Source organism: Coloeus monedula (genome assembly GCF_965178545.1).
Source record: "Coloeus monedula genome assembly, chromosome: 1".
Lineage (NCBI taxonomy): Eukaryota > Metazoa > Chordata > Aves > Passeriformes > Corvidae > Coloeus > Coloeus monedula.
The window spans coordinates 96,411,133-96,483,221 of record NC_138781.1 but is presented as its reverse complement, the minus strand read 5'-3'; the positions used below and the strand labels follow the sequence as shown (position 1 = coordinate 96,483,221).

General features: G+C 39.0%; 1 protein-coding gene across 2 annotated transcripts; it reads left to right on the top strand.

Moving 5' to 3' along the window:
- Positions 1-27,580: 27,580 nt before the first annotated feature.
- Positions 27,581-66,306, top strand: ELP2 (elongator acetyltransferase complex subunit 2; the record flags this gene model as incomplete). 2 transcript variants are annotated; one of them, XM_082278133.1, is made up of 22 exons in its annotated part: positions 27,581-27,712; positions 27,796-27,874; positions 29,598-29,683; positions 31,459-31,609; positions 32,827-32,904; positions 37,115-37,179; positions 43,178-43,244; positions 44,097-44,231; positions 45,153-45,248; positions 46,948-47,048; positions 49,017-49,148; positions 49,632-49,781; positions 52,870-53,058; positions 55,102-55,168; positions 56,752-56,847; positions 56,966-57,023; positions 60,741-60,813; positions 61,217-61,403; positions 63,002-63,123; positions 63,626-63,768; positions 64,883-64,996; positions 65,972-66,306. In XM_082278133.1, the coding sequence occupies 22 exons, from the start codon at positions 27,581-27,583 to the stop codon at positions 66,126-66,128; spliced, it is 2,478 nt and encodes an 825-aa protein (XP_082134259.1). In that variant the 3' UTR covers positions 66,129-66,306. The 2 variants fall into 2 exon arrangements, with proteins under 2 accessions (XP_082134259.1, XP_082134258.1); XM_082278132.1 differs by having other exon boundaries at positions 55,099-55,168.
- Positions 66,307-72,089: the final 5,783 nt, after the last annotated feature.

Genomic DNA, 72,089 nt, shown 5'->3' with positions numbered 1-72,089 from the left:
AAAAGAAAAAGAAAGAAATTATGGAATCCATATGGGCCAGTTTGTTTCATGTTTCTGCCCTTCCCACAGTACTCACTAAACATGTGCAATAAAACATGCTAGACCTCAAATAACATGAAGTATTTTCTGTTCACATAGACCTACATGAAGCTTTTGAAAGGTTCCTTTTTTTGCATGCCATTTCCCTAACTGGGTTACAAATGCATAAACACCAGATTTCAATACCCAATGGCTCAAATACAATTCCACACCCACGACTTTATATATCAAGTTTGTAATTCAGGATATCCACAAAATAACAGAAAATCATATTTTTCTTAGGCTTTGTGTTTAGATTTTTCTAAAAAATATTTCATTTCCTCAGGCTGAACTACAGCCTGAAAAACGTTTTAGTCAGTGATTGGACCTGTTGGTGATCCCTGGCAAAACTCCTGCTTGTAGCATTTGACTGAATGGTTCAACCTTCCCCATATCCTTTGGAGAAGTGAATTAAAAAAACTATGTCCCTTACAATTAAGGATGGATTGCACCCATGGTGAAAAAGATTCTTCTGCCAGAAGGGAGTGCTGACCCTAGTGGGGTCTCATCAGCCTTCACAGACTTGAGCACATCAGAAACTACCCCTCTTTTGACATCGTCCTTACAACCTGCCTCTGGTTAGCTAAGCCCAGACAGATGCTGGCTCAGTCAGAATGTGTTGTCATTAATGATGTAGTTCAGATCAAAATTATGCTTTTTAAGTGATTTTTCTGATTATGTTCACCTACCACATTTTTATTTGCATCACAGAGAAGTGTTTGACATGGGTGGATGAGGTCTTCCTAAGGTCCCTAGAAAAACTCTTCCTTTAGCATGGAAGTACACCAAACATTTGGCTCCATCAGACAGCATACTTCAGGACTGCTCTCCGTGTGTGCCAGCCACTACTGGGCTGTCAGTCCAGGTGACCAGAGAGAAGCTGAAGCACACTGAATGTCAACACTAGATCATCACCACAGCCTCAGATTGCAGGCTGCAAAGTTGGATTCGCTCCACTGGCATTGCACAACTTGTTAATGCAGACATTGCCTTGGCAGAAAAGAACTGGGAAGACTTTTATTTTTTAGAGGTCACAGAAAATGTCTTTTGGGTGGCAAAGTCCTAAGTTCAGAGCTCATTGTTCTAATTATCATGCTTCCTGCGCTTGCATAATAGGTTTTGAAAATCAAAAGGGGATTTTGGACACAGTAAACTGGGAGGACAGTTCTACAGCCTTGAGGTGGCCAAAAGACCAAAGCTGCTTGATTTTGTCTTTAATGAGGCTGTGATTAAGTCATGATGTCTACAGGCACATGCTTTCAGACTGGATGCTGGGCCCTCATAAAAGACCTGCAAATTGAAATTTTGTTTTATAAAATGGGTCACTGCTGGCGTATATTTGCACCTGCTCAATTTTGCTGTGAAACATTGTCTTCACTTGGAAACTAGAGCACAGTTGACCTTCCAGAAATGAGATAAAAACCTGCCTTCTGGGTTGCAATGTTACCATCATTAACAGCTTTGCATTTCCCTGCTTGGCAAAGTTTTATGCAAATAGCTGAGTTCAGTCTCAATCTTGTGTCCTTGAGGTTTTGATTTTCCCTTCTGCTGTGATTTGGCTTTGCTTCTCCTTTGCCACAAGGAGCTTCAAAGCCAGTCATGGGCCCCAAGAAAATCATATCAGTGGGGCAGGAACGGGATGGGACACAGGTATTTAGCAGAAAATCATGCTGTTGTTCTCACTGGTATTTAGGCCACCCCTGGTAGAATAAAGGAACAGCTGGATATGTGCAGTAGCTATTTTTGGCTTCTGGAAAAATCAGTTTAGATTAGAGGAAGCTAGGTGCAAATTAAAGAGACCCATAGCTGCCTGAAATTTTCGAGGATTATGACTTGTCAGTTAGCCCTAAAAAGGATGAGCAGGAAGATGGAGGATAATCTGTTTTAGCAGAATTTTTGAGCTGCATTGTCGCCAGCGTTTGCCCAGAAGAAACATTCAGACACATCATGTTTACAGCAGCTGCTCTGAAGTCTGAGCAATCAAAACAGATTTCTCTCAGCCCTCGGAAAACAAAGCAGGCCACACTGAATCTCCCATGTGCAGATGAAAACTCCCAGCCATTATTTTCTGTTTATTTAGCGTGCCTGTGGAATGGACCGTGACCGGTGATTTCCAGTCCATCCTGCTGTGCCTGCGTGGGCAGAGGCACCACAGCTCTCTCTCAGTGGTGGGGGGCAGCCAGGCTGCCTGCAAAGGCAATGCTGAATGCAGGGCTGGGACTACTGCTCAGGAGGGCTTGCGCTGCCCCTGGCAAAAGGGCCAAGACTTCCATCCCACAGTGCTGAGTGGGACATGATTTTCTGCAGCAATCCTTCCCCTGGATGAGTGACAATGAGGAGATGGAACTTGCAGTGTAATCCTGCTTCTGGCTGTCGGAAACTTTTGAAGAGACTGTGATGGTGATCACTGGTGACAGGGTGCAGGGTGACACACACCTTCTCTTTTCTTAAAATGAGAAGCCACCACTCTGTTGACAACAGACACAAGATCCACTTGGTTACAGGAGAAGAGGATAAGAGCTCATTTGGACAGAAGTACAAATGAAACCAAGCATTTCAAAGCATAATTATGGCAGAGACAGTAAACTGCACCCAAAGGACAAATTCTGCACCAAAATTTCAAACCTGCCTGTTTATGTGCATTCAGGAGCAATTTTACATCAAAGTAAATGCTTTTTTTAAATGATGGCTGAGTCAGAAGACAGTGGGATTTTCTCTATAGAGAGCTGCAGAGCTTTTTCTTTGGAGAAGCAAGGCCTCGCATGTTTGGCACTGAGTGGAAATCAGGAAAGCTTCATTACTAAGACTCCAGAAGTGGGATTTCTTCTCCAGATGAGCCTGATTGTGCTAAAGCATACCAAGATGCTGTAGCAGAGCAGTGGGCTAATATCCAAATTTCCCCTTTTAGCTTTCACAGGGCTACCTCAGGTAGGTCCCACTGTGACAGAGTGAAATTCAAAGGCACATTTCACCCTTCAGGGCTGTGAACAGAGCTTGGTGAGCTGTGTTTTACAAAATCTTCTCTGTTCCTTTCAGATGTGTGAGTAACTAGGCTGACATCTCCAAGCCATCAAGAGCCCCAGACCTCTTTATGCATCATGAGTAAGGTCCTTTGCCTTTTGCTGGCAGCTTAGTCTCAGTTTCATACTGCATACTACAGTTTGAGAAACCTTAATATGCTCCTTCCTTGAATAGGAATATCCACTAGCCAGTCTAGTTTCCTAATAACTGATGACCCTCTTATCTGGATTATTTTCCTAAAACAAACTTTCAAATGCAAACTAATCATTGTTTTTTCTCCTTCTCTTGGCTTGCTCAGCCCTGCTCACAGGCCTGCAGGGTTACAAACCCTCTCTGATCATATGTCAATGAGTCATTAATACTGGCTGCCTGTTAACATGAATAAATCCCCCCCTCTTAGTCAGCTTTTGTCCAAATAAAGAAGTCTATTCTGATAACAAAAATTTTAAAACCAGCCAGGAATCAGTGAGGTAAAATTATTACAGCTCTTCCTCAGGGCTGCCCAAAGCAGGGCTCAGCTCACTCTGCCTCAGCCTGGCTGGTCCTCCCTACGACTGCCCCTTGTTTTATTTAAGCACTTTGAGTCTAAGATGGTGTAATCAGGTTTCAGTCAGATTTTAACATCCTTAGATGGCCAAGAACAAAAGGTCGACACTGTTACTAGCTGTGTGGCTTTACTGAAGTGTGACTTTTCACCATAAACTCAGCACAAGGTCATTTTAAGATATTTTTTACACTTTTGTTAGCAAAGGAGAATTACCCATTCACTTCTGGACAAGGTTAAATAGCTGACAACAGCTACAGGTTAAATATTAAGCTGTTGGTCCTTCCTTTCCAGTAAGAAATTGCAGCTGTTTTCAGAAACACTTGAAAGTTCAGGCAACATCTTGGAACTGGTACAAGGAAAGGCCACTTCTAATTAGCACAAGGGAACTCCACAGATTTTGAGTCAGGCTCTATTGTCTTGCACCTTCATATGATTTTGCACCATTAATAAATGCCATATGTTGGTATTTGAAAAACTCAGCATATTTTTTTCAAGAGCAGCCAGTGTTTGCTTGTTTTAAACTCAGCAGGTCTGAAGGTTCAATCAGATGAGATAGCTGAGGTGACTTCACAGCTTGCTATGCTTAAAAAATAATTCTCTCTCCTTTTTTTTTTTATAAATATTAATTTCTACCACTTTCATGAGCTCAGCTGCCTCCTTGAAAGGTTAAATAGCACCAAGTTAGCCCAGGGCAGTACTGGGGACCACTGGGGTAAGAGTAAGAAGGAGGATACTGGTGACAAAAAGGAGAAGGAAGAGAGGGAGAAGAACTGCTCCTTTAGCAGCCCTGGGCTGATGGATCTGTTCAGCCTACTTGGTCTGACTGGACCCTTGGGGTCCTTCAATAGATTTGCAAAGCCTCCACAGACCAAGCTTTTGGACACAGATTTAATAAAATGTTTAGGCTTGTGAGTTTTTCTTCTAGACTTGTAACTTCCCTTTTGATTTGCTTTTCAAAGAGTTTGGTAGCAGCTAGGATCTATACCTTATTGTGTTTGGATCTGTGGAATTATGATTGTGGTGATAACTTTGAAAATACAAACTGAGTTCAAGTCACCAGTTTGCTCACAGCTTGCAGTAATAGCTACTGCAGGGGGTAAAAAACTGCCTTCATTTCAGACAGGGACTGTGTGCTTCCAGAGTGCATGATTTTGGCATTTTTTCCAAACTGTTACTGAATTTGGTATTTGTACCCTAAAGTGCACCAGCTCGTTGCATTTGGCCACCATCCATTTCTCGTTAATTTGGATGGCCAGGACGTGCTTGCAGCCCAGTTTTCCTTCCTGGTTTTCCTCACATGGTTTTCCAGGCTGCCTGAATTGTGGCACATGATGTCTGAACTGCTAAACCCTTACCTGAATAAAAGCATACACCCTCATTTACTATCCAGCCATACTACCAGCCCTGGACTGTAGTGTGTGCTGGCTTAGCTCCTTGAGGATGTGGTTCAGAGCAGAGGCAAGAGCAGCCCTATTTCTAAAAGTGGCTGTGACCCATGTTCTACATGCTGTGTGGCTTGAATAAGTCAGGCAGAAACAGAGGCTAAAAGTTGGCAGTCAACAGCTGCACAGAAATAAGGATTTATTTTTAATTGCACTACACATAAAGTTTCCTAATTCCCAAAGGTTCAAAGTGAAACACATTACCTTCTTAAAGTTGTGTTGAAAATTGCCTTGAAAAGGGCTGGAAAAGCTTAAATGTCCTAGGATGGTCAGGAGGCCATTCAAGAAAGTGAAATGCCATCAGCTCCTTTTTGTGTTCTCCCAGAACAAAGGTTGACAGTGTGAGTCCTTCTAGTTCACTTTAGCTCAAACTAAAAAAGATGCTTTCCACACAGCTACTTAAACTTGCTTTAAGATGAGAAGGAAACTTCAAAAAGAAAAGAAAAGATGCCTGGATAGTGGTCACTTAAAAGCTTTTCCTTCCTGCACCTCAACTGCTAGTTGCTCCTGGCTGGCTGAGCAGTACCCAGCTGTGTGCTGAAGTGGCCAGGGCAACAGTGGGTAACACAGTGCCCTGGAAGAAAGGTCTGTGTAAAGTCTGGATGTAGGTGTGTTTCAGTGGTGCTGCAGCCTTTGAGCAGGGGGGGAAAAACCCAACCCACTAGTGTAGTGTTTTATAACCAGTATATACTTCTGCTTTGCTTCTGATAGCAGGTACTTGGCTATGAATGTGAAGTTTCTATGAGGCTTCCCTTCTATGGTATTTTATAGGTGCCAGTGTAAGTCTGGTTAACTGTGACAGATGACTGAGGATTCAGTCCTCTTCCCAAATGGTGAGATGTGTCCTGTAACATTTGCTGGCCACATTTGCCTAGGTTTGGGGGTGGTGATTACAGCTGTGGGACTGCTTTTTTTTGTAAGTAATACTCTAATTCATTTAGTAATGCAAATGTGGTCCCAGCAGTACAGCTTTACTGCATAATGACTAATCTCTGTCACAGCAGGATGCTGAGAATGAGTTTCTCTGGGAAGCTGTGGGTATGCATAATGAACAGCTATCCCTAATAAAGTCTTTTTAATCAGGAGTGTTTCTGAGATCAACTGAGTTAAATGAGTTTGCACTTTGTAAATACAAGGGTTGAAGTCTCTGACTCGGATAAAACACCATATCTACTGTGAAGCTGGTGAACCTTTAAATACATTGACATCCTGGCCCTAAGAGCTAACTCCTAGGCTCACATGGGTGACAGGAAAGCCCATGTCACTACACTGCCTCCTGTGAATGAATGCAGAGTGTGCGATACTGCTTTTCATGTATAATTTCAGTTTCCCTCTAATGACTTATGAATATAGGTCACAGCCAAGGACTCTGTGTCTGTCACTGTATTTCAAGTAGATTAAAAAAAAAAAAAAAAAAAAAAAGATGTGTCAAAGATTCAAGTTTCCAGTACATTTGAAGAAAGCAGATTAGAATGGAGAGCAATACAACTTTAGGAAAGCTTCATCTGAAGTTCATATCTTATTAGATGCCAGGGAACCCAGTCTTCCATTAGAGTGTGTCTGTTGATTGCACCTCAGCAGGGAGATCCCTCTGAAAGCAAGCAGGACTCCTGAGATCTACTGTTCATAGGATCACCTGTTTAATAGAAACAGCTCTGCTTCCAGTTTGGGATTCACACAAATACGACCACTAGAAATATCTGTCCTGGGAGTCTGGGCCATTGCAATTGTTCTTATGCATTAAAAATCACTTCAGCAACACATGTTGTGTTTTAGAGGCTATGTTCCTGCATGGATTTGCATTTGAATGTCACAGCATTATAATCAGACTTGAGACTCAGTAAGTAAAATGCCAAGTTTGCCCTTGATGGCCATCCTGAGTATCAAGGCCCATAACTTTTTATAAATACCTAAATAGTATTATTTGTAAAATATAGGTATAGCACAAGTCTAACAGCCTGATATTTTATTCACAGGATCACCACCAAGGAAATGAATCCACGCTTCTTAATATGACCATTGACTTGACAAGATTTTGCAGGCTTACCTCAAATTCAGGCGCATCTTTCCGTTATTTGTCTTATAAAGAGAAGGTAAGTCTGTCTTGTGCTCCAGTAAGTATGATAATCTAAATTCTCAGTACAGATAGACCCAGGAGAGTAAGATACTCTTTTTCCTTGACTGTTTCTTTGTTGACTACAGAGGTGAGAGCAGCCAGTCATAAAAATTTGGATATTATTGTAGTTAAAGTCACTTTGTAAAATAGGATGGAAACATCTTCTTAAGTTTTTATGCCTTTTTTTTTTTCTTTTTATTTTACTACATATTTAATGTATTAAGAAAGACAAGTTCTTTTCAAAGATGCAAATAGATGTGCTGGAGTGGTTAATAATTTCTGCCTACTTCTAACATCATTTGCAAATATTGTCCCCCTAGAATTTCACACCAAACCAGTTTTGTAAAAATCTAAGCCTCTAGATTTCAACTCTTATCTTTTTATCACACACAATCTCTTTGTCAGAGGGAAAGCCCATAGCCCACCCAAAGATGACACACTGACACTGCAGCTGTACTGTATAAGCACAACAACTACTGCTCCCTCTTAGGGGTGGAAACACTCCAGTCTTCTCATGGAAATCCAGCACAGAAAATCTATATTTCTTCTGTTAAAAGCAGGGGTTTGCCTTATTTTCTGGCTATGATGATATGATCCATTTCTCCTCACATACTCGTCTAGTTAAAATTTTAGTTACTACAGATCCGTGTCTTGCATCTCTGGTTTTAGAGTTTAACAAAGGAAGTCACCACTAGGATGGGAAACGCAGAGTGATCTGTGGAAGACCTGATAAAAACATGTGTGCATGTGGTGACACAAAGAGTCAAAAAAGAAAAACAAAGGGTTCTGGGTTCCTTCTTCTAATACTTCATGGCAAGTGTAAACCTGGGGAGTGTTTCAGAAGGCCAGACCTTTTTGCTTGAATTTTTGACCCAGTGCTCTGCACCTAAATCTCCTTCCTGTCATGCTGTGTGAGAAGAGTGTATATGAGAACTACAGCAATATGTCACCTAATATGATGTTCTTCCTCTTCAAGGAAATCTGCGAGGGACTACTAAGTAAGGCTCAGAGAAAAATCGTTATAGATTAAAAACCTGGGGTTTTTTAGCATGTTGGAAAATCTGGTGTGGGATGTTCATGAGAGAAAAATACAGCTCATGAATAGTATTTGATTTTTTCTATTTAAGCCAAATCACTATACATTTATTTAAATGTTAAAAAAAAATGGAAGGAGAGACAAAGAGAAATTATTTCCAGTTCCCCCATTCAAACTTTTTTCTCACTGAGTAGAGCTGAGAGACTTTGAAGGGAGAATGGATTGAATGGACTTAAAACAACTCTTTTGTGAAAGTGGTAATTGATAAACCGGTCTGATTTCACAGTCATTCTCAGGAGCTCTCTGAACAATGTCTGAAAATGAAACTGAATGTTAAGGATATTTCCTATAAGGAATCACCTCAATTTTGTCATCAGAGTTATATGGCCTAAATTAATTTGTTTGGCAAAATGTTAGCTAACATAGAGTAATTTGTAATGTTGATAATTTTGTCTTCACAAACCTACAATCCATGTAGTTTAAATTGCGACTGAAGCATAACTCAAAGGCTTTCACCATCCCCTTCTGAGGATGTATATGAGGTGTATATGTTAAATGTCTATACTCATACAATAGATTAAATTTCATAATTAACAAGAAGCAATATGATTTTGGAAATATCTTCTCTAAGGAGGGTGCACGGCAGCTTCAAAAATGATATTCCTTAACAATATGCTTAAAGACTGTCACTGTGAGCAAAAAGCCCAGATAAAGGAAATCCTGCCTCTGCTCTTCCCTGTACAGACCAGCCCATTCACAGCATGGCCAGAACAGCCAGCATCCCTGAGGTGGCTGATGATCACACAGTGTCCCTGGCAGGAAACCTGCTGCTGAACAGGGACACTTGCCCCACTCTTGATGGGAGGGGGAGTACACTGGTTAATACTGGTGAGAGAAAAAACAGGGTAAACCAAACAGCATTTGGCTGGTTGCTGAGGGATGCTCCTTGCAAGGAGATTCTCAATTCTTATTGACGCTTTCATAAAGCTGATGTCTTTATAATGCTTCAGGAGCCTCAGAAGTTATTGGGAAAATTGCCTTGCCTCCACTTTCAGGAACTGGTAGCACTGTATTCCTTGGATAAAAACATTTTAAATTTCTTTGTTTTCATCTCCTAGAACTGAAACAAATGCCCAAGTGAGATCCTAGAGAATCAGAGCCCTTAATATCTGTCATTTCTGTGGCTTGCTAGCACTGTTTACCCTTAAAACAAGGACAAGAATTTTGGAGAGAAGGCTCAGGTAGCACCAAACAAGAGCAGCAAGAAATTGTTCAAATCTGTTCTTCAAGCACTCTGTAAAGCACTGGAAGTTGTTGGTAGTAAGTGCCTTGCTGACTGCTGGCTGCAGGACTCTGAGCTCTGCCTCTGAGCAACCTGTCCGTTTTCAGCGCAGTTGCTGGGGTTTTGTCATTTGGGCTGTTTTATTTTCTCAGGATGGATTCTTTTCCAGGTTCTCTAAGATAATTTCTTTTAGCTAATCTGATCTCTAAAACAGTCGGAAAACCAGTAGCCAAAGGCAGTGTAAAGAGGACAGCTCAAGCACAGTCATTCTGCTGCTATTCAGCACGATGAGACAAGAGAGCTCTCTTGCTGGAGTGTTCACATCATTTGAAGAAGTGTTCTTGGAGCACCTTAGTCTCAAGAGATATAACTTGGCAGTTCCATTTTACCCCTAAGCTACCGTGAACTGGTACCACACCTGACCCACCTTCGTCATGGATCTCTCTACTACGGACGTGAATATTTTAAAATTGCCACTCCTCAACAAATTGAGCACAACCTGTCCCAGCTTGAATCAGGTCACAGTAACAGCATATGTTAGCTGGATGCAATATTATTCTAGGTTATAAATGAAATATACCTACTCTGGGAGATAACCCATGGCAACAACAGCTTTCAATGGGGAATGGTGTTTCCCTCTGAAATATTCCAGACTTTGTCCAGCTTTTTCAAATCGTGTTGTGAAAGCAAGTAAACATTCAGATTTAAAAATACCTCCACTGTTTTACTGCCTAATTCATTTTCCCTGCAGTCTTTTTTGTTAGATATTAATTGTATACCTTGTATGGAAAACTGTGCTCTTCAGGAGAGGAACCAATTTCCAATTACGTATTCCTCATAAGAAAAATATTGGAGTGATAATGGTTCCTATATTTAAATTGTGAAATTATTTGCACTGTGAGATTGAAAAATCCCCATAACAATGCAAAGGCAGAACATTTTCAAAGAGAAATGTTCTCTCTAGTGACCCGGCTGTGAAACTGAGGGATGACAGCACTTGAGAGTTTTTCTCAGGCTGAGGTGTATGGAGCCTTGGTTAACTATAAGGAATAATGACAAATCTGAACACGTGTACTCTCTTTCCAGTTCTCTCCATGTTGCAAAAGGTTGAGTGCTTGTAGTGGGACTCTTTCCCTTTCTTATCTAGTTACACTCAAAATACTCCAGGACACAGTCTGGAACGTGTAACACTTCAGGAACTGCATTTGCCTTGTGCAGTGGGCAGTGATGGTGCTACAGGCTCAATCCCAATCACATCCCACAGTGTCTTCTGCTCTCTAGGGAACTGTTTTGGCTGCTTTATTCTTCCATTGAATGCACTGTGTTGTTTCATACAAAGATACAACATCTTTTTTGGATAGTAATATTAAAAAATATATGTATAAAACAAAGGTATGGTATTTGGAGTTCTACAGGTTTTCCCAGCATTAATAGTAGCAGGTGGTGGAAATCAATTTGCTATTAATTTACTTTCATGTCAAACACTCAATATAATTAAGCAAAGTGTCATCTAAACTCTGATTACTTACTTTCAAATTAAAATAATGTGTTAAACAGACTCCTAATTATCATGCTAATACCTGTGAAATGCTGTCTTCAGTTTCCAAGCTCCACAGTCTTTTTAGTATCAGACTTCAAAGTCTCCTGACAGGAATTATGAGTAGGAAGGTCAGCTAGATTTGTTTAATACTATCCTTCATGTGGGAGCGCTCATTTGGGTTGTTAATTCCCTTTGCTAAATTTCACACACGCAACAAAGCACAACTATCAGTGTTATACTCGGGTACCATTTACTCCAGCTGCACATAAAAAAAAGCGGTATTCTCCTTGATACCAATAGAAATTACCTAAGTGCACCACAGGCATAATTAAAAACCTTAACCACAGTACATATCTGTGCTTATATTTAGGGAAAAAACATGTTTGTGTCAGTGTTAATTAAAGCCAAATTAGAAGAACAGAAAAACAAATCTAACTGAGGAAAACATCATCATGCATGCCATTTGCTTTGTAATTGTGCACATACCTAATTACTCTTCCACAGAGAAGAAACATCAGAAAGAACTCTCAAGCCCTTTTGCTTATTATCTGCTTTAGTGCAACATTCTTCCTCTACAAGCTATCGCATCCAAACTTGTTTTCAATGTTTTGAGCTACTCAAAATTATTATTTTTTTGTTCTTCTGGGGAAAACTCTGTTCAATCTTTTACAGACTGACCAAGAAAATTTTTCCAGATACTCACCCAGCCTTTTTTATTCCTCTGAGTCATCTAATCCCTCCTATGTCTGCTGCTAGACTTCAAAATGAGATTATTACATGTGGTTTGCAGCCTGAAAATTGGATATAGGATTAGCCATTTTAGCTTGATCCTACCTGATAAACTCTGAAATAGTAATAGGAGAAGAAACCTTTTTCCAAGCAATAATTTTCCACATAAGAAATGTCTCTTTAGAAATATTGTTGCCTCAAGTAACAGGAGAAAATCACAATTGCTATGAGTGGGAGGGAGGATGATCTATGCAAAACTTCTTTCTCATTAAAATTTCTTGAAAAGGTTTGAAAATCAGCCTCAGCCGAACAACAAGGAAGAAAATTAAAGAGAGGGGCAAAGATCAGCAAGGCTATCATCATACTTCATTAGCAGAGAGTATGTGTGCCTTCACGGCACAGCAAAAAAGCAACCTAGAGGCAGAAGCTCTTTTCAACAAGGGGAAGAAATAAGAAGATGCCAAGTTTTAAAAAAATTAGCCATACAGGACTTTGGCCAGTCTGCCAGTGGGAGGCTGAGGACAGCCTGTGTAGATGGTACAGAAGTAGCTCTGGAAAAGTTTTCCAGAATGTTTCATACAGAGTTGATTTGCTTTTATATAAGTGGCCCCTGGGATTCCTTGCAGCCCGACATTCAAAGACAGCAGAAGAACCTAGCTTCTAGCTTGGAGATTAAATAATTTAAGTTTTGTCATTTGCAAAGTTATAACACCAGTGAACTGTGGTAAAATTGCTGCTGGAGGCTACCTAGTGTCCACCATAAAGCCTGCATATTGTAGTACACCTTATACAGGGGCACATCAGCAGATGAAGGGCTCAGAGCACATCCAGCCATCTTCAATACCTCCTTCCAGGCCTTTATAAATGATGCTCAGCAAAACAAACCAAGTTTATTTTAAACCAAACTGTATTCAGTCAAAAATAAAACAAAACCTGCAGTTCTTCAGTGCCAGCAAAATGATTCATGTAAGAACAATGCTTTTTATTAGAGATATTACCAGTAAATGTAAAAATATTTGCTGGACTCAGGAATGGGACCAAAATACCTCTCTATCAAAGCAATAGGTTTCCAGGTAGTGAAGACCAGTATCACATCTCTAACTTGCTTTTGTGTGGGAGGGCATTTGCACAAATAAATCAAAATGATCACAGTATGCAGAAGTGGAGGAGAACATTGGGGTCAAAGGTATTACCTAAATGATAGAGAGTGAAATCAGTGACTACTTCAAATCAAATGACATTGAAAAGATAGATATGCTTTTGAGAGCTACATGTGCTTGTGCAAATTTGTGTGAAGTGTGAGAAGCTATATAAGGATTGTGATACAGTGGCCCTGCCAACCTATGAGTGGTTCTCAAAAACTGGATAAAAATACAATATATATTCTTTACCTTCACTCTTTGTCGATTAGATGGAAATGGAAACAAATGTGTGACATTGTACTTTAATTGAAAACATAACTGTACTTGCCTTGAAGGAACTCTGTTGCTTAGTAAAGCAACAGAGGAATATCATAACATCTCATGATAAAAGATGACAGTTCCATTATGCAGCTCCTGGGAAAGAAAACAGGACAGAAAGAAATAACGTCTCTGGCAGATAAGAAGCCTCCTTGTTTGCAAATATTGTGTTTTGCCTGGTTATTATATTTGCTCTATGAGATGAGGAGATTGATCAAAAAGTTCAGGCAAAACTTGTTGCAGCAACTTAGGAAATAAAATGTGCCAACCCACTCTGCACTTTGGCTGTGGGCAACAGCTCTCTAGTGCAAAGCAAAGCTGGCAGGACAGAAGTGTTGGCTCAGAAATTCATGCAAAGCCGGACTTCTTAAGTTGAATTCTGGCTACTGGACTTCAGATCATCTTCAGCCTTGTGGGTTCACATGGCTTCACAGTAGGGCTGGATTGATGGGCTGTGGGAAGGTGGAAGGGAGAAAGGAGTTACCTTCCACTGCATTCCTCTTCCTACAGAAAGCACATGGAGATGGGAAGGATGGGCAGTGGCCCGAAATACAGACAACTGGAGCCCCAGAACTTAGAACTACAAATGACCAAACTCAGATTTGCAGGATCATCAATAATCAATAATTTTCATGCACTGAAACATGGTCTGAATCAATATTTGCTCAGACACAGAAAAATTTCATTGTCTGGAATAAATTATTGTCTGTGAAGAAGGAAAAATGTGAACTCTCTTTATAGAAGCATAATAATTTATATCTCTACATAGGGTTGGGGCATGGGAAATAATACACCATGGGGAGAAATGGGGATTATAGAAGAAGAAGGTTTGAAGAAAAGGTCATGGTCAAGGTTTTATTCAGTGTCTTGCCTTTTGAAATTCTGTATGAAATTTAAAAATATTTATAAGCATACACAGTTTTATTGAAAGGATTTAAAGAGAAAAGAGGTTTGGTGAAAAAAAATGGGCAAGAGAATTTGAAGGAATGTGTGATCAGAGAAGACATGTCACATGTAACAGGGAGCAGACAGGGCAAGACATGAGGATTTCAGTGGGATAATGTGATGAGTGAGAACAACTCATGTCCATGCCAGCTGGGACTCAGCATCTTTGCAAGGTAGGTCACCTCTGTTTTACAATGCTTAACTTGGATTTGGAACCCAAAGATATGAAAACTTTAAATTTCTTTAATCTTCCTGTCATATGACTCAAAAGACACTTTATCAGATACCTTCTTGTCAAATGAGACATAAATAAATGGAACCATCACAAAATGTAAACCCTAAACCAGATTATCCCGGGCTCCGATGCCCAAGAAGATTTTTGAGCTTTAATACAATTCTTTTTTTATGATTATTATACATATAAATACTAAATTATTGCCATATTATTCAGTTCTGTTGGTTAATATATTTCAGAACTGTGTATAATATTTAGTTTACCACTAATCTTATTTAGGATTCAGTCTTACTCAGAAAGAAGCACATGACTTAGCAAAACAACAGCTAACCTATTTAAGACTCTTAGACACAAAAAATAATTTCTAAAGTCTTGAAATGACAAAATATACACAGGCTAAAAGCAGAAGGATGTCCATGTACTGAAAATTAAAATATTCATGCAATAATGTGCTTGTAAGAATCAAGTAAGGACTTAAAGTAACGTTAAAGAAAGGAAAGAAAAGGAACTACTCTATGAAAGAATATTCTAACAAACCAATAGGCTGTTCATACAAACAGCATCCTTAAAAATGTAGGCTGAGGCTTTCACTTGGAAGTGAACAGTGATGTGAAATAATGGTAAAACCCCTATTAGTCATCTTTGTTTATCAGAGCTTCTTCAAACATATTGTCAAATTGCATGTGATGATCTCTTTTGAAAAAAAGGTATAGTTCTGGACAAATAGAAATAAAAAAATGTGGAATAATAGCGACGCAGAAAAATTGAATACCCCCACCTTCCCCCTCCCCTCCCCCCCCCCCCCCCCCCCCCGGTATTTTACAAAGATGCATGAAAATGAGTTATTTTTAATATCTGGAAAGATTTGGATGCAATTATCTGTAATAAAATAGGGAAGGTACATCCTGTTTCCATGTCATAAAAACAAAACAAAAAAAAACCCAGAAAGGGAAAAATCTGCCTAAGAGGCTGCTGATCCATTTTTTTCAGTTTCATGAACACCCACCTAAAATTTATTCAATTTGTTTCTCAACTGCTGCCCTGAAGATGGTAGAATAAATTTCCAACATTCGTAAAAGGTTTTTTTGTAGCGTACTGGGGCTACAATAAATGGATTCATGTCATAGCTTACAGGGCGTATTGAACACTAAAGTAAAGAATAAAATGCCATTTTCTTTATCACAGTTCAGAAGCAAACCTTAAGAAGATGCAAACAATCAAAAATTTGCTCCAAGAGAGGTATAACAATTTCTATCAGCCTGGGGCAACTCCTGTAATGCTTCTTATGTCTAGGGAGAGATTAGATTTATTCTAGGAGTTATTGGAATCTCTGGGAGTGTTCAAGGACAAGTTGGATAAGGCTCTGAGCAACTTGGTCTAGTTGTCCCTGCCCATGGCAGGGAGGTTGGAACTAGATTATCTTCAAGGTCCCTTCCAGCCCAAGCCATTCTATGATTCTATGATTAAACTAAGGAAAACAAAATTTTCCTGTATGTGATGGAAATAGAAAGAAGAAAAACATATTCTCTTCACAGATCTCAGGAGAAAAAAAAGGCTCATATTTTTTTAAAAAAAGATCGTGTTTAAAACATTTTCTTAGCATTTTATAGAACATTGACATCTTTTATACAGTACAAGAAAATCTGTGTTTACTTCCCAACAGATGTTACATATTCAAAAGGGGATCAGAAAATATTGTTTAGATATAAATTTTTATACAAAAGGTTACAAATATACAAGAGAGAGAGATCATGACTCTTACATATCCCAAAGCTAATCACTATTACGCCACAATTTTTTTTATTCACATTGATGCCTTTTTTCAGGAATTTGGAAAAGATTGTGATAACAATTCCATTGGTATACATCTGTAAAAATAGGAAAGAATTATTAGAGATTATGTAATTCAAATATGACCATAATAGGCCAGCTCTATGGTTTTAGACCTTACCTGCTAATACTTTAGTCAGTTTTGTACTGTATTATAAAATAAGAATGTTGTGTTTATTATAATTTAGTCATTCCTTCTACTAAAACCCCTATAAAGATGACTAAGGTTTGATGCAGTTGGATGCAGGCTGTAATAAAGTCCAAGTAAATAACACCTTTTTTTTTGTTTTTTTGGCTCCAATGTGAAGGCACCTTTCACAGTTTTCCCCAAGGCTAAAAGTTTGTCCTTTCTTTGCCATCCTTATTGTTACCCTGGTGTTCAAAACATAGAACAGTCCTCAGGGTAACACCACCACTTGCAGTCTGTTACAGAACCCCCCCAGGGCTTGTGCTTTTCCCGGATACTCACCTGAGCTTGTCCTGCTGCAGTGACCTTGGGCTCACTGCAGGCTTTGGGAGGGAGGACTCCCTTGCTAGAGACCTGTGGTGGAAAAACATCTCATTAAGAATAAAGTTTTGCCATCTGTCACATGCCTCGCCTGACAGCTGAACCAAAATGCCTTGGCTTCCCCAGATCCTGAGTACTTCCAAGTCAGGTAATGACTAATGACAGTCAGGAAAAAAAAAAAAAACAAGGAAAAGGCCATTAAAACCAGAATAATTTAAAGCCAGTCTCACAAAGTTCTAAACAAAAAGCAGAGAAGTGTGCAAGTAGAAGTCATCTCAGCAGCTCCCCTTTGCCTTCCTTGCTTGCTGTATGTTTTTGGGTGACTTGGTAGCATTAAGCACATGAACAGTCTGGGGATGATGCGCAGCTCCTCAGCTTGGTTTAGCTGCTTTCTGCATGAGGCATGTATGCAACTCTTCAGTGCAGATCTCTCAACTTCTATAGCACCTTTTTTGTTTTTAAGGGATATGTCATAGTATGAGAAATATAAATGTGCAAACACACTGAGGTGGGTGACAGAATCTTTCAGCCCCCTGTACCTGAGCTTTATGCCATTTCATGGCCATGTCAAAGTCTTTCTATGGCCTGGCTCTCAGGGCTGTGAGATGGGAAGTGAGCTAGTGGTGCAGAGGGGTGATGGGCTTAGAGGGCAGGGTGTCCTGGGTTGCAGTGTATTCTATTACCATCCTCATGAGCCGTTGAAACCAGGTGGGGCAGTGTTTCCTTGCCTCCTCCCCCCAGACTGTCTTGCTGTTAATGGCCCATCATTGTCCTGCCACATGACTCAGAGATAACTCCCTCTGGACTATCATCTGTTAATGAGCCTAATCAACACTTGGCCTCATGACTCATTACCCCATTGTGAGATGCTCCATCCAGAGGGAGGAACCAAGTATCCCATCGTGGATATAATCTGGGACTCTGACCACCAGAGACTATGCCTTCCCACTGGGTTTCCAGAGGACAGGAGCTACACAGCCACCCCTGGACCTTCTGAGGAAGAGCAGACCCTTTGTTTCTACAGGATCACCACTTCAGGAGGACTGCAGCCACCATTCTACCAGACTGCTACCACCACCCTGACTAACAGGGTGCCAGGTTGTATCCTAACTCTGTCAGTTTAACCCAGTGTTATCCGCTTTTATTGGTTTTTTTCCTTTCCCCCCTCTTTTTATTTCCCTATTAAATTGTTATTCTGACTTGGTGTCTCCCACTAGTTTGTTTTCAAACTAGCACACAGGGTTACACCTGCAGTGGGGAAAAGGCAGAGAAGGTTCTGCACTGGGGAGGGGGTGAGGTGAAGGGGGAAAGGGACAGAGCAGGGCTTCTTATGGATATCAACAAGAAAGGTTAGAAAACAAACAACTTCATAAAATAGCAGGTTTTGTACAATAAGAAAAGAAGATATACAGTGAGTACATTTTATATCCCTTCAGCTGCTGAGCACTCTTGTGGTCATGCAGCATCAGATGAAGCCAGATGGATTTCCCCAAGGAATTCCACACAGAGCAGACCCTGTCCATGAAGAGACATTCCCCCATTCTTCCTGTTTTGATTCTCTGAGCTAATATAGGATTTTCTCACAAGAAAACTGTGTTCCCAAAGGATGCTCACAGAACTTTTTGCTGCATGGTTAGATACAGGCAAGGCCACATAGGAGGCAAAGCTGCTGGTATGGTGTGGGAGATGCCCGCAGGCAGCTCTGACTGTGATGAAGGTGAGGTGACCCTGGAGGCAGAGGAGCTGTGCAGCCTGGTACAGCCCAAGGACCCTGCTGGGCAGGCAGCCCAGCACCCACCTGCACCTGCTTGGGGTTACAGTGACAGTGCTTGGGGTCACAGAGAAATATGATCACACAGAATAGTCTGAGTTGGGAGGGACCAGAAGGATCATGGAATCCAACTCTTAAGTGAATGGCCCATATGGGGATCAGTGACCTTGGTGTTATTAGCATCATGTTCCAAACAACTGAGCTAATCACTCACTCCTCCATGGGCAGCCCTCTCCCAGGAAGCAGAGCTGTGCTCCACCCCCTGATCCCCATAAAAGTCACCTCGCTCAACCGTTTTGTAAGTTACAGATTATCTGAGCTAACAGACAGTCTTTCAACAGCTTGGAAGGTTATCTCCATCCCACAGACACCAGTGCAGCTCAGGCTGGTGTGGGATGGCTCCTACATAGGGCTGCTCACACTTATGAATGGGCTGGTCAAGCCCTATGTACAAGGCCCAGTAGAACAGGGATGTTGAGGATTGCCAGCACCTTGAACAATGCATTCTGCAAAACACTCAGTGAAGAAGTTAATGCAACAGGGAAGTGAATAGGAGAGGGAAAAGTATATGAAAAGGAAAAGAAAAGCTTCTAGAAGGCAATGACAGAATAGGAAAAGTATCATAGAATACCTCAATTTGGAAGGGACCCATAAAGATCATTGCGTCCAACTCCCTGCTCTTCTCATGACTAACTAAAATTACACCATATAATTAAGAGCATCATTCAGATACTTCTTGAACTCTGACAGTCTTGAAGCCATGACCACTTCCCCAGGGGAGCCTGTTCCAGTGACCAATCACCATTGCAGTGAAGAATCTGAACTTCCCCTGACACAGCTTCATTCCATTTTCTCATGTGCTATTGCTGGTCACCAGAGAGAGAAGCTCAGCACCTCCTCCTCCACTGCCCTCCTTGAGGAGGCTGTAGACTGCAATGAGGCCACCCCTCAGCCTTCTCAAAATTGAACAAACCAAGTGACCCCAGCCACCCCTTAAAGTCTTGGCCTCAAGACCTTTTGTCAGCTTGGTTGCCTTCTCTGGACACACTCCAGTAGTCTGATATCCTTCTTACACTGTAGTGCCCAAACTGCACTCAATATTCAAGGTAAGGTTGCACCAGTGCAGAGCAGAGCAGGATCATCATCTCCCTCAACCGGCTGGCGATGCTGTGCACGATCCACCTCAAGATGCGGCTGGCCCAGGGCACATTGCTGGCTCATATCCAAATTGCCATCCATCAATCAAGTCAAAATTCCCAGATCTCTTTCTCCTACCTGTTTTCCCCACAATTTGTATGTATAACCAGGAGGATGTAGCTCTCCATGTCTTGGACTGTAGGGAAAGCCTGGCAAAAGCAAAGTTTTGCAATTCCTGATTACATGGATGATGGACTTTTGGATGGAAGAAATGGAAGAACTATGAGGCATGTTGCAATTTACCTTGACAATATTCCTTGGTGAAATGAGAATTTTTCATGCACTCAAAATGAGGTAAAAATTTACTCTAGCCTGGTGTAAGTTTGGTTTTGTTGACAATTAATGCAGCATGAAAGGTAAGCATCTACTCTCTGAGTGTTACTACTGCTGAGTGTGCAGAAGTTTGATTCTCATGAGTGAATTTCAGTGTGCACTGCATGCTTTTGGTAGATGCCCCTTCTGCCTGGTTCTTTCATGCAAAGCTATTTGCAGAATGTTCTGTAAGGCTCACTGGTGCAGAGATTGCTTTTGCCCTGATTCTCTAGACATCCCTGCTTCAGTATTTTACTTCTTTAAATGGTTCTAATTCTGACTGGAAATGTAGACAAAATACCTTGCCTCAAAACACTTTAGTGTGTGAGAGTTAAAAATAATATGCTTGGAAATGCCAGCTTGAGCTGTATGTTGTATGTGTTTTTCTAAATGGTTAAGATGATGCAGCTTTTTATATTTTCATATTTCATGTTCTTTCTGTTTCATGGTGTTTTTCTTATGCAAACTCATTTTCATTTTTCTTATTTTATCCAGTGAGTTAATTTTAAATATCAAAATACTAACTCGATGTCCAAAGTGTATGTTTTTTAGAATTATTATGCAGAAGAAGGAGGCTGAACTCCAGCTTTAGGTGCAAAGCAGATCTCACTACCTTAAATCTGAAGAGGTATTAGAAGTTCCTGTTCAGTACACTGCAATTGCCTAATCTGGTATACTTTAACTGATTTATCAGTGGGATTTTTTTTCCCCTCATGTTCACTCCATCAGTATTTTTCCCTTCTAACTTTCTTTACCATCAACTATTATTCAGTCTTATACCCCTGTAGGAAATACCTTTCTCGTTAACAATGTTTTCTTAATGCTAGTGTGGTATGAAGTCTTCCTCTGAGGCACTTAAGCTGAGCCACATCAAACAGAAAGCACATTTCCCCCTTTCAAAATAAAGTATTTTTTATTTCTCCTCTGTGGCTTGTGGCATCTGACTGGGCTGTGTCCTGCTGTGGGTGACAAGGGAAAAACAACACAGTCACTTGTGATGCCAACTCCAACTTGAATGGCACTGTTGACTTTGTGGCCAAGTCAAGGTTCAAGCCTTTCCTTCTCACAACTTCATCTGTAACGTGTGGTAAAGCAGTCATCAAATTCTCTAGCGAAGTTGTTGTCTACTACAGAAACTTTGTGCACCAATAGCCACCAATAGTGAAAAAATAAAAAAAAAAAAAGAAGAAACACCACCCCCCATCCCCCCATGTATTTTCACAGAAATTAGAGTTTTTCATTATCTTTCCTAGAGAGGAAGTTTCACCCAACACAAGCAGGTTGCTGTATGAGCATAGGATATGCTGTGTCATGTTCCTCTTTTCTCTGCAGCTGTGATACTCAGCAGACATTTGCTTTGAGAACTTAGCATTGGGAATGGGGATTTCCTCACACAAACTTGTAATGCTGTTTGTACTTCCCCTGAGCTGAAACCCTCAGCAGCTTCAGACCTGCAGGACAGAAGGTTATTAATTTTCCTACCTGTGCTCACCAAGTTACTGGGAGTGAGACAGTAACAAAGAGCAAGGAGGTATGGCATTTTCATACAGATAAAAAAGGTTGCCGGCTCCCCGTGTCAGTAACCAGACCTCTGATTCAGCACCTCATCAAATACTGGGAATCTGATTGCTGAAGGCTTTGGATCAGGCATATCCTTCTGGAGATAATGTAACTTGTACAAAACCCCTTCATGATCAAACCCATTTTAAATATATATGCAGTGGATGAGGCTGCATGTATAAATATGTCTGTGTACAAATAAACCACCAACTGGTATTGACTCAACATGTTAGGTTTGGGGTTTTTAAATGAGCATTGAAACATGCATCAGGAGATTATTTCAAAATTTATTTTTGGGTTTGGGAGATATTATTCTATGGTGTGAAACAATATCCTATCCAAGTCCTACAAGACCTGCTGCTAATACAGAATTTAAGTGTAAAATATTATTTTAATTATTACAGCTGGCATTTCCACGTACTTTTGTGTGTGTGTGCATGTGTGTTTGTTCACGTACACCCTCTGGAATGAATGCCCATTATCATGTCTCTTTTTAGAGCTTCTGTTTCAAAAACATAATGCATAATCAGTTTGATTATGTGACAAGCTGTTTCATCCTTTTTCTCTTTTTTTTTTTCCCAAGTAATTTTCTAGGTCATGTTTGTCTTAGGTCTTCCTTTAAAAAAAAGAATATCAGAGAGATTTTATGTGGAATTTCTTTCAGCCAGCAATTACAGTCATTGTTTGGAGAACTAATTTTGAATTATATTTCTAAATAATTAGGGTTTTTTTTCTTTAGAAAATCAGAAATCCATTTAGGCAGAGGGGATTTAAGCTATTCATAGAATACTAAAAATACAGCCTTCAAGAAAAATGGAAATAGTTATAGCTAAGATTTGTTCAGTTCAGCTTCTTTCACCAACATCATTCAGTCTTCAGTGAGATGAATTAAAGGAGAAATTGTTTCTAAAATCGTACTTTAAACACTTTAAATTAAATCTATTCAAGTAACAATATCTGCTTTTCTATCTTGAGAAATGTATTTGGAAAGGATGCCCCAGGCTTACATTATACTCAAGATACACTAGAAATATTAACTTTTATTGAATGCAGGACCCACAATTCCAGAATTGTTCCAGTGGCAGTTAAAAACAGTCTGATGCTGAATTTTAATGGACTCAATTATTAGCTTTGGGAATGACACTTCTACTTGGTCATCCCTTCTGGCAGCAAATCTGGTAGGTGCATGCTCAAGGGAAGGAAATCCTAGCAAACCCACAAATTAGTATTCCTCATGCAGTGGAATGCCTTCCAGCACAGATCCCACAGCTGTCAAAAAGAAAGAGGCTGGATCTGTTTTCAAGATATCAAAAGCAACAGAGTTGTTCCCAGCTGTTGTACAGGGTATCCTCTGTGAAGGTGGGCAGTTATTTAAACTCTTTATGGTTTTGGACACTATTGTTCAATATCTATTTTCATAGTACTCCACCTCTGATCCCTCAGATGAAACCTTGGCACATGGGATCAGAAGTGTCTCAGGGCTGGAATCTGATTTCCAAGTTTTGAATGCTCTCAATCCAAGCCAGATGCAAAGGATGCTGTGGATAGTTTGCCACTCTCGTGAATGCTATTCTGTTTTCCACAAAGGGCATTTTCCCCCTAAAGATATATGGTGCTTGAGAGATTTAGGGTTGTTCAGCCTGGAGAAGAGTAGTCTCTGGGGACATCTTGGAGCAGCCTTACAGTACCTAAAGTGGGTGGAAACTACAGAAAATAGGGGAGGGACTATTTATCAAGGAGTGTAGTGATAGGAAGAGGGGGAACGGCTTCAAACTGAAAGAGAGCAGGTTTAAGTTAGGTATTTGGAAGAAATTCTTTACTGTGATGGTGCTGAGGCACTGAAACAGGTTGCCCAGAGAAGCTGTGGATGCCCTACTCCTGGAAGTATTCAAATCCAGGTTGGATGGGGCCTGGCCAACACAGTCTAGTGGAAGGTATCCTTGCCCATGGCAGGGTGTTGAAAGTAGATGATTTTTAAGGTCCTTTCCAACCCAAGCCGTTCTATGAGTCTGTGATTTTATTATGAATTCTGGTCTAGGGAGAAATTCACCCCAGGAAATGAATATAATAATACCCCTCTGCCTAAGTGTTATCTTATAAAGAAAAATGCAACTCATAAATTTTTTCCTGAGACCAGGTGCTGTGGCAGTAGAAGTTACATAAAAAAAAAAGAAAAGAAAAAAGAAGGCTGTTAGGAAAAAGATAATTCTGTGCTGTACAGAAAAGACTACTGTACAACAAATTAAGTCTAGGGCCCTGATATAACTAATGAGAAGAAATTAAAATACTGAATAGCTGTCTCATTCACCAGGCACTACTCATCCAGGTTGCCATTGGAGGCAAACAGCAGTAAAAATAGCAAACAGTAATTTGTATATGAGGCAATTTCATTAGGGGTTACTTCATAAGCATGTGTACAATGAAGACACAGAAAGACAAGCTAAGTTCAACAACTTACAAGAAGAACAAGGGCCCCAACCATTGAGTATTGGCTTTGCTCATTTAACAACTTTTGAACTTCTGTAGAATTAAACTACATATAATTAAACTGTAAACCTAACATGTGATTGCTGCTGTTCATAGTATCATGTGGAATGACTCCTGTCTATTAACACATTCCTGCACATCAGGATTTCACCCAACAAAAGAAAGCATTAAACTTTGATTTAACATATTTGCAACATTATTATATTTTCATCTCAATGTTTAGACATAGTTAGATACGTATATTACACACTAAATGTAACTTTTTGATTTGTGTTGTATTTTCTCGGTCTCTCTTATAAAGTTCTAGGCATAACTGAGTTGGGTGGGGAGCACATGAAGAGCACTAAGGCATCTCTGCCTGCAAAACCTCACTTGTAGACCATCAAAATTACTACTACTGTATAAAATCATTACACAAAATTACTATTTTGCTACTAAATTACTATTGAACAGAAGTTTTCCCAATGCCTACCTAACTGGCAAATTTATTTCAACCTCAAGAAAACTTTTGTTCAAGTAGTATCTCCCTTATCAGAGTTTGCTGATGTACCTCCATTGGCAGAACCAAACTGGGACACATAAAAGATATGAACAAAACTATGGAGTGACTTTGTCTGCTTAGGCTCCATAACAATCATCTCTATGTTCAATGAACAATTCTTCCTGTGTCTCAAAAATTACACCTAGGGGGGGAAAGAGGGAGATTATTTTTACATATATTTCTGAAAAATAAAGAAGTTATTTTCTGGGAGCATGAAGGAAAACAAGGACAGATGTGATGACCCACTCTTAAGGGGAAGGAAGCACGAGCTTCTCTGGGCCTCTACAAGAGATTTTAATTCCATGAGGACATTAGCTGTGAATGAAGACAGGCAGCTGGTGACAAGTCCAGAGTATGTCCTTTTCCATCCTTGTAACATCACTGACCATCACACTATTTCATTATAAAGAATGTGTTCCTAAAAGGAATATTTTTTCTGTTGTAATTATCCAATATTCTAAACTTCTCATACAATATCCTCCAGATATTTCAGTTTTCAAGAGAAGAACCTGTAACATCAGAATTCACAAAAAAACTTTCTTGGGTTTGACCAAAGGCTCAGGGTCTTGTTTGAATGAGGGCTTGGTCAGACATAATACTTACAAAAAGTAAAAAACTAGGCTCATCTGGGCTGATCATCTGGGCTGATCTGTCCTGACATAAATCCAGCCTCCCATGCTTTTTTAGCTATGGATGGTGCTGCTACAGCATTCCTCATGGCACTTTTAAGTCCATATTCTGTGTTGATTCATCCCAGTTCTCTTGGTGTTGGACTGTTTTAGGGTGGCACAGGGGTGACAATGACAGACCTGTTTTTGGAGAAAAGAGGCAATCACTGTCAATACTTGGCACTAGCAGCCCTCCACAATGTGCTATCCCAAATTGGCTGGGAAACACACATCCCTGAGGTGTGCAAAGACCAGCCTCACAAAACCCGGCAGCACTGGGCCACAGTGGCCTTGCACCCTCAGGCATGACACACCCCTAATCTCTGCAACACAAGCAGCACCCCAGGTCTTGCTGTTTACAGGACAGCAAAAGAGCAGGTTATCTATCAGTTGAGTTACCTTTTTGTGTCACAGAGGAGTCTCTCACCCAACCCATCTTGGAAAAGCCTACACTCATGCCTACAATCACAGCCAGAGCCAGCTTTGTTCCCACGGCAACAGACGCAACTCCTATAACATGACCCAGCTTTTTGGCAGTGCCCGATCTCCTTCTGCCGGAGCCCTGACTCCAACCCTGGCAAGGCCTGCTGAGAAGGGGTTGCTGTGCAACCTGACTGCTGCACAGCCATCCTTGGCAGCTCAAGACGGCACTCCTCAGTCAAGGCATGCTTTGATGACTGGACCCATGCATTTTTCTGCAAGGAGCCATTTGTTCCCCTAGCAGCTAGCGTTTCTGGCTGTATCTTGTGTGTGATCAGGCACAGCTTCCTTCCTCTCATACCCACTGGAGAAAAACTGTGCCTATCTGCAGTGTTTTCGTGTCAGGTTGCAGTGCTGCCAACAGCCAGGATTCAAGAACACACAGGAAGATAAAGGTCTGGCAGGAGAGGTTTAGGGCCCAAAATGTTCCACGTGCTATGCAGAGTGTTTCCTCTGGATGCCTGCTTGCTTTTTGCTGCTGTTTTTTCCTGCCCCCACCTCCTGCCCCATTCCCTGCATAGCCCCATTAAAGCCAGCTTCTTCCAGCCCAGACTTTCCAGCTTTTTGGTTCAGTTTCAATTATTTCAGGATATCCTAGGTGTGATTTGGGGACAGGAAGCATATCTCTGTTTCTCTCCCTTTCCATGCTTTCATTGCAGGGCTCTCCATTTATACTTTAGCCTGGCTTCTGCTCTGGGGCCTTCTGCATGTGTCGGGCAGCACATTTGGAGGCAGAGTGGATGTCTCGAAGCTCCTGCTGAGACTCCTATTCAGCCTGTGGGGCAGCTGTTTGCATCTGTGGCTACTGGAAACTGGCAAAATCCTTGAACTTGTGAATCCAAGTGGCTGAAACAATTTGAGCACATCTATACAGTGTAATACTCTGTAATGACCCCTTTTCTCAAGGCCAGTGACCATGCAAGTAAAACTAGAATACTACTGCAGTATTTTTTTTTTTTTCTTGATTTGATTTGAATTTCTTGTGCAGGAAGGGCAATAAATAGATCAAAAAATAAAAAAAAAAAATTAACAGATGGAATTCACTAATTTTGCTGTTCTCATCTTTTTTTTCCCTGAAAAGCAGAGGTATTCAAACATATTCAGATCAAGCCATTGAGCCTGGCCATTGCTCAGTTGCAAATTCTCATGCTTTCCATGACAGTAATTTTAGGACATCATACACTGTAGTATTAAATACATCCCGACATCAGAGAGTGAATTTAAGCATGATTCCTTATCAGGAGGTGGCTTCACAGGGGATGGAAACAGCCCAGGAATGGGTAACACCGACACGATCTCTGATACTCATCTGAGCTCTCGCAGCTCAGGCGGAATCCACTTGGTGAAGGGTCCAGAGGGTAAATCTTATGGGGAGTGGCTGAGGGAGCTGGGAGTGTTTAGCCTGGAGAAAGAGAGGCTCAGGGGGGACTTTATCGATCTCTACAACCCCCTGAAAGGAGGCTGTGGCCAGGTGGGGGTCGGTTTCTTCTCCCAGGTAACAAGTGACAGGATGAGAGGGCACAGCCTTCAGCTGCGCCAGGGGGCATTTAGGTTGGACACTAGGAGGACGTTTTTCACAGAAACCAACAAACAGAAAACTTTTAAACTTTTTTAAACCCTTGAGGTCTCGGCAAAAGCTGCAATAAGGATAAAACCGGCCACTTCGCACCGAAACACGCCACCGCAGCCCGCTCCGCCCCGCGGCCCCGCGGCCCGCCCCCCTCAGGCCCCGCCCCGCGCGGGGTCGTTGCCACGGGAGCCGCGCGGGGTCGCGCACGCGGCGGCGGCGGCGAAGATGGCGGCGGCCGTGTCGCTCTGTCACATCGCCTGCTGCGCCAACCGCGCGGGCGGCGGCGCCGTGGCCTGGGGCCGCGGCGGCCTCCTCGCCTTCGGCAGCTGCCACGACGTCATCCTCTACGACCCGACGGTGAGCTAATGCGCTATGGGGTGGGGCCGGGACCGGGACCAGGACCAGTCCCTCACACTCGGTGCTGTCTGTCTGTCCCGCAGGTGAGGCGGGCGGTCGCCGCCCTTCGTGGCCACGCCGGCAGAGTGAACTGCGTGCGCTGGGTCCGCCGGCGGGACCGCGGTGAGTAGCGCGGCCTTGGACCCCCCCGTCCCCTCGGGTGTGCGATGCCGCGGTGGGGCCGGGGCCGGTTCCCCTCGGGCCGCGGGCGCTGCTGCCCTTGCAGGGGAGAGGAGTCGGAGGAGGGTTGGTGGCAGCGGGGCTGGGCTGTACACTGAAGGAAATAGGGGGCTGCGGCGCTTGCAGTGCATCCTCTCGCCTTAAGCTCAGCTTCCCATTAGGGTTTTTCACAGAAACAGTTCGTTTGGAAAATATCTCAGAGATCATCGAGTTCAACCTATGACCCAACACCACCGTGTCAGCCAGACCATGGCACTAAGTGCGACGTCCAGTCTTTCCTTAAATACCTCCGGAGATGATGACACCACCACCTCCCTGAGTGGCCCGTTCCAATGTCTGATCACCCTTGCTGTGAAGAAATTTTCCTTGATGTCCAATCTCAACCTCCTCTGGTGTAGCTTAAGACTGTATTCTCTCATCCTTGCTACCTGGGAGAGGAGACCGACCCCCACCTGGCCACAGCCTCCTTTCAGGGGGTTGTAGGGAGCGATAAGGTCCCCCTGAGCCTCTTCTTCTCCAGGCTGAACACTCCCAGCTCCCTCAGCCGCTCCTCATAAGACGTGTGCTCTAGACCCTTATCAGTTCTATTGCCCATCTCTGGACCTGCTCCAGCATGTCAGTGCCCTTCCTGAACTGAGGGGCTCAGAACTGGACATAGTACTCGAGGTGTGGCCTCATTTTGACAGGTGGGTCTGTAGGAATGTGACCTGCCGAACCCAGGTGAGCTGCCTGGTCAGTGAGGGGATCTCTGCTCCTGGCCCCACAGCCAAGGGCACCCCAGGAGGATGTTTGCCTGGGGCTGCAGCAGCTCGCACAGGTCGATGGCTTGTGCTGCTTGTTCTGCCACCAGTCTCTTCAGGAAGGTTTGGAGGTTTGTGTGTTTTAACTTTGTAAACTGATCTGCGATGTCTTTTGAGCAATCTGAGTATAAAGCTCTTAAGTTGCATAGAGGTCATGTGCTCTGAAAAAAATAATCTTTAGATAGATAGAAATGTCTGAGACCCTTGTGAGGCTTTTGCTAGATAGCAATTCCAGGATTTAACATTGCTTGGTGCAGACTGTTCATAGGCACATATTTGTGTCCTGAGGCCTTTATGGAAACTCACTGAAAAAGAGAAATGGGGCCGTTGACTAGAATGTTAATGTAATGTGCTGGTTGCTTTTTTTGAGAAGTACTGAGGTGCAAACATTAGTTTTTAATAGTGATATAAACTGCCATCCTTTCAACTGGTTGCACTAAAACATATTCTTCTTACAAATGATTAAAAGAAGTTATTTTCAGGGAACTTGAGAATTAAATTTTCTTGTGAAGCCTTGAATTCTGTTTGTTTAGATTTCTCTTGATTTATTTTCCTGTGTTCCAAAAAGACCAAACAAAAACCCAAAAGATTAATTTACACTGTTGGATTTGAGAGTCTTTTGGAATGGTATTTTTACCACTTTCTTACAGAACTTTAGATAGTCCTGGGAATTTTCTCTTTATGTGTTCTTGGGGAGTATCTTTGCTCTTAACCTGTTCTGCACAGTGCAACTCCTATTAACTATACTTTATTTTGGTGGAGGCTTTGGTTACCAGTGATACTTTGTGAGTAGTAACCAGCAGAACTGCTTATGTTGCTGTTACAAAGTTAAGTGTACACTAAACTAACCAAAACATATTTTTTAGCTTCTGAAACAGAGTTAATTTCTGGTGGATCTGATAAACAACTTATTCTTTGGGAATGGAAGGATACAGTAACATGGAATAATCAGGTGAGCAGGAGTAACTTCTCTTCAAATCTCCTTCTTCAGTAGTTTCTCACATATCACAAATTATCTGTTTTGTCTGTATTTCTGATTCATGCTATTTGTTTCACTTTGACTGTTTTTGTTGTTTTTTTTTTTTTTTTAATTGAACCCCATATGTATATCCTTGAAATTGTTGGTGTGTTGCTGTGTTTTACTATAAATAAAATCTTTAGTTCACCTTTTTCAAATCAGCATTGGTAAAGAAATTACCCAATCAGTCATTGAGTGGATTTGTTTAGGTGTCTGAAGGACCCTGGTTGTCTGTTCTTGACTCATCAGCTTTCTGATCTCACCTGGCAGTTTTCTTTAAACCCCCTTAAAGCCTTCAAACCATGAGGCCCATTCTGAGTTGGCATTTTCTGTACCCTTCTTCCTTGTTTCCTTATATCCATTTCCAGTGATTTCTGGTCAATCTGTGCAGCAGTGTGGGGTTTGTATATAGGTAGTCTTACCGGAATATATACGAGTTGGGGTAGATGTTTAACAAAAATGAAGGTAAAAAAATCTGTGCAACAATTTAATTTTGTCAGACAAATGGAAAAAAGTAAGGAGACACGCTAATTTATTATTTGTACCATAAAATGTAAGGCAAAAGATGCAATATTTTGTGTTCCTTCAGTGTGACCTGAAATTTAGATTAAAACCACTCTTAATTTGTTATCTAACTTTTAAAGTCTTTCTTATTAGGCACTGGATTGGGAATGGCTGTGTAGGTAACCCATTTCATCATCTCTTTCAAAGTAGATTATTAATCTTGGCATTTTAAAATGCATGAGAATGCATAGTAGGGGGAAATGAACCTACTTGGATGGGGGAAGGTTCTCAGATATAAGTTATTTCTTGTCCTGATCCATCGTAACCGTTCATGCATTTATTTAAGATAACGTACAGACTTCTTACTAAACTTTTTCTGCTGATGTGGTGCACAGCCATGTGGCAATAATTTCAAAAGAATGTGGCTAAATGTGCACATTTTAATGGCAGTTCTAGAGTAGTGTAAATCTTAAAAACAAAGTTCTATATTGAACCAATGAAAAATTCTTACTGGGGCCTACCTGGCTGTATTTTGGAAAGAGATGTCAAATATGTCTATGATAAAATTTGGATAAATGCTGGATAACTTCTGATTGCAAAATTAAAAGCTTCTCATTTTGATCTTTGTGTATATAAGGAACAGATTGCAAATTGAATCACCTGTATTCATTAAGTCTAAATTTAGCAGTGTTGTTTTTCATGTTGGCATTTTGAAGGAGTAAAAAGCTGTTTTGACTTGTGAGAACATGCTAAACATTGCTGCTAGCACTGCTGTAGCTGCTGCTTATTCCATTGTGTTCCCTGCTCTATCTCCTTCACTAAGGGTCTCCAGACTTTTGTGAGATGTTCCTTAGGGTGAGGGACAAGAGAAGGAGAAAAAGGAAAGAAAACTACTCTTGCTAACTTCTATACTGTTCCATCTTTCCTCAAGGAATGGTGAGGTTTGTATAGTGTACATGGCAACATTTAATTCTGTTCAGCTTTGAGCAAAATCTTACCTTGTTAATGCTCATTACTGCTGTATCCCTTCTCTGAGTTTCCTGGAATATGCTATAGTTTAGGCATAGCTTGGCAGACCCTCTGCCACTGCAGGTATAGAACTCATTTTCAATATTAAGTTATTTTATTTCCTAAAATGGCTTTAAAAGTTCTTGCACAAAAGTTACTGGAATTTAAAACTTTGTAAAATTTTCTCATGTGTTCAGCTTGTGAAAAGCATTCCTCTCAAAGGCCACACAGAAGCTGTTTTTGCTGTGGATGCTGTCTACCAGTCAGATGAACCTGATTTAAATCTGCTAATAGCTTCTGCAGCCTCTGACTCTACTGTGAGAATCTGGTCTCGGCATGGTTCAGAAGGTAACATTTTTTTAATGTTAGGGATAACATACTGGCTAAATAAGAATGATGAATGCTTATCCATTAAGCATTAAATACTAACATCTTGTAATGCAACTACATTGATTTCTCTTCAGACTTTAGTACATCAAAGCACAGTATTACTCTTTGAAAGCCTTGGGTCAGATTTGTTCTACAGAATGATTTATCTTCATATTTCATCAGGGATGTGTGGTCTGAATTTACTTGTTTCTTTTAAATATGTATTCAGATTATAATAATCAGAACCATTGTTTTGCTCTGTAATGTGGAGGCAGACTAGCTGTACGTGTATGTGAAATAAAATTACGTAGTAGAATGATTAATGCTGGCATTAGGAAGGTGAGGTTTAACTAGTCACTTGATTTTTGCTATTGGCTTGAATCCAATGAAGTTTGGGATAGTAGAATGTTGACCTTCTGTTGAACTAGGCCCTTGCATGGAAATACCGGAAAACAGCATTCTAAAATACATAAGAAATAAATTGGGTAGATAATCGATATTTAAAGTGTTATTTGCTGGATGAATTTTAGTGACTGCATCTCTTTAGCTGGTTTCTTCTTTGTCTGGTGTATTCGAAGATTTCATATTGCCTTGCCTACATGAGAGTATGGAGTTGCCACTCTACAGTCCCATGTTCTGGAAGGCATTTTTGATGCTCCCAAAGAACCCCATGAAATCCTGTCTTTTCCATTTTGTCTTGCTGTTGTGGATTCCAGTGATGGAGAGACTAATTCTTCTTCTGTAGAGAGGTTTTTTTTCTGCTATCGTCTTGTTTATTTTGATCTGGATGGCTTATTAGTTTAATAATTTTCAGGATCTCAGGGATGTTTGCAGGTTTTTGCTCATCTCTCTAGCTGCTGTTGTAGCAAATGGATTCAGTTTTAGCTTACTGTGCAGTGAAGGCTGTTGCCACAGGATATATTTTGTTATATTTATTGCTTCTGATGTGTTACCACAGTGAAGCTGTATAAATGCAATACTCAGTATTATCTTCCAACTCAACTAACTCTGGATTAATTTTTATGGTCACACAGAGGATGATACTATTGTTTAGGCTTCTGAAAAAATGTAGATGTTTCAGATTCTTGAAATAAAAAAGGATGGGAAATTTTAACTATATAATGTAGTAGGAAATGGCAGTGTAACTGTAATAGTTACAGTGAATGAGATCAACACTGTCTGTTCCTGTTTTCCAGCTAAATGTGTTGAAATTCTGCAGTTTGGAAATGGATTTGTTATGGATGTCTGCTTATCCTTCTTGCCTGGCAGCAATGGTAAGTAAAGCTGCACATCTTGAATATCAATGCAGGAAACAAAATCTAAGAAATCCCCCAAATAGATTTTCATTTGACTGACTCCAGACCTGTGTGCCACAGTTTTTGTTTTCTGTGAAATCTGCTTCAGCTGATTCTTATATCTAAATTTTTTTTCTGAACTCTTCTTAATATTTAAAAAACCAGACTGATTACAGTGTCTTCAAAATGGCACTCACAGGGGTTTGTTTGGTTGAACTCTTGAGATTAAAAGCCTTAAAACAGGGTAACAATACTGTAAGTGAATGGGATAGGATGATGCTGTTAGTTCCACCTGCTCCTTGTGGTGCTGCTGCATATGTTTGTTCTTCTTGTTTGAATTGAAGGGCAAGATTCAGAAAAAATCTGAAGGCCTGCATCAAAAAATTTAGGTTCCCAAGCAATATTTATCACCTGTACAATCTTAAATGTGAAAAAATTGAGGTGCTGAACTACTTTAACCTGACTGTTCAGTATGGTTTATGTGGGTTTCTATTAACAGAAATGTTAGATTTTGTAGGCTGCCACAGACCCACAGACACATTCTTTTTCTGCAAATAGGTAGAAGCTTTCTTAATTTTTTTTTTTTTTTTAAATAAAGCAATTGTATGCTCAGGCCAGATACATGTGTTGAATTAAGTTTGTGTTTAAGTATTGTTAGAGTCTTTCACCTGGATGGAGACCTGCCAGGCTCCCAACTGGAAAAGTGCTAAATTTTCTTACTCTATCTAGAATTTTCAGCTCTTTGCTGCATGCATTCCACACTGATGCATTGTTTTGATTATATGACTACAAGCATATTTTATTCTTTAGCCTTGGTAATTCTGGGAGCTATGAAAGCTCTTATCTAGATGTATTGTCCCATTTGGAAGTGCCAGTCTCTGTTTTCAGAGCGTGTCTGATACCAAAAGCAGCATCTGCACTGGTAAAGAACATTTACACCTCTCTTTTCCTGTAAATACATTAGCATGTGCTTGTTGAGATGGAGTTAAAAGGCTTGAGGGTAAATTAAAATCATTACTTCCAGTGGGAATATTCTTTAGAAGTGAAGTGCCTGTGGTGTCAATGAGTATAACATTCATACTGCAAAACAATAGATTATATTGTCATTTATGATGCTGTACACGTAAGAAATTCTCACCGTAACGCTCTAGAGTAGTGCATCTGTTTAATGCTGAAATCATGTTCTGTATAAGAGAAGTAATCATACATTTTGAAAACACCATAAATTAAAATTATTGTTAAAATTATTAAATTAGTTCTTAAGCTAAATGTTTCTGAAACTCAAATAGCAGGAAGTGCTTCAAACTTCTCTGAATGGTGGAATAGCAAGGATTTTGTTTTCAGAGTCCCCAAAACCAGTGTTGCTTAAAGTTACATTGAGAGCAAGACAATCCTTTATTATGAACTCTTCTCATCCCCATTCAGATTAGTTATCCAAAGTAGTACAGTGCTCATAATCTGAAAAAGAGTACTTTGTTTTTCTCAAGAACTGAAATTATTTTCAATTTGCATAATTTCAATTTGCAAAAAAATTTCATTTTGTATGGAATTAAAAAAATTTTTTCTAGACATTTGCTTTTTTTGTTCCAGTTCCAATATGAATAACCTCTGCTGCTAAAATTGCCAAGACACAGTTTAGATTTTGAACTGTAAATGGATAGAAATGTTTCCTGTAGAAATCTGTAACGGGACTTTTATTAAAGCATAACCAGTGTTTTCTCCCTAAGCTTGACATAATAGTCCGTATAGCTGAGGAGTATGTTAATTCTGAGATCTAAATAAAGTAGCTTAAAATATATTATTAAAAATATCACTGCTGATCATTTGTCAGAAACATTAATCTCTAATGGCAATTTGGAATTTTAATGAGCTTCAGGGAAAAATGATCTATGATAAATTTAGTAGTTGCTCAGAAATCTTTACGAAGGCTAAGTTTTCAGCTGTACAGAGATTCAAAGAAGCTTTTCTCTTGAGAACAATCTGCATTTCTTAAGTCAGGAACTAAATACAGAATTGCTTTTCTGAAAATCATAAACTACATTTCCTGAAGCATTTACAGTAACCTCTAATTTCACCAAGCTAAGAAGTTTGAGGCTTGCACTGAAAATTGATTCATATGCAATGGATGCTTTAACTTTCAGAAGACGTTCATGATGCCTAGGATTGTAACTGATTGTCCTTGAAAATAAATTATTAAAAAAAAAAAATTGAGCCACTTTTGTGAAGAAGTCAAATAGGGAGAACTGGTGGATTGCTTACAAAAACCTGACCAGTCACTTGCAGCTGGAATGCAGCTTAAGCACTTTTCTGGCAGCCTCTTCACTAAGTAGTTTCTGTGCATTTGCTTGTTAAGCCTTGAAGAAGAGCTTTGTGCTGTTTTGGTTGGTTTCTTGATTTTGCCTTGCAGTGTCTGCTCAAACTCTGCTTCTAAATTGCTGGCAGTAGGATTTACTATTTTACAAATCTTGATCAGCTATTTGTCGTATACTGTGATTCTTCTTACCACCTGGATAATTGTCATGATGTAGCTTGGCTTCTGACAGTAAATAATTGTCTCATCAGAGCTGAATTGCAACAGGTGGAAAAAAAGGAGCAAGTGAACTTGGAAAAGCTCTGCTTATCCAATATACTTTTCTTATTTCCTCTGCAGGACTTTTATCTTAATCAGATCCAAATTCTAATACCCTAAAGCATTTGTATGAAAAACTGTATACTAGTCTGGTTTTGCCAGATACATATTTCTTGATGGGACTTTTTGAGTGAAAGTATTTGCATGTATCTGCTACAGCAACTAAATCATAATTCTCTTTGTTTTTATTAGTTAAAGTTTCATTCCATTGAGTAAGTATGTAATTACAGTAATGGCCCATAAAATATGTTTCTCAGGAAAGGATGGTATTGTCTTCAAGAGCAGCCGTTGTATTGTATTTTATGGAAGAAAACCTCACTCTTGTCTAATTTCTGTGGACCTGACCACCAGGTCTTCATTCAAAGCAGCTCATTACCTTCAATCCAAACCAGGGTTTTTTTTAGCCCTATTGAAGAGAGGAGGAGATGGAGCTGAATTGTGACTTAGAGGTTGGAGAGAAAAAGCAAGTGATGGAACTATAAGAATGTGGAATGTGACGGAGAAGTCCAAGAGGAACAGTGGATGACTAGGCACAGATGTGGTACAAGTAGAAAGAAGAAATTAGTATAGAGGATAAGCATATTATGGATATTCAAGTTGATTTTTTAATCTATCCATAGTAAAGATAAAATTATCTATATAAAGGGATGGCATGGGGTTTTTTTTTTGTAAAAGAAGTAGTTGATTTTAGTGAAATTTAGTATCTTGTTTTCGGTCCAGACTTGAGAAATGCAAATATCTAGCCCTTAATTAATAACTTAGTTCTTCATAATTTTATATAAATTTATTTTCTCTTACTGTTTCAGTCTCTAGCAGTAGTATTTCCTCCTTATGACCTAAAAGAGTGGAGTAAGAGTTAACTATTTTTCCCCATCCTATTCTGTAGAAGAGAGGAAGCAATACACTGCCTAACTTCTCTTTTTTTAGCCTCAGACTTAACTTTGATTCAATAGACTTATGGGGTTTGTGCACTTTTTAGGTTAGCCAGTGGAAGTCAGCTACTACTCAAGACTTGAGTAGGTGTAAAAAATGTTTCATTTCTTTCATATTCTTGGGTACAGGTAGTGGTGATCTGTCTTCCATTTTTGGTCTGTCTTTTTACTTGCTGTATAATAATTATAGGTTTAGATGGAGTTAGCATCTTAGGATCTTGATTTAGGAACTTGAATTGCTTTAGTTCTGAGTCATTTTGTTTTGTTCCTTCCCTCTGTATTTAGAGCAAGTGCCTGTTGATATCAATAAAATATAGTTCATTAATAACGCTAGTACTTGAACTTCCTATGGATATGTGAGCTTGAGGCAAACTACTCTTTTTAGCATCTTAAATATTTATAGATATTATTTGCATGTCAGAATAACTCCTGAGTTCTGTGTTCTTGAGATACTAATTTATTAGGCAACTAATGTAGAAAACATTAAAAAAGTGGTATTGCACTTGCCTATCTGTTAGTACTGATGTATTTCTATATATTTCTATATTGATTTTTACATTATTTATATTTTTTCATATCCTAGAATATTAGATTTTATAAAAAATTAAGACTGACTTTTCCTTTCCAGTACCAATACTGGCTTGTGGTGGTGATGACTGCAAAATAAGTTTGTTTATTCAGCAGAATGGGCAGGTAATTACAATTTTTGTTTCTTGCTCCGAGCATTACTCAGTTCTGCTTCTTTTCAAATGTGCTGTTGGTCTTTTTCAAGTTCTTTAGTAAGTCCTATCTGTCTCTACACTGCCATCACATACAACCACCTCTTTTCAAATAGTTCATGCATTTTCTATGAAATGCACATACAGAATATTGAAGTTTAATTCAGTGCATGAAAGTGTTAGTTTTTCTTGATTTTTCTTTTTCCCTGTGTGAAGATAGCCTGTGTTTCTATTCCCACTGATACAAAATAGCTGCAACTGTCCTTTATTAAGTATCCAGGCATTGAGTTGTTCATATGGAAATGTTGTTACTTTCTATAAATTTTTATAATAAAACCGTTACGACTTCTATCTGAGGAACTTTGTTTGTTGCTAAGAATGCCCTTTATGCCTGAATGCTTTTGAACATCAAAAAAAAAAAGTATTTTTAAGAGTATCTGATCTTCTAAAAGCACACACATTTTTCATGTGTTGTTTGGAAGCTGTCAATTTTTAGTTTTTCACACAGATAAATATTCCTTTGGAGCAGTAGAAAAACATTATGTCCTCTCTTGCATCTGTTCAGAAGTTTTGTTAGATTCTGAAGCATGTGTTGAATGACTGTTTTCCAAAACATAACTCAGTATCACTTGTTTCTTTTTCTCACTCCCTTAAACCCCTTCAAACCACAAAAGCTCTCCCAATGCACCAGTGAAGCTACTATTTAGAATCCCCCTTTGAAACTGGCATATGTAGAACTAGTTAGTCTTCTGGATTTGCTCAGACACACTCCCTTTAGGGATTAAAGAATAGATAGTCCTTTTCCTTTTTTTTTTTTTTTGAGAGAGATAAAAGCTACTTTATAGATAATTTTGCCAGTTTGTGCTGCCATGTACAATATTAAGATTTTTTGGTTGCTGTTGTTGTCAGTAAAATAAGTACTTCATCCTTTTCTTCTATGTTTAATGATTTCTTGAACACTCAGTGGAAAAGCAGGGTGCATGGTTAGATTTTTAGTTTTCTTTTTTCCTGTGTAGCTTGTGAGTTAAGTCAGTTTAATGAATTCTCTGGGAATTAGCAATGGCACAATGCCACTACTGATTCTCAGTGTGCTAAAAAAGACTTTTATCTCAGGAACTGTGCAGTTGTTTTTTCTCATTCACAGTTTGAAACTTGTTTTCTTGTATGATTCAGATTAACAAATTATATACAGTTTGACTGCCAAAAATGTTCAGAGATAAATAACTTATTTTGTCCATTGTTGGCCAAACTTTCCAGTATAACAATAGTCTGCCATTCTTAGACAGTCAGTCTGTGGAGTGTAAAGGAAGGTAACTTGAATAAATGAGTTCCCTCTGCAGCTTCATAAGCAAGTTTGTGCTGTCTTTTTTTTCTTTATACAAGGGGTGAGCAGTTTTGTTTTGCATGTGCTATTTTTCACACCTTCAATTTCAGAAAGTATATTCACCAGCTGTTGTGGCAGAGTTGGTGTTCAGAATATCTCTTAAATGAGGTGGGAATTCTTGTTGGTGTCTATCTTAACTTTGCAGAACATCTCTTTTAGCTAAATGGACTGTGCAGGCCTCAAAGAGAAGAGCCCATGTAGTGCTTGACAACTACTGACAGAATTAAAACATCCTTGCAAGCCTTCTGACGTGAATTCCTGCCTAGCTGCTAAAGGGAGGTTCTCTTTCATCAGGTTTTTTCGGATCTACTGGCATCTTTATTTATGGCTTCTTAGTAGTATTAAAGGTATTTGAAGGAAGTGTTACTATAGCCCTGCCATTTTTTACTGGAACTTGGCATAGGAGAATGATTAGAATCTTAGCTCCTGTGTCATTTCCTTACTGGTAAGGGCCTGTAGCTCTGTTCTGTTAATTGTGACTCTTGTAAACCACTTCCTTTGGTTAACATCCTCAAAAAAATTGTATGAATCCAAAGGCAGAACACACGTTCATAACTGGGCGTTCCTAATGAAACTTAAAGGGCACTGTTAGACTCTGAAGGAGGATGAGGCATCTTTACTTAGCCAATTCAGGCTACCTTTTGGTAAACTCATTAATTTTTACAGTCAAAAAAACTGCTTGGTTTTTAAATCTGAGTGGGCATGCTTTATAGCTTTTGAGATTCGCTACCCATAGATCCCTTACTGTCTTAAACACTAAAGAGAAAATGAACTCTTTGCTTTTCTGACTTTTTGGAGGAGGGTATTTATTGATTATAAAAGTATCCAGGGAAAAATCTTTCAGAAAGCATAGTATGTCTTCCTGCTTGAGATACAACATCTGTGGATGTGGCCTGTGGAGGGCAAGCAAGCAAACCAGTGGATTAAATTAAATCTTTAAACCAAAACATTTTTACGTTGAGCTTTGTATCTCTAAGAAGACAGGGCACTGTGTGTTTTGGGTTCCACCGAAGTAGTTTGGCCTAGTTGAGAAGTGTAATAGGGGAATGAATCAAAGGTAATACAGGCTCTTTCTAATCTGTTGATTAACAGCTGGATGGAAGAGGGATATCGTGTCTAGTGTCTGCTGGAGAAAAAATGAGAAGACTTGAACCACTATTGCTAAATTTACCAAACTGTTACTAGCCTGGTCCTGAAAGAGATGTACCCAAAGTGTGGGCAGGATTAGTTGTGCAGAGTGTGCTGGGCGTGTCCACAGCTTCATTAGTTGTTCTATCTACAGAACAGCTTTGTTCTTTGCTTAAAAGGAAAGAGACCAGATTGCTGCTAAGCAACAATGTTCAGAGATTAGGTAAAAGGCATGGGAAAGCCTGTGAAGTAGAGTCAGACCAGGAGGTTTTGTTAGATTTAACTGTTGGTACTGTAACTTCTTGTGTATCCAGTGAGGACCAAGTGGAAACTGAAACAAAGAAATACGAGACTATAAAAACAAAATCTGTAAAAAAGAGAATGACAGCTCAAGATACTGGTATATAACCTAGACAATAACAAAAACCTTGACTGAACCACCTAAAAATAATGACCATGTGCATCTGCATGAACCTTTATATTAATTCAATTTTAGAATTAAATACATCTGAAGAAACCGTATATAGGATACCAAGAGACACAGACTTGAAAGAAAAGGGCAAAAACAATACTAAAAACCCTAGCAGAAGGCATAACAGCAACAGTACTCTTGCTCAGTTTCAATGGACAATTTTTATGGGAAACAGTATCTTGAAAACTTTGAATCACAGAATCACAGACCATCTCAAGTTTGAGGAGACCCATTAGGATTGCTGGGTCCAACTCCTTGCTCCTCACAGACCGCCTAAAACTTAGTCATATGACTAAGAATGTGGTGTTCCTCGTGCTTCATGGCATCATCCTTCTGTATTTGGTAACAGCCCTTGTGTTCATCTCTGTTTTCCAGCCACTGTACTGACACTACTCAGATAGGTGCAGAGCGGAGGATGATGTTATAGGGATGGAAAAGACAGCAGCATGAATTTCTCATTTAATGGAGTGGATGCATTTACAGAGGTTTGGGGGTATCTCTCCTCAACAATGAGGTCTCATAGACCATCTGGTGCTGATATTACTGCTGTGCATGAAATATGAGGTAATTAAGTTCAGAAGCCTCTACCTTAAATCCTGTGAATAGTTCAGTTGTAAGCATGTAAATTCAATGTAAGCATGTAAAAATAAAAATTAGTACAGACTTCTAGCTGGCTGGTTAAGAGTGCTTGTTCTGTAGCACAAAAGAACTGCATACTTGACTTAAAGCTAAGTAGTACCTAAAAACCTGCTTGAGAACTGACTTCAAAATCTGGGGTGGTATTAATAATCTCAAAGTAATTAGTTTTATTCTTTTAAGAGAAAACAAATGGCTGCTTTTCTTAATAGATCTCTTTGATGTAAGATGAGGAGGGTAATTAAAAAAACCCTACACCACAACACCTTGAAATTAGAACAAAGAAAATGATTAGCTATGTGTTTAGATTAATGTTAGCGTCAAGTTTCAGGAGATATATGTTCAGTTTAAAATTCAGTTTAGCATAAAATTAACCATAAAAGAGAAGGATGTTAGCAACAGTTCAGCCTGAATCAGTCTTTCAGTTAGAAATAAACTTGCCAGCTAACCTTGATGGCTATAAAATACAGAGCATTTTGTCAAAGATCATATAAATGAATAAATAAATATGTGGTTTATCTATTATCTGAAATATTGATTGCTAAAGATTTTTTTTATGTATTACCAGAAGCATGTAGCCTTCAGAAGAATCTTTAGGTTGCTGTTTCATGTCACTTCCTGGACTGCTCCCTTCTGCCTTTATACATAACCTGGTGGGTGTTTAACATAAACATCTGTCTGGAACACCCCATCTGGAAGTGCCAGTGAGTGCAGAAGTGACCAGCCAAATGAGGCTTAGGTGGCTCTGAGAACACAATCTTAAGACCTAAACTTTCTGATTTGGAAGTATCTGATCAGCTCTTCTGGCCACATATCTCATATACAGATTGTTCTGTAGTTATAGGGACATTTTACAAGAGCATGTAGTTACAGGAGAAGGGGCAATGGCTTCAAACTGAAAGAGGGTAGGTTTAGGTCAGATATTCGGAAGAAATTCTTTACTGTGAGGGTGGTGAGGCACTGGAACAAGTTGCCCAGAGAAGTTGTGGATGCCTCGTCGCTGGAACAGCTTGAGGCCAGGTTGGATGGGGCTTTGAGTAACCTGGTCTAGTGGAAGGTGCCCTTGCTCATGGCTGGGGACGGTGGATCTAAATGATCTTTAATGTCCTTTCCAAACTAAACCATTCTATGATTGTGTGACTGCAACTGTATGATGAGGAGAAGCAGAGTAACGTTGTTTGATGGGAAGGTGGTTTTGGAGACTATCAGAAATGTTGGGTCAAAAAGAGACATGCCAGTTTCTGAGTATGAGTTTTTTCATATTCATACAGATTTTTCCTTTTGAGTGAATTACTAATGTTCACCATCTCTTCTGAAGCTGAAGACAGATTTTCTGAAAGAGCAGTAACACAATAAGAAAGGCTTTTTTACTTGCACTGATAGCAGAGGCTATCATTTAATCATAGCTCTTAGTAGGCCTAGGTAAGGAATTTAGTAGAATATAATGCCAGAAATAATGTGATAGTTATTCATACTAAACTACGGTAGCATTTTAACTAACAGTTACTTCAGATATTTTAAGTCAACTTGGATTAAAAAAATGTCGTGAAAGTAGGGCTTTTTCTGGGCAAAGAAAAGCAGAAATGGTTTAAACGCTAAGTAAAGAGTAAACACTTGTACTTGAATCAAAATAAAACAGTAATATTAATATGTTATGAATGAAAATAAATTACTAGTGAAAGTTCTTAAAAGGGAATCCAGACTGTGTTTGCATTCCTGTGTTCCTGAGCCCATCTTCATGCAGTTTTCCATCAGCAGTTCTTGATGTATAGCTTCCTTAGAAACTTTGTCAATAAACTTAAGAAACATAGGGAGTATTTCCAGCACCATAACTGATTCTTATTAATCATATTCTATTACAAACTTATTCTTGAAATAATCTCAAAGGATTTACTTTTCTTTTTATACTGGATTTTGCCTGTATTCATTTTCTTCATAGACAATGCAGTTGTATCCGCTTCACACAAATACGAGAAATTACTTGTCACATCACACCTGCATTATGTTATTCTTTGTGTAGCACAGTAACCCTGATAAACTTTAAAAAAAAAATTCAACTGTATTATAGAGAGACTGTAGCCTTTTGAAGGTGTGCACCTTAAATTCACATCCTTTCCCGCTTATATTTGGGAAATGCTGTAATGTTACATGTGCTTATCCATGGTGATAAAACCAAAAAGGCTTATCTAGAATCTATGTGTAAATTACAATCCTTAGTAGCAGCTTTTTTTTTTTTCCAGTTTCAAGTAATAGAAGCTGTAAATATAAAAGATTTGAAAAAATACAGCTTATTGCTGATATGTGCATGGTAATTAGGTGCATTTCTGTGATGTAACAGGAGTTTTTATTCAGTTTCAGAAAACTTTAATACTCCTTGGCCATGAAGATTGGATTAGAGGCGTTGAGTGGGCAGTCTGTGGTCAGTATGAAAGATAAATAAAGTTGTATTCTGGTTTAATGACAATACTAGTGTTTTACCCCTCCAGCAGATGGCCTTTAAGGCACTGTAGCACCTAAGCTCTTGTGGTTGTGATGTTTGTTTTCCTGAGATGGTGGTATTAATATTAAAACTCAAGATGAAACTTTGTATCCTTTTAAAACCTATTTTTCTTGCTTGCTTCAGGTATGTTTACCTGACTTGTACTTAACTGCAAACAAATTGGGGTTTTAGCAACTTGTCCTTTTCAGTATACAAATGTCTGTATCTGAGTGAGGGAGAGTTGGCTGTTTTTTTAAAGTGGGGAGGGTAGGGGGAAATAGTATGTTTATCTTTTCTTCTCCTGCTCCCCCCCCCCATGTTTTTTTTTTAATTGGGAAATTAAGAGGAGAACCTTTTCAGACATGAACTAAGCAAATAGTTATTGCCATGGCACCAAAAAAAAAAAAAATGGAATTAGAGGATGCTGCAAGCCTGGAGAAAGAAAAGGAGGAAAGGAGTTCTTGACAAGTATTGATACTGATAGAATTTCAAAAGCAAAGGCCATAAATAGTAGGGAAATAAAAATGTACAACATGTATAGTGTTTACCATGTCTTCCACATGTTACAAGCAGGGACATATTCATATTCAATGCATTATAAAAATAGAGAATTTGAATGGGAAAGTGAGTTGATGTTGAAATAAAACTGGCTATTTTTATACTGTGTACAATAGGGAAAATTGGAATAATGCTGTAGGTGCATGTAAGGAAAGGTGATAGGTTAGTCCTGGCAGTGGTTGCAATGAAAATGTAGCTCTATTTTTTTTTCCTTCTTTTTTTGAAAACAAATAGGTGAAGACCTTTTCTTAGCAAGCTGTGCTCAGGACTGTTTGATAAGAATTTGGAAAGTATGTACAAAATCAAAGCAACTTCCAGAAACTGAAGATGATTCCATAAAACTGAAAGAGAATGTTTTTACTGTTAAAGGTAGGTAACAGCTGCAAAATTCTCTGGCACAACTTTTCACTTGTGTATCTCTTCATGGTTTCAGGGAAGCTAACAAGGTGGTTACTACCTAGTTTGTTTTGTTTCTTGTTGACTGCATTATTTTTAGCTGTTAGAAAAAGCAGAATTAATGTTTTAAAGGCATGGCTATGGAAAGTTAATGATGTATTACAAGAAATGGTAAAGCAGTGAGAGAGCTTAATATCAACATTCTGTTATTGTTATGCATATTCCAAATGCAATATATGGGACACTTATTTGTGGGAGGGAAGCTGTAGTGTAGTTCTCCAGTTTAATAGCTTACCTTTCATTTTCTTTCAAATACAATGAATCAAGAGGTGCTGCTATTATTTTAAGATTAGAAACATACTGAAGAGAACAGATAAGTGTGCACAGGCTTACTTTATGGTCATTTAACAAGCCGTTTAGCTGACAGTAATGTCAGATGCTTGCATTGCTGATACTGTAGGGTAAGTTATTTGGCAACTTGGTAATACAATGAAGTGTGTATGATGTTACGTGTAAAAAGCCCTCATGATACTTCCTGCAAATCCTGATTCATTGTTTGAAGTATCTTAATGCTTGTGTTTTCTGTCATTTGGAGATGCAAATATGTGTAAGAGTATGCGTAGTGCCAATTTAGAGCATTTACTTCAATGCTGCTTGAGAGTTCTCCAGGAATTCTGAGAGACTGCTCTGAGGCAATACACTGACCTGTGATTGTCAATAGGGTACTCAGGGCTTGTGGCAAAGTAGGATTTCAAGGAGCTGTTCAATGTCAGTAAGCTTTTGAGATACCTGTAGATGTTGAAAGCAGTTGATTACTTTTACTAATGATAGCAGAAGTGACCTGGTCTTTCTTGGCTTTTAGAAAGAAATGTGCTTTTCTTTGATTTGTGGTAGATGCTGACACATCATATGCAGTTTCTTTGGAGTCTGTGTTGGCTGGTCATGAAAACTGGGTGTATGCAGTTCACTGGCAACCTTCATTTTCCAAAGGTAAAGAGGTATTAAACACTTACCAGCAATGTTAAGTGTCATATACATAGAGCACAGTCACGTGTCTTTGTATTGTTTGCATGTCCACTTATTCCTGTAGACAATGACAGTCTTTAAATTCTGTAAATAATGTTTTATGAGTAAACAGATGTTGCCTTGTACTCAAGTTTTCTTTAAGGAAGGAAATTAAATAACTGAGCTGTAATGACTTTATTGTGATTGATTTGTGGCTTATGGTGTACAAATTAGTTTAATTAATCAGTATGAATTAATAGCTCTAATAGGTTACCTTGACACGTATTTTAAATGTCTGTTCTTCAGAAGGTGAGCATTACCTCAAGAGCACTCCTTTCTTTTTAATGGTGCAGATTCCTGGAGTAACAGTTTTCTCTAACTTCTAAGGCATTAATGCAGACTCCTATTGAAACAGTGTTACTTATAGCTTAATTTTGCATTTTGCTATAGTATGTATCTTTCTTTTGAAATCCTTAAATTCTGACAGCCTTGTTTGCAGTTCTGATTTGCTGTTATTTGCCTGCCTGGCATATAAGGGAAGGAGATTCTTGATTTGACATTGCACAATCAGAACACCCTTGAATATTTGTACTGGCAAAGATGTCTTTTGTTGTGATATATTTTAGAGTTACTGGAGGCAGGTGACTTCAGCAGTACAAAGGACAGCTTTGCTGGTGTATATACAACACTTGAACAGCGGAGTGCCTTTAGAATGTCAAAATACATGTAGTGAAATCACAGGACTTGCTTTAAAAATATTGGTTTAGTTATCTGGTCCTTAAACTTTTCTTTTTTTCTAGATTAGACACCACTGAAAGATTTAACCTTTTAGAGCAAGGTTTAGGCACAATATAGGCCTGTCAGCCTTGCGTTGCAATCTGAAAACTGTCCTTTTAGACCAGGAAGTCTTCCAGGTGCTTCTGCATATGTGAAGCTGCTTGTGTTCTGTGGCCTGCCCAATGCTGGGTTCCCCAAAATAGATTTTCACTAGTGGCAAACTGATCTGAGACACATATTCTCAATGCAGAAGGTAAGGTGGGAGGCCTCTTGCTAACGTATCACCTCATGAGATGCGTGCCAATATCTCTATTATCAAGAAAAATTCCTCAGTTGTTTTCCTGCAGGTTTCACAACTGAGTGATGAACCAGCTCCCTCTTTCCCATTCTGTGTTGGGCTTTTTTTTGGAGTGTTTCACTGCATTCTGGGGAGCAGTCCTGAGTTACTGTATGTTTTACAGGATTCTAGAGTCTGCTGAAGTCAGTAGCAAACCTAACAGTTTGGAAAAAACCAGTGAATACTGGGCGATTATTTTATTTTAAACTGTAAATCTCTCAGTAAAAACTTACTTAGGACTGGAACTGAGAACTGCTGTGCATCCTCTTTGTGAAGTTCTAGCTTTTCCTCCAAATTGTATTTAATTAAATATAAGTTTGGAGTGAGAAAACTGTGGAATATGGTTGTTCTCATATACATGTTTTTCTTTGGATGATTATGCTGAGAATATAATACCTCCTAAAGAATGCCTGGCAAGAATGTAGAGCCTGTAAATTTGGCATATAAGAACTGCATTGTGTGTCTCTGATGCTGAACAATTTTCTTAATGTGTTTGTATTTCAGTATCACCTAATTTCTTTAGAAAGTGTTCTCGTAGGTTGTAGGGTACTAATTTTCCTTGTACTGTAGATGGCAGCATGCAACAACCAATGAGGATATTGTCTGCATCAATGGACAAAACTGTGATCATCTGGGAACCTGATAAGGAATCTGGAGTCTGGCTAGAACAGGCAAGTGTCAGTCATTCTCACAATATGTACCATATTCAATTTGTATTTCCAGCATCATGTGTGTACTGTAGGGAGCAAAAACTCTATAAACTTCTGGCAGAGAAAGGCAAAACTGTTATGTTGCAAAAATACTCATTCTGATGGTCTGTTGCCAGTAAAACTGTATTTAAAAAAAAAGTGATACAATATGATTTTTATTGTTTGTTTGTTTTCTTGTTACTATACTGAGGAGTTTATGAGGGGTGTTTGTGCTCAACTGTCATTCATAGTGTACAAGACAGCTGCTGCATAGTAACACTATATGCTATATACTCCTGGTTAGAGGAGGAAGAAACCCTCTTGAACTGTTTGCAGTTAATCCTTGTGGGAATGTGACCTAAGCAGTTACTGCAGAGCGGCTGACATACAATTCATAAGCCTGGTTTTACTCACAGTAACTTGATCATGGACTTGTGTCATTAGGTTTTTCTCCATTTGAGCTGAATACTCGTGTCACTCGTGTAGTATTCTGAAAGCTGTTCTGATGTGGATCATCCTAAATAAACAAGCAGTACAGCCAGATTTCTCTAGTGCTTTGATTGAGGTCTTTGTTTTCAGCTGACCTGCTTTTCTAAATTGCAGTAGTTCAGTTGGTGTTGTTTGTGTTGGGTTATGCTAGCCATTGTTTGTGATCTTTCCTGTCACAAAGAAAGTTCCAATCCTCTCATGGGTGAAAAAGAGAGAATTACAGTAGGGTATTTAATTTTTCCTCTGTTTCATTTAAAAGTTGTGGTGCCTTTGTGCTTTAAGTAGAAGTTCAGAAAAGGGTGATCACACAGAGATGCCATTTGATGTCCCTAGGTATAACACATAGTTGTGGCTTAATTCACAAGCTTCTAAAAATGGGTTGTGCAGTAAAGCTTGTTGCAAGTTGTGATTCTTTAATTTTACATTCTCTTTGCATTTGTTTGACCACAAATGTGCAGCTTGAAGTTCAGATCAGACATTTTAACTGCAACAATCCGTTTTGCATCGAGAGAGGGAAATCTGAGCTGGAATCCTGCAGGGAGGAAGGGCACAAGGGGAACATCCCAATTTCTCTCTTTCATCATGATATGATGAACAAGATGTCTTCAGAAATTCATTCCCCTGCTCAGAGGTGAGACTAGAATTCTGCCTCTAGCATGGTATATCAAAGTCACTTCAATATGAGTGGTGTTTTTTGAGTGAGTGCTAATAAAATGGAGCTACTAGTGCAATGCCATTTAAAATGGGGCATTGGTTCATTTCATTTTGATCTTAAAAGAGGCTGTATAAGAATGGGGGAGTTGAAAGCTTGAAAGATATTGTGGTCTTATGTATTGAATAAAACTTGAAAATGTAACTTTATTAATCTTTTAATGAAATTTAAAAAGTGGAAGGGCACTAGAGCAACTATAAGGCCTGTGTGTATGCATGTGAAGTTATAAGGGAAGCACAAAACGGGGGCCAGAATATGCCACAGAAGGAGTGTGGATCAAATTGCAGGTGTTCATGGGGAAACAGGGAAGTGAAAATATGGTAGGGAATCTTGAAAATTAAGTAGGAAAAAAAATGTACTTGGGAGCTACTGTTTCTTTGAATCATTTTTCCATATTGTGCAAAAGAGCAGTAGCCAGGCAACAGAGGATAAGGAACTGTTGCATCCAACAAGCTGGACTGAAACACAGAATATTTGGGTTTGCATCTCATCTAATGTGATGTTTTCTTTCCCTTTGGGGATCCTATCTTGAGATGTCTATGAAGGGAGGTTCCATTCAAATGGCATGCAGCTTTAATTCCCATGATATTTCAGTGCTTAAGTTTGCAATTAAAATATTCCTTGAATGTATTTGTGTGTGTAACGTGAACTCTTGTCTATAGGTAGTTTTTCATCTCGTGAAATATGAATGATTTTGTAGGAATGGAAGACCATTTTCATGGATATTTCCCTTCTGTTCATTAATTTAGGTACGGGTAGGTGAAGTGGGTGGCAATACTCTTGGATTTTTTGACTGCCAGTTTAGTCCAGATGGTTCGATGATCATTGCTCATGCTTTTCATGGAGCGCTCCACCTTTGGAAACAGGCTACAGTTAATGAGGTACGTTGGTTTTCTTGTTAGTAGTATTACTTAGAAGAATTGTACTTTTAAGTCATTTGAGGTAAATTTCTGTTATTAATAGAAAAGTGTAACAGTATAATTTAAAATTACTGATTGAAATAGTCCTTTTCTGAATATAATACTCTATAGGAGTCTCAGTCCTGCACAGAAGGGAGGTTGAAATCTTCCACGCTCTAAATGCTGTTTCTTACCTGTGGCAATCATGAAGTCATTTGAAAGGATTGAACTCCTTTGTGGTTGTGCTTTGTTCACAGCTGAACAAATAACACAAATTTCTTTTAGATGGGAGCAATAAATCAGTATTTGTGTCTCTTCAGCCTCTCTTGAGTTTTAATAATTTGCTGTTTACAAACGTCTTTTTCTTACTTTCTTAATAAGTACATTGATACTTTTATTTTGCTTGTAATGTACCAATCAGTCAAATGAAAAACTCCCTACTTCTTTGTGGAACTCTTTTAATAGAAAGAATGGGCTCCAGAAGTTGTGATTTCAGGACATTTTAACAGTGTAGAGGATGTAAAGTGGGATCCAGAAGGAGAGTTTATCATCAGTGTGGGCTCTGATCAAACTACAAGGCTCTTTGCTCCATGGAAAAGGAAGGAAGAGACAGAGGTACGATCTTCAAAGATTTTGTGAGTGTGGTTAAGGGGGCTTGGTATGTCCTGAGTTTGGAATGAGTCACCTGAGTTCCCAACTGGTGATCTGTTTAAAACTGCTTGGTTTGGTCATTCAGTTTGTGCTGTTTTCACTTTAAAAATATGTGGCAGAGTTTTTGCAATCACTCAGTGTGATTGCAGTTCATTCTTGAGTCCACCTCCAGATTACCTTCAGTTAGTGTTCTCCCAGAGTCTTGGGAAGCAGGCTCTGCAGTAATTCAGAAAGAGGAATACATGACTGGTACTAATAAGCACCTATTGCACTTGTTTAACAATTGGTTAAACACTGCTGCAGGTAGTCATAAAGAAACTTGGTTGTGCTTTTTTAAACGAATTTAATCTAAACAAAGTTCTCACTGTATTTTTTTACATTAATTTGTTTATGACTCTGTTTTACTAGAATGATGATTTGAACTACCTGAGTGCAGCTGGTACCTGTCCTGTTTTTACCCCCAGCCAGCAATTAAGGACCACACAGCTGCTTGCTCACTCCTCCTGCGTTGGGTTGGGGGAAAGTCTGTTTAGGAATGCAGAAGTTCCTGTTTCTTGTTTCTCATGCATTTTCCTCCTCTACAAATACAACCTTTTCTGGCAGAACAGTACCAGTGTTCCATCCAGGAAACTGGCAGAAACTAGACTGACTGTAGTCATATAAGGCTCTGTACCAGTGATTGGGGGAGGCTATTATAGCTGTCTCATCAAAGCTTCTGTAATGTAGACCAGCACAGGAGGTCTGATGTTTTTGAGAGAGTGAATTTGGCATGGTTTCTTTGATTTCTTTCTTCCAGGCCACACAGGAGCGGTGGCAATCCCAGTTCAAGAGCTACGCTTTGCCTTGTGTTGTAGGAAGGACATTTCCAGTTTCCTTCCCTGCTTTTTACCCTAATCTCCACTCTGGAGGGTACATTAAATATATCAAAACAAATCAGGACTAGCACGTGGTGTAAGTTGGCAGCATTCAAGAGTTGTCAATATCACTTTCTCTGTGACAGAAGCGGTACTGAAGTACCGCTCTTTATTATGTATGCTGCTTGCTAAATTTTAATCCTATTTCTGAAAGAACTGATCTTTGGATGACTTACCTGCACAGCTCTCCCTGAAACTTTTGAATCTATTTAGCAGAATGATTGCAGTCTTCATATCTAAATTTGGCATAAACTGAATTCTTGTACTTCGCCTTCCTGTTCTGACACAGAGCAGCCACCTGGCTAATTTGACCAGGTATAAATCTAAGTAGTTTCAATATTTGTTGCTGCATGAGGTGTGGGAGAAAGCTGTAGTATCCTTTTTGGATGGGTGAAGTGGAGAGTTGGGGTAGAAATGGGTCATTTGAAGAGGTTTGTTCAGGACTTCTGAACCCCGGAAAGGTTTTTACTTCTGCTCATGAACTTGGATAGCATATGCTTTTAAAACGCCTTACTTTCCTTATTACACTGAGTTTAGCATCTGAAAAATTACAACAGGAGACATCCAATGTTTGTCTTAACAAGACACAATGGATGGTTCAGATATCTGTGGAAACTTAGTATTACAGGTCAGTATTTATGTTTTTCTCTATAAGAAGGAAACTAAGTGTTAAATGCAAATAAATATCCTTTCTTAAAGTCTCAGTTCTGATATCAGAATATCAGAAAAGAGGGATAACCATCAGCTTCAATTTGTCATGCAACTTTGCATCCTGATTTTTCTGGAAGAAGCTTATTGCATGACTTATACAGCCCTCTCTTTGTCTGTTTGGGGTTTGAGTTCTGTTTTTTTTTTCATTCCTGCTATGTGTTATGTTCCAAAGTATGCAAAAACGTACCTAGTAAAGGGTAAGAAGAGCTTGTTGCACTGTTTGATTTTTATCCTTTTAAGAATGGATGCTTTTTTCCTCCCTGGAAAACAATCAAGCCCTTTTGAAATCATGAAGTTTTGTAGGATGTTTCAAATTCCCATTCAGGTCCTATCGGAAACTTCAACATTCAAAACTCAATTGAATTTTTAGGGTGATATGTGCAGTGTTCAGTCAATATAATGCCTTTGCTTATATTCATATGATATCTAGTACAGTGTAAATTCTGTCTTGGCTACAGGCATTGGAATACTGAAGTAGTAGGAATTCTAATAGTGAAGTAGTGTAAGTTACTTTAATTGATTCTGATTCTACTAGCTCTTCACTCAAAAGTACACACTGGATTTTTCCAACTGAAGTATCATTTAGGTGAAGTAGCAAATGACACTTAGGAAAAATCTCTTCTGAATGTGCATTCGCTAGAAAACAAACGGGTTTTTTTTAAGAGTAATTTTTCCCATGTGTAGGATAAGTCAGATTTTTAGAAAAGCAATTAAAATAATTTAATATCTTTTTTGCTAATATTATTTGCTTAGTATGACTATAAAACTACCTTGTCTCTCTGTTTTGGTTAACTTAATTCTTGTTTTCTTGGATTAGCACTTGACGAGCGGATAGAATATTTCAGGAAAGTAGGAAGGAAGAAAACACTTCTACAGTTATGCAGATTTTCCTGATTTTTTTTTTTTTGCAAGAATCTACTATGATTTTGTCAGTTTTTTGCAAAGCTTCTACTAAGTGGTCTCAAATCATGCTAACCCATGACAAGTATTTAAAGAAAAGAGGGAAGTAGGAACCTGCAGCCTGCAGTGCTGCTCTTCTTTGTGAAAGACAGATGAAGGAAGCAAGATAATTATCACCACCTTTCTTAGGTCTTACAGACCTACAGTTTTGAAAGTAGTAGGATACAATTGTCTTTTTGCTTAGGTAAATTATGTTCTATTCCTGTCTAGCATAAAGAAGTCACAGTAAGTGCCTTAAACACATCTGTGCAGGGACACAGTTTACTAATTAAAGGAGTGGTTTAGTGGAAAAATAGGATTCAACTGATGTACGTGAGCACCAGTTTTATGCACATCAGAAGAAGGTTGCTCTTAACTTTGCTTTATGTTAGTAAGTTCAGCAAGTAAATAGTGGTACTTTTTTTGAGCTTTAGATTGTGCTGCTTCTCTGTTTAAGAGTTGTGGTTTTGCTGTGTGTCTGTTTTTAGGTAACATGGCATGAAATTGCCAGGCCTCAAGTACACGGATACGACCTGCGCTGTCTGGCAATGATCGGCCGGTTTGAGTTTGTGTCAGGAGCAGATGAAAAAGTGCTTCGAGTTTTTCATGCTCCCAAGAATTTTATAGAAAATTTCAGTAACATCACTGGTATCCCAATGGAGAAGCTGTGCTCCCCTGTAAGTGTGCTATAGCAATTCTAAGTGAAGAGAACCCTATTAGATGTAAATAAAGTTAATGCTTCAGAAAATGTCAGATTGCACTAAACTCTGTAAAAATTCTTTTAGTTGTACTGAAACCTTAACCTTACTTTTCCTTTCCCTTCTGCTTGTTTCCATGTGTGTTGTTTCATATGTATTTTTATGGTGTTGTCATATGAAACAGGTTCTATTTGAAACCAATCAAGACCTTGTATCAGAAGATTGAAAAGAGTGTGGGTAAATTTTAAGTAACTCAAACCAAAATAGGCTGCTGTACACACTTGGGGATTAAACAAACAATAAAGCCTGGTACTGTGTTTCTTCTTAATTTAAGGGTGTAGTAGTCTTGTCTAGATCTAATTATTGTTGTGTGGTTATGTGTTGGTATTACTAATTTTTTTTGTAATTGTATGCTTGGAAATAGCGTAAAGCTTTCAGCACTGTTTTTAGTTCTTACATACAAATATTTATAAATATGTACTTGCTCAGGCTTTATTTCCTCTTGGCATTGGAAATCTTCTTGAGGCCTTACATTCCAGTTCTTAGTTGTGGGTATGTCTGCTGTCCTGTGTTGCTGTCTTTGTTTGGTCCCCATTTACATTAAGTTCTAATTCTGATTTTGTCTGCATTTTGTAGAGCAGACTTCATTCAAGATAGGTGCCTCTGTACAGTACCTTGAATGCTCTTTGGATATCTCACTCAAAAGCAGGGTTTTCTCTGCAGTTTCTCATAGATGGATTAGCCTTTCCATTTAATTTAACAATTGAAATATCTGGGATAGAAATAGAATCATTTTCAATAGCAAGAAGTTACATAAGTAGCTGTTTAGTGCTTTAATTCCACAAGACTTCGTAAGCATTTGCATTAATGGCCATTGTACACATAACATTGTGCTTTTATAAGGCTGGCAGATGTCATTATTTTACTTTATGAGGACTTCTTATCGGCTCTTTCTCTGAGTGCTGTTTTTTGATTCATATCACAAAGTGTTTCACATGGGCTTTGGTTAAAGAGGAAGGCTTTATGAGCTCTAATTATACAGCTGCTTTTAAATAGCTTTCTTGAAATTGTTTTCTGTGAAAGCTTTTTATCATTAAAGTGGGGAAGCTTTTTCTTAATTTGGCTCAAATGCCTTCCCCAAAAAAGTACCTAAAACCAAAAAAGCCCAGCTTTATATTAAAAAAGGGTTGAATAGGATTATATTTAGTTCAAGTTCATGGTATTGTATTATACTCTGGATTGTAATGAGGAACAATTTTTGTTTTAGGGGACTTATACTTGTCTGTGTCTGATAAATTTTCTCATCTAATTATGAACATTTAAATACATTTTAAGCTGTCACCTAAATTACTGATCTCATTCTGTAAAACAGTGTTTCTTTGAACTTTTCAGATACCATAAGGAAGTGGGTTTACAGCTATTAAATCTTCTTTTATCTCTACATGAAGGTCCCCAAGTTCACTTACCTTTTCTAAATTTTTACTCTTTTCTCTATACCATTATGGAAGTATTTTCTGTCTGATGATTTGTCTTTCCCTTGTGCTGCTTTAAAAACACACGTATTCCAGCCACGTATCTCTGCTATTTACTGAGTTGTGTTTCAAGTTGTGGTCACAGGCAGTCACCCTCTGTTCTCTTTTCCAAAATGCTGCTTTATTATTTCACTTCAGAACAACGATTTCCTAGTTCTATTGTGTTAAAAACTGCAGTGCTCGCAGTTAATAGATTAATTGTCATGTATGCGCTAGAATAAATATAATTGTGGAAGAAAAGCTGCAATTAAGGTTGAAGAAAATCCTTGAGCTGGGGCCTTAGAAAAGCTTTTTTTTGTTGTTGTTTTTTTTTTTTTCTTCCTTGCAGAGTATTGGTTTTTATTTTGTCCAAAAGTTTTTCGAAGTGCCCCCTTCACTTGCTAGGAAAGTAACTCTAGAAAATCTCGGGGATTCCTTAAATTGTGGCCTTTGAAATCCAAGATTACATGACAATCTGTGTGTAACCTTTCTTTTTTCTTTAATTCAGCAGTCATCTGATCTTCCAGAAGGTGCAACTGTGCCAGCTTTGGGATTATCCAATAAAGCTGTTTTTGAAGGTATTGCTAGTGAGAAATAATGGTTATGGTGTTTCATGTGGAAACTTTATTTAAGGGATTGTTTTAGTGTACATATTAGGTCTGTAAGTGTAGGCTTGACTGCAAGTTCTGAATCTAGAAATAAAATAATGCAAAGTGTTTATTTCTTTGCTAGAACCTAAATATTGTGCTTAAAAATAAAAGAAAAAGCACAAGTAAAGAAGAATTAGTTAGCCAACAGTAACTAATGTCTTGGAGAGGCAGGGGAGATTACATTGTGGGGGGACAAGGAAGGAGGGACAAACATCTCCCTAGAATGATAAAAGTATTCTCCTGAGACTGAGACTAGAGTCTGGTTTTTCATAGAGTCTCTGGTAAAAATGCACTACAGTGGAATGTACAAATTAGGTCAGACCTGTTTTTTCTCTGCTTAAAGTTTTATGAGAAGGTATGATCTAAAAAAGGAAGCATTTTAATAAGCTTTGTCTCCAGGGTCTTCAATGGCAATAAGACAGATTTTCCTAAATCATTTGTGAGAGAAAAACCACCTTTGTTATACTTCAAATAACTCGTAAAATGTATTTTGGCTAAGTTTTTTCCCCCTGCTTTCTCATGAGTTCTTTGAATGAGAGAGGGAACAAAACTTCCTTCTTCTAGATTATTGCCACACACAGAATAACTAATTTCAATTGATGTCATGTGGCCCACACAGAAGGAGCACCATGAATAGAACTTCCCCGCATTGTCCACTGCTGCTCACACAATGCTGTCAGCACTGATGGCTTAGAGTAAAACACCACAGACATGTTCTCACTTATTCTAAAGAGGAATCTTCATGGTGAGCGATGATCAGACAGTGGTCTCAGATAAATAGTGCTCATTTAATTTTCAAGGAAAGAGAAGATGGGATTAATGAGAAGAGTCTTTGCTTTGCTTTTTGTATACCTGCTTTTTGAAACTGCTGTGCGTGAGGTTTACATTGTCAAAAAGGTAGATTCTGTCTGAGAGGAAATGTTCCCTGTCTCTGTACCTTTTTCTTAATACCTTCACAGTGAAGGACAGAGTTGAATTTTAACTTAAAATTAACTAGTTTCGGTTACCTCTGGTACTTTTGCCTAAAGCTAAGGACTGAGTCCTGTGCAGTTTTGCTGAAGTTTGCAAGTTGTAGATACACTTGCTCAAGTGTGGCTTTTCATTTAGTCATCTACATCAAACTTAGGAACTCATCACTTGTATCAGAGATTTTTGTCTTAAACTTTGTCAAATACAGAAGGAAAGTGTTAACATTGGGGAAACACAGGTTGAACTCTGGTGACTGCTTCGCTCAGTCAAATTCTTTTTAGGAATCTCTAAAAGACTGTGCTGATGGAGAGAGGTCAGTTTCAAAATGAAGGTTAGATTATTATTTTTTAAAAATCTTCTCATTCTCATATGCATTAGAATAACAAGCTTCTAGTATTTATATTATTGTAACTCTGCAAGCAGAGAAACCTAGTTTCAAGTACTTGTAAAAAAAATAGGTATTTTTTACTTGTGTAGTCAATCCTCATATTTTTCCTCCTTTAAGTATGTTCTTTAGCTAATGAAGTCCTTACTTTGAATAGGAGATATGGCTGTTCAACCAGATGAGGATGAAGAATCATTTAATACAATTTCGAATCAGTATCCAGAGGTTTATTTTCAACCCTTGATCCTTACAGGTATGAGATTAATTTCTGTTGTATGAAATAGAGAATGAGGTTCATTGGATATAAACTTGAAGCATTATAGCAGATTTGAAAAAATCAAATTTGAATATGCTATACAAATCTTTTTTAGAACCTCCACCAGAGGATCACTTGCTGCAGAATACCTTATGGCCTGAAATTCAGAAGTTGTAAGTTTTATTTTTCCTTTTCTTATTTAAGTTACAAAATTTCCAGAAAGCTGTTGCAACATATTAATATAGTCTGGTCTTGTAACTCTTCCTATATTGTTTGACTTTGTGTGCTCTCTATTGTTTGTAAGATAAATAAATTTTATATATATATATATATATATATATATGTATGTATATATATATGTAAAAATTAGGAAACAGTGCAGAAAATAGCTGTTAGAACTGATGTGTCACAATTTTATTTTACTTGGTTGTTTCTCCTTAAAACCTTGTCTATATGGAAGGTCTCTCTGTTTAAGGAGTTTTCTGCATCTTTCCACTTCATGGCACAGGCCTGCAGATGTGGTATGGAAGTAAAGGCTGAGACATTGATGGAGGAGCTTGCCCCTAATGCCTTATCAGAGTTGTAAGGTGCAGTAGATGGAAACAGCAGCCAAACCAGGATGTGTGTCTAGTGGTAGAGCAAAGTGATGAATGTTGAGTGAGATGGTTGCAAACCCAGTTTGGGTATTGAATGCTGACAGAGTGGTTGTCAATTGCAAAGATAATGGAATTATGTGGTCATAATTCTTTTGAGGTTGCAGGGCTTTAGAATTCTTCAGCTGTATTTTCTTCCTTTTCTGAAATTCACAACAATTTTCTCATGAATGTTGTCACCTGGTTTGTTCCCTCATGATCCCAGTAACACAAGGCTGTGCTTTCACAGTCTTCAAACTTTTAGTATCAATCTTCAAAGTGTAGCCCAAAGAAATTGAATAATCTCAATCTCTTACGGGTTTATTTATCTGAATCTCCTGAAAGGGGTCTCAGACTGGAACAAGAAGAATGTTGAGCCTTTGCTGATGATCTCAGTTACCTCTATACATTACCAATTTTGTGACTTCAGTTGGGAGGGAGGAGATAAAAAGCTTTGGGGAAACACTTTGCAGCTTGCTTTTGTTTGACTGAGGGTGAAGTTCTGTGGGAGCTCATCTTTGCCTTGAATTGGCCAATAAATCTGCTTTGAATGCTTTTAAGCTCTGTTACTGTGTTTGCACTTGAAAGTGGTTTTAGGAGGAAAGCCAGTGGATGTTTGACCATATCTGCACATTTTGTAATTTCGAACTGTTACTTTTAACTGTTTCTGCTGTGCATGCTATGGCTGCTAATGGACTCACATAAGTAGGTTTGTAAGGGATGTTTAAGTAGTGAAAAGGAGCCAAGGCCAAAGTTCTTCTTCATTTGCCTTTGACATTTCACAGTCTAGTGGGACATTAATATTTTATACGCTGCTATGGGAGTAATGCTTATCTGCCTTTATATCTTGCATTCATTAAAATAACTCTGTTTTATGATGGTCTTCAGATGACTTACTGAGCAATTTTTTCTGTTTTTAGAGATACAGCTAATGATACAGATTATTTTATGCAAGAGCAACAAGATGTAAAGCATTCATAGACTTTCAGATTTTTTGCTCAGAATAATCTTGAAAGAAGTAACATGAAATCGCATAATGTAGATTTCAAGTTGCCATAGCAGCAGAGGAACATTGTGAGGCACTGACTTGCTATAAATAGCTTGTTTGTCATTGACATTTGTGTATTCCTAGCTCTAACTTGACACCAGATTTTGAAGGATTAGTGCTGGGTTTTGCAAAGTGTTTGCTTGAGGAGGTTTTAGTATGAAGAACTTACGAATTTTTTACGTAATATAATAACTTTAAAAATATGGTAAATCTTGTGAGAATATGCTAATCTTTATCCTCTTGGAAAATTATCATAGAGTGTTCATATGCAGCATGCTGAGATTAAAGCCTGAGTGTTGACATAAATATATATATATATATATATATATGTTTATATGTATGTACATTTCATGTAATACACTTGGAAGTTGGAAGAGATCCTTTTTGACACTAAAATTACTGCCTTCATTTGTCTGGATAATGTGAAAGTCCAGTCAGTTTACCTGTGCATTAAAAAAATGCTATGAATTTCACAATGCTGAGGCAAAATTACTTGTGGTTGAAAATATCATTTCATTATTCACTCATGCAGTTAACTTCTCTCCATTGTGAACCTTTATTTGGTGGTGTACTATGCAGTGAAGAAATCAGACTTTGTTTATGGGATCAGAGAATGGGGTTGTATTGTTGCTCCTATGCTGTCAAGGCTCATACGCTCTTTTAAAACAGCATCTCCTATTGCCAGTAGGTTAATCCTCTTTCCTGAAGACAGCAGTGGGCTATTCCAGCTGCTGGTCTGACCTAGGATAATCCTGCTCATGTGACTTTGCAAAAGACAATATTTTGTTTTTTCTGTTAATTTAATAAGAATGGTTACATTTTGGTGCTTACGTTTAGCAAAAGCAGCATTGCATGCAGAAGCCTAAAATGTTTCCATCAGCTGCTCCTCAATACTACTTTTAGGAGATTAAAACCGAAGCAACAAAGGATTTGTTTCACAGGTTATTTTTCCTTCCTTGAATTTCAGGAAATTTATACTTTTGATGCAATAAATATTTTTTTAGTTTTTTTAACCATTTTTAGACTTGCAATGGTTTTCACTACAAAACAGTCTCCAGGAATGTGCTTTCAAAGTAAGCATTAGATAAAACTCCTGCTGGTGGCAAATTAAGAGTAAGACATGCAGTAGTACCTTCATCATTATAAGATACAACCAAGTTTGCAATTTAACATTCCAGTTAGGGGTACACACCAGTCCCTCTCCCTGTTAAATGGTCCAGGCACAGTTACATTTCATGAAAAGCCAGTGCACTCCCAGTCTTCAGACATGACTGTGGAAGTCTGTTGACAGGATATCCCCATCAGCGATGCTTTGGACTCAGTCCAACAGGTCCAGACAGTAATTTGTCATTCAAGTAGGTGGCTGTTCTGGCTGCAAGTGAAATCCCATGAACATCAATCCCATATAAGAAGTTAACACTGCTGACTGAAGGAGTTTATTACGAGAACTGCCCATCTCTTCAGTGCTAGGAGACTCATAGGAAACAACCCCACCCTGCTAGTATTGAGCTGATACTTGTCTACTGTTTATAGACTGCATCTCCAATTTTACTTTATTTCCAGTCTTTTTTGTGACTGATTTTAATTTGTATTAGTCTGATTGGAATTTCTCCGTATTAGTTAAATACCAATCTGGATATGTGAGCCTGAATTTCAGCAGAAATCATGCAAATACTGATTAAAAAATGTGTTTCTGGAGAAGGCTAGAAATTTTGGGGGTTTTGCAGAGGTATTTTCCTTTTCCAACATGATTCTTGTCCTTTAGTTCAGAAATCTTCTTGCAGTATTTCACAGAATAGGCATTCTTTGACTGTGTGTTTGTGGCATATTTCTTCAGTGGTTTTCAAATATGTGACTTATAATTTTTCTAGGTACTGTTAAAATTGCTTTCTAAGAAAATAAGGATACATTAAATGCTGCTTTAATCTGCTTTGTTAGTCATTAGGATAAGCTTTTACAGTGCTGATGCTTTAAGACTGTGGAATGGGCTGGAGAGATTTTTCTGTAGCCAGTTTCTAATGGAAGAATTTGTGCAGATGTTTAAACTGAGTGCTGAATAAATTATTTGGGATGTAATACTGAAACAGTGGTGAGAAGTTCCTGGCAGGTGCCTTTCGTTTTTGAAAAGGGATTTAAATTAATGTAAGAACTTTGATACATACTGGAAAAAAGATTGTGATGTGTTGAATTTGTTTTCACCTGTATTTCAGATATGGACATGGATATGAAATTTTTTGTGTTGCTTGCAATAATTCAAACACTGTAATTGCCTCAGCATGTAAGGTAAGACAAGATTCTAGCACCACCTAGTGAAAAGTGCTATCAGACTTTTAGGCCTGAATTTTATTCTTTCACAAAAATGTGGAACATTTTGTATAAGTGACAGTTACCTTGCAAAGGTGAGAGTGATTGCAAATATGTTATTATTCCTAAATTGTGTATGATTCATTTGAAGATATTAGTAAGATAAATTCTAACAAATACAGATCTGAAATCTTCTCTAACTGATATCCTGTCAGCATTAAAAGAAAGGAGTGAAACAATGTTGAAACTTACCAGAGGAAAGCTGAGTCTTACTTGATTTCAAGCCTTAAAACACACTGTCCAATATTGTAATACTTTGAAATGTGTGACTTTTATATTTGCTCTCATTAATTCACACTGATATTTTTTTCCATCCATACAGGCTTCCAGAAAAGAACATGCAGCAATTATTTTGTGGAGCACTGCTTCTTGGAAGAAACTGCAGAGTTTGTCTTTTCACAATCTGACTGTAACTCAGCTGGCATTTTCTCCTGATGACAGATTTTTACTAGCTGTTTCTAGGGACAGGAATTGGTCACTGTGGAGGAAACAAGATTATTCAGAGTCAGGTAAGATATGTGAAGTGGGTATACAAATTTGTAGACTTGGCAGTTTGTTCAATATTTTTGACTGCAAAATATTTGAAAGAGAATTGATAAAATATTTTAATGGACATTTTGCTTACGACTTTGAAGAATTATTAATGTTGTAGGCTCTTAATTAATTGTAGGCAATTAATGTGTGGAAAGATAGAAAGGAAGTTAAAATGCAGAGAAGAATATAATCAGGCTTTAGATGGTGTTTAATTGATGGATGTAATGAAGTCTGCTAGTCCTCCTGCCTTCTGCATGTGATTGTATGTTTGACTTACTGAAATCAAATATACTAGCTGAGCTTCATATTGGCATTCTGTCAAGGAAAGCCACCTCAGGAGTTCTGTGCAGGCATAGCCGAAGGTCCAGCGCTGCACCCGTATCCTGCATAGGGCTGCCTTGTCCCTGCTTGCAGGACATGACCCTTTGAGACTCTTGACAGGATTAATCTCTGTCTTTGGTGTGGCTTTCTGATAATCCTACACAATTGATTAATTTGACTAGGACTGGCTATGTCTGGAAAAAGAGCTGATAGTAAGGATTCAGTTGACTTTCTCATTAAGACTTTGAGCCTTGCAAAGTCATGAGGAGATTGCTATTGAACACTTTAATAGAATCCTAGAACAGATGCTTGTGCTGAAAGCAATTATCATTGCACTCTTGGCTTAGTAGCATATAAACACTGCTGGGCTCTATAGAATGTTCCTAGAGACTTGGCAGTGAGTTTTGGCCCCTTCAGACAGTGTCCGGTTGTATCCTGGCTTGAATTTCTGTTCTATTCAGACTTCTATTCTAAAGCCTGGCATATTGTCCACAGTAGTTACACAATGTTTCAGGATAAGGATCATGAATACTCATAGCAAGTAGAGGAAATCCTCTTTTCATCTGTTCGTCAATAACCCTTCTGTCTACAAATAACATCATTATCAGTGTAAAGTAAAACTGCTGCTATTGGCATCCCAATAAGGGGTTATTCAAAGTCTATCCTCCAAAATGACAACCTTTTCTACTCAGGAAAAGCATTCCCATTTACTGATCTGCTGATCAGATTTAGTGCCTGATTGTATACATGCTGAAATGGCAGCTTGTCTCTTTGGGAACACATTAATCTTTACAATTGGACCATTTTGATTTGAGCAGTTGGGACTTTACTGGTAAATAGGAGTGCCAGTGAAATTACTGGGGAAACGTGAACACATGGTAAATGTTGCACTATTCAAAAACTTCTGAAATCACTTTTCTTGATAGAAATAACCTGAAGGTGTTATACTTGGACTTAAATTCCTCTGAAAAAGAAATACATGTAAAAGATTGAACTGTTCCTACTGTTTTAGGGCTATAAGGGCTGACTGATATGGTCTTGAACAGTTACCACTGTGGTAAGTGCTGGAAAAAAAATATTCATGTAGTCCTAAGTATTCCCAGTTGCTTTAAAGAAAAAAATAATGGAATAATGAGCAGAATAATGTCCAAGTATTCCTGCAGTTCTGACACAGAGTAAAGTAAGAGTAACAATCACGTTTAATATGTAAAGTGGTTGAAAGAAGGCTTTTCCTCTATATGTTTTATTCCAGGACCAGTCTTCACTTGCTGTGCCTACACAGATAAAAATACAGCTGTTCACAGTCGAATCATTTGGTCCTGCGATTGGACACCAGATAGCAAGTATTTTATTACTGGTAGTCGGGACAGAAAGGTAATTAATGTTAAAGGAATTTAGAAAGCCCAGGGTTATTTTAAATGTATTTTAGAATAGCAAACACTGTGTTCTAATGAACCCATATTTTATATACACACAAAAATCGTATTGCATGTATTAGCACAGAAATCAGTGATACTTTGATAAGCTAGATAAACTGCTAGAATATGTATATACAAGACTATGGGCTGCCAGTTGGACATTCTCCCTTCTTTTTTCATGCAGTAAGACAAGCATACATGACATAATACTATGGGTCTCAAGTTTTTGTTTAACTTTCATAACAGAATCTGGTTTTGTTGTCAGTAATTTTAATGAAATCAGACAGACTGTGTACAAAGTTGGATCTTTGCAGGTAGAGATTTTTTTACTATTTTCAGGGTCATCCACTTAATTCTGTGCCCTGGAATTATTTCGATTAAGTTATTCCTTATGTTTTTGTATGTGCATTTACAAGGAGATTAAAATGAAAGTTCCTAGATTACTCTTTTTCTTACAGGTCATTATCTGGGGCCAGTGTGATCTGTCAGTGATTACTGAAGGGAATGTGCTGGATTCAATCAAGCCGTGTTCAACAGTGCTGGATGCTGGGGATTCTGTGACTGCTGTTGGTATCAGCCGTGTGCTTACTCCTGATGGAAGGTATTGCTGGTTTTCTGTGAGGTCATTTTGTGTTTAATCTGAGATTAGTATTTATCCCTTTAGTCAACTAGTTTCCTGTGGCTAAACAGCTCCCAAAATCTACCTGTCAATTATTTTGACCATTCTTTAACTGAATGACCTCTTCTTTCTTTCTTTCCTAGCCACCTTTTCAGGTGTATGGTGACTTCTCCAAAAAGTGTAAAAAGAAAAAAAGAAAGTTTGAGAGGGGAGGGAGAGAGGCATTGTACTAGTTTGAAAGCAAACCAGTGAGAGATTCCAAGTCAGATTTACAATTTAATAGGAAAATTAGGGTAAAGGCAATAATACAGAAATACTGGTTTAAACTGCCAGAGTCAGGATATGACCTGGCACCCCGTCAGGCAGGGTGGCGGTAGCAGTCCGATTAAAAGGTTGCTGCAGTCCTCTTGAGGTGATAGGTGTGATTCTGTTGAAGCAGTGATCTTGTAGAAGGGTCTGGTCTTCCTCTGAAGCTCCAGTGGTGGTTATGTGGCTCTTCTCTGGGAGTCCAGTAGGTAAGGGCTGAGTGTGGTGTTCCAAACCTCAGATTATATCCAGCTAGGAATGCTTGGTTCCTCCCCCTGGGCGGAACATCTCACAATGGGATGATGTAATTCTGTGAGTCATGCAGTGAGGCTGGATGGCCCATTAACAGAAGGTATCCCTCTGGAGGGAATTATCAGGGATGTGTCATGAAGAGACAAAGAACCCTGCCCCACCTGGTTTCAACAGATGGTGATAGAATACATACTTTTGGTTACATCTTACATTGTAACCTAAGACAGGCGTGAACACACCTGAAGTACATTAATTCTTCCAACAATATTGATTTATCTGATGTTGTGAAAACGTTCTTTTTTTTCCTAATCAAATATGTGCAGCAGGTTTCTGCTTTGTTCATTTTTTTTTTTTTTGTGAAGCAGCTTTGACATCAGTTGTGATGTATTAATTTTTTTCATGGAAAAGTAAATACTGGTTTGAAGGGCAAGGTACAACAACAGTGCTTGAGTGCTAGTTCTTTCTATGCTGCATTAGAGCTGACCTCACTGAGCTGTCTACAGTAATCTCTAAACTAATGTAATTATTCTCTTGATAGATACATTGTTGCAGTAGGCTTAGAGAATGGGAAGATTATCTTGTACACATGGAAGCAAAGTGGGAAAGAACCAGCACTGGCTGATTGGACCACAAGCATTGAGATGGGTAACAGGTAAGTCTTTTGAAGTGAGTTATGAGCAATGAAATATTATTCTTCAGATTAACAGTGCTGGAGTTCTGTTGTTATAGTATAAAATATATTGATCTAGTTTATTTCTATACCAAAAATTGTTATCCTTTTAGGAAAAGTTTGATCCCTGAAAGTCTAAAGATGTCTTGAAGCAAAACCCAGAAATAAAAATATTGGTTATTTAGATGTATTAATAAAACTTCCCAAAAAATACAGACAAAAACCAGAGGGGGGTTAAACCCCAAAATACTTCATGCTATGCAGATACTTTGAGATGTATTATTACTTGTTGGCCCTACTTAAAAAAAAAAATCTTTACTTTTAGTCATATATATGATGATAGAAACACTTGAGAGAGTGGAAAGGATCACTGTCTATATACATCAGCAAAACATTTTGGAGTGGATGACAGCAAGCTTTCAAGAGCAGCTTCCAGGAGAAACCAAAGGAGTGACAAGCAAGCTATGTGCAGGGCTGCTGCAGTGACAGCTAGAGAGACTCTGTGGAGAGACTTCAGATGTTTCACTTGAAGCACTCTCCTGGGTTCCTCTATCACACACTGGCATTGATAGTAACAGAAATGGAAGTTGATGCTGACTTTGGCCTGTGTGTGCTTGAAATGAATGGGAAAGAGACACCAGAAAACAGGAAATCGCAGGCTAAGAGCCAGAAATCTGTCATATCTAAGTAACTGAGATGCTCGACCTCCAGCTTAATGTGGTAAAACTGAAAATCAATAGCTGCTTGAATTATTGATGAGTGAGAGGATAAAATGTCATTAGTGTTAATGACCCTGCTTAATAAGAACTTAATACCTGCTGGTTGTCAAAAGTCAGTTTTTCCTCAGTCGGTAGTGTAAACTGAAGAGTACTAATTACGTGAGTGTTGATGTTTACACTCACATGCCCAACTGTGTTTAACATTTTGCAGTTACGTATGGATTTCTTTTTGTTGCAGCCAAAGTCATGCTCTTGCTGTGAAACGCTTATGTTGGAGACATCATGCAGGCAGAGCTGGACATAATGATGAGAACAGCAGCAAGTGGTTGCAGCTTGCAAGTTGTGGAGCTGATCACTCTGTTAAAATATTCAATGTCAACAGATTTGCTCTTTAGCAAAGACAGCATGCCTGTTTGCACCAAAGAGATTCACAGCATTTTACTTCAACTTTTAGCCACTTTGATTATTGAATTTTCTCTTTTCTGCTGTGCAAAGTGAAATATCTGACATGTAACTTATTAAAACAACTTTGGTGGAAGTTTGAAATGTCAAATATTTTTTTATTGCTGCAGTTCTGGGAATATGAAGTATATGTTTTGTTTGGTGAATATCCTGAAACTGAGGGATGGGAGGTGGGGTAGGGCATGGGAGGATAATGAGAGAGCTTTGTTCTCTGTGACTCCAAGGGTAGGTGGGAAGCTGCTTGTGGTTGAGATTCCACATGGAGTACTGAATTTTTTTTTAACTCCTCTTGCTGCTAAACTTAACTGTTGGTTGGCCTGCCAGTGCTGCTAGTGTGTTTAGGCATGTGCAGCCAGAGATCAGGGTTAAACACACAGCTTTCTCTGGTTGCCTTCGAATGTATATTACAGCCCTGGTCGGAGTCTGAGGCCACCTGACTCTGGAAGGAGTAGTTTGTGTTTGCATGCTTGGACAGGCCTGCTTCTTTGATTTTATTCCTTTATTCTGCTGTGCAGGGCTGAGCTCGTGCTTCTTGGTCAGGTGGGGCTTAAAGCTGAACTCACAGACCACTAAATGTTCTGGTGTCTCCCCTGTGAGCCCTCTCTGAGCAGAGACAGAAGAGCCACATCTTGGACTGTTGGAGGGCTATCCTCTCCAGTTTGGACTGGAAAAGCTTATGGATGTCACTAGGCAGGAGCTAAAAGGAGGCAGCCATTCCTTACACTGCCTTTGGGCTCTTCCTGACTTTTGAGGGCTCCTTCTTTGCTCTGATGAAAACAAGCTAACTTAGTTGTTCCATAGTGTAATTTAAGTAGGATGCTAATAGACTGAGAGTACTTCAGAAAGACTTTCCCTCAGCAGGTCTGTATCTGATTCCAAAGTCTAATTTAGAAATCAGTTAAACTTTGAGAATGAAATTATTGTTATTTCGGAACCGCTTGCTACCCGTAAATGGCAATGCAGAGGTAATTGGAATTGTGTTTAACTTTTTACAGTGTTGGATATTTAAATTAAGAGTGCAGGTCTTTCAGAGTGGGGAATACTCTTTTCAGATTAGTTATAGTTTATGCCTTGAAAGGTTTTGTATTTTAGGTCTTCATTTTCAGTTCTGTTTTTCAGCCATTAAAATAAAAATCATTCTTTAAAATGGGGACAGGGGAACAAAAAAATGACTTATTAATAAAGATGATTTGCTACATTTTGCTTGTGGTACCCAGTGCTTTCCTTACGTGTGCTTTAGCATTCAAGCATTTGAGGATTGTATTTCACTTGTCTGGGAGTTTTTAAGCAACCATATCCTGGCAAGAGGAGAACATAACTTAACATTCATGAAGTTTCAAAAAACTGCCAGAAGTGGAACTTTATTCTGTGTCACAACTGTAATCTTGTATCTTACAATTTGTTGATAATACTGTACAGTTCTTTCCAGTAGTAGTACATCTTGTCATGTGGCCACTTCTGGGCATAGGCGACAATGAAACATCCTATTAGTTGTCGCTCTCTTTTATTTTGTGAAATGCTGGCATTAAACAAGCATCAGCTACTAGATGATTTAGTAATCCACTCCATTACCACTGGGACTCTGTGACTCAATCACATTAAAGATTACACCTCATTGTTCCAGCTTTAAATGAACCAGATTAGTCTGTTGGTCTCCCAAGTCTAAGTGTTTATAATAGACACTTTTAATTTTCAGTTAGGTTAGAGGTTGTCAAGAGACACCTTGGCACACAATTAATATTTTATGTATGATACTATCTTTGATCACATATCACTTTGCTATGCATTTAGTAGGTGTGACTTTTATATACACCTTTATCTTCTAAGAAAATCCACTCATGTGTTTTCCAACCAGCATGTAAAAAATACTAAGAAATGAGCTGCTGTCAATGGACGTGGTGCTCTGAAATTCTCTGCTTGTTGTACCGTGCCACTGAAAATGGAGTTGAGAAAATTGATGGGACAAACTGAAGTTTTGTAAAGAATATTTTAATACCTTTTGGTACATTTGAGGTAAAGCCATCCCATGAAGATTTTGGATGCATATTGCCGGTATTTACTGGCTTTAGGCTTCTTTTGAAGAGACTTTGGGGTCAAAGATATGGACAAACTGCTTTATGTAATCAGAGCTAAAGGAGGAGGATTGTTTTGTCTTACAGTGGAGGTGAACAAGCAAGAAATGGCATGGGCCTTATTGTTTGTAACCAGAATCAAATGGTTATTGAGGTCATCCAAAGCAATGTTAAATCTTTCAGTCTAGGATGTAGGTGTAGGCATCCTCTCAAGTCTGTGTTGGACCAAAAAGCCATGCTAACACTGCCATTAGAGGTGAGGGTGCTGTAGTGTCTGGTGGATCAGGAGGACAAAATGAGCTGTTTGTGTAAACTGGGAGGATGTGGGATGCTGACATTCAGCCCAAGGAACTCCTGCCTGGGCTCCACATGGCAGGCTCCCTAAACACTGCTGCCAAGCTATCGATAGTCTTCATTTCTTCAGTTATGAAATGGGAAAGAAGGAGCAGGAGCATCATGCTAAGCCTTAAGAAAAAGGCTGTTGTTGTCCTCCAGTTGTCTGTCTTGTGGGCTGGGACTTCAGAAGTAACTAGAAGCAGTTGAAAATTTCAAGGAAGTAAATTATTGAACTCTGAGCTATTGAAAACATCGCTCTGGTAACTCTGACTAATCTCTGTTTTCCAAAATATTTAACATGAAGAAATGAGAATGCTCCTTGGCTCACTGCCAATGGCAGCTAATGCAGAGATGAGGGAAGAGGAGGAAGCAGCTGTGTCCTCATTTAGACTCAAATCTCACTTTAAAGAAGTGGCTGTTACAAATTAGGAAACTTTAAAATAACTGAAATGGGAAGCAAAAATATTACTTGCTCTGTTTTAAGGAGCATCTGGAGCTGTACAAAAGATGAGACAAAATCACTGACAGGACAAAAATCAGACTTTGCATTTTGTGCATTGGAAACTGATAGAGGTGGGAGTTGAGCACAGTTCAGCAATGCCCCACTACTGCTTTTTTACCAGCAATCCTGTGTCAGGCTCTGCAGTGGTAGTTTTGAGGCAGCAGAGTGTGTACCCTGTGACTTGCCCAGCCCTTGACCCTGCCACCATTCCCATTTTTGCCCTGTGTACTGGCACATCCTCAAACAGTTGTGGGATATCCCTTCAGACAGTTTTCTCCCCCAGCCAGGAGCTTCTTTTTTTCCCATACCAACCACCAGATTCCTCTTATCCTACTTCTGTGTTTGCTGGTAGGGAGCTGAGGGGGCTGTGGGCTCCCTTTGCCAGCCCCTGGTACTCTTGCTGAAGCACAGCTCTTGCTGTCACCTTGTGTGACCAGCTCTAGTGACTGTATTTGAGCAGTTTGTGTTCAGTGGCATATCCAAACATTGTCATTTTCTGCAGCGACTCATCCTATGCTGTAATGCAATAATAAAACTAGAAATGATCTCTTTCTGGAGGGAATTTAGGGAAGACCATGTGACAAATCGCAATGCTGTACCACACTAACAGGTACAGTTATTACTCCAGTATCCTGGGGTAGCTCTACCAACCAGATGTGCCCTGGACTTGAAGTCCTCGAGGAGAGCTGCTCCATGTAATTGTTTTTTGCAGGACTCAGCCAACATTCTGACTGAACAGATGAGGGGAGGTGGTGTGCCTGAGGTAATTGCCGTGTTACAGTGGTGTTACCCTTATATAGACTCCTGCAGATCCCAGCTGAAATAAAAGGATTGCAGCAAACAGACTTTTTACTGCAGAGGGCTGTTCCCCTTGCCTCAAAAGCTTGTGCAAACACCGGTCTTGTCCTGCCTCATTTTGTTTTTTCTATGTGCTTTTCTGTCTTTACTCACCCCCTCTTCTTCTAAGAAGGTGATTTGCCACCTTGGTCCCTTCTCCATTCCTTCAGGCCCCTAAATACTCCTGTAACCAATCCTTATTTTCTCAACAGCCTCCTCTCTCTTCTAGTTGTTCTTGTAAAATAATCTTATGCTTTCTAATACACGATCATAGGAGAATTCATGTGTATCAAGTATAACATCCTCTTGGTATTTTCTGTTCTGTCTTCTGTGCCTCTGATTCTTCCTTTGCTAGGTTTTGGGCTTTTGGTATTTACACAGCCTGTCCAGCCTCATTACCTCCTTTCTCCCTGACAACAAATTACTGGCATACGTGTGAGCAGCATGCCCTCCTCCCTTACTAAGGCATAAGCTGTCTACCTGCCAGTGGGGGGAACTTTTCTCCTGTACAAAAATGAATTGACTGCAATCTCCCCAAGGGAAGCTTTCCAAGTGCTTTTCAAGATAAAGCAATCGTTATGTTTGTCTCTCTGTTTCATAATCTTGGAGAGTCTCTGTCCTGCCAGTTATCATATAAAGATGTGCCTCTCTGAGAGAATATCTGTACTCCACAGACACACTTTTTAGAGTGTAGAAGCTTTCTGCTGTTTAAGTTTTTCCCTTTGACATGACAGGCAGTCCTATATTCAATTCTCTGGATGCTACAGGTTTTCACCACTGTCCACAGAGAGCACTGAGCTGCAACACACTATTCTCTCTCTGCAGAAGAAGTTCAGCCAGGGAGGTTGAACAAGCTGCCGTGCAGGCAAGCTCCTGAGGTGCCTGTAGGTTGCTCTGTGTAAGTCTTCAGGGCGGGTCTGTCTGACCTCCATAGGTGCTAAAGGTGTGATGTAGCCTCCAGTGGGTGCTTTGGTCAAACTTCTGCTTCTTTGGTGTGTGCACGCAGTCTCTTTATATCACAAACATCGCTGTGCCTTCAGTAACAGCTCCAGGTCACTAAGTCCATTGGGACTAATTGAAGTGGGAGCCCCTTTACAGCTGGTGAGCATTGATTCAGGCTAGCAGACCACCCCTATAGTTACAGGTGCATGGAATGTAGTCTGTTAAAGCTAATAAAAAGGTATAAATGTTGGGTTTCCTTAGCTACTACTAGAGAAATGCCAGATTCAATTTTTTCTACCCATTAAAATTAAATTTGGTGTGTTTTATCATCTAAAAGCTGAAAACAGGAGTTATGTCTCTGATGCGAAATTCTGCAATTATTTATTGCTCAAAAGTGCGTTTCCATAGATTAGAACTGAAAATTGCTAGCTCAAAGCTGAAATAAAACCAGATTATATTTCACAGAGCAATAGGATCATGTGTTTATTAAAAATGGAAGGGAACTCAGGAAGTCTCTCTTTCAGCCTCCTCCAGGCAGGGTCAACTGTGAAATCACACCAGGCTGCTGAGAACTTCAGTTCTCAGACTGCCAGTCTGGTCTTAAAAATCTCAGAGGATGGAGACTGCACAGTCACTCTGAGCAACCTGTTCGACTGCTGACTGTCTTCATGCTGAAAACTGTTCTTCTTCTCTCAGTTCTGAACCTCTCTTGGTTTATGCCCTCTCTTGCCTTCCTTCAGCTCACCGTTGTGAAGAGCTGGGCTCCATCATCTTCACAGTCTCCTTAGTATCAGACAGCTGCTACCCAGTGCCTGCAAAGCCTTCTCTTCCCCAGGCTGAACCTGGCGCATCCCTCTGCCTTCCCTTACAGGGCAACGGATCCAGCTCCCTCTACTGCTGCACTTGCTCCAGTGTAACATCATCTTTCCTGTGTTGGGAAATCCCAAACTGGACAGGTGCCCATGGTCTCTACTAACGACCATGTGTCTAAAGTCTGTTGTATAGTTTCCTTCCTTATGAAGTCCAAGTCTATAACTCTCTCTTCTTTAACCTTATCATGTCCCTTTCCTACACTATTCCTTTGCATGCACTGGACTGTGTGGTGGTGATGTGATCCCAAGACAGATTTTAATGTGTGTCTGCAAAGCTGGGACCTTCCCCATACCCACTGTGCAGTGTAGTCAAACATCCCCACCAGATGGGAA